At 37.2% G+C, this 60948-nt stretch overlaps 4 protein-coding genes across 5 annotated transcripts; 3 read left to right on the top strand and 1 right to left on the bottom strand.

The window, feature by feature from the left end:
• The first annotated feature begins 17964 nt into the window (after positions 1–17964).
• On the top strand, positions 17965–25578 carry LOC132621906 (allantoinase). 2 transcript variants are annotated; one of them, XM_060336377.1, is made up of 16 exons: positions 17965–18147; positions 19082–19175; positions 19338–19458; positions 20776–20849; positions 21073–21149; positions 21425–21461; positions 21535–21620; positions 21911–21970; positions 22164–22312; positions 22648–22774; positions 23224–23379; positions 23476–23586; positions 24215–24325; positions 24548–24646; positions 24958–25106; positions 25250–25578. In XM_060336377.1, the coding sequence occupies exons 1-15, from the start codon at positions 18067–18069 to the stop codon at positions 25084–25086; spliced, it is 1512 nt and encodes a 503-aa protein (XP_060192360.1). In that variant the 5' UTR covers positions 17965–18066; the 3' UTR covers positions 25087–25106; positions 25250–25578. The 2 variants fall into 2 exon arrangements, with proteins under 2 accessions (XP_060192360.1, XP_060192361.1); XM_060336378.1 differs by having other exon boundaries at positions 18003–18147; positions 19017–19175.
• A 3401-nt stretch (positions 25579–28979) lies between these two features.
• On the top strand, positions 28980–35112 carry LOC132621406 (uncharacterized). The gene is made up of 5 exons (XM_060335662.1): positions 28980–29616; positions 31215–32148; positions 32312–32836; positions 33559–34008; positions 34723–35112. Exons 1-5 carry the CDS (start codon positions 29108–29110, stop codon positions 35041–35043), a joined length of 2739 nt encoding a protein of 912 aa, XP_060191645.1. The 5' UTR covers positions 28980–29107; the 3' UTR covers positions 35044–35112.
• Positions 35113–50809: 15697 nt separating this feature from the next.
• On the top strand, positions 50810–52891 carry LOC132622374 (stem-specific protein TSJT1). The gene is made up of 4 exons (XM_060336979.1): positions 50810–51136; positions 51581–51821; positions 52333–52453; positions 52535–52891. The coding sequence occupies exons 1-4, from the start codon at positions 50931–50933 to the stop codon at positions 52726–52728; spliced, it is 762 nt and encodes a 253-aa protein (XP_060192962.1). The 5' UTR covers positions 50810–50930; the 3' UTR covers positions 52729–52891.
• Positions 52892–53527: 636 nt separating this feature from the next.
• Positions 53528–54544, bottom strand: LOC132624574 (anther-specific protein TA-29-like). Its single transcript, XM_060339334.1, has one exon. It carries the CDS (start codon positions 54542–54544, stop codon positions 53528–53530), a length of 1017 nt encoding a protein of 338 aa, XP_060195317.1.
• Between the last annotated feature and the right edge of the window lie 6404 nt (positions 54545–60948).

The raw sequence follows: 60948 nt of genomic DNA, 5'->3' as shown, positions 1-60948 counted from the left end.
ATTTCACTTCTTGTTGATGTCTCTTTTCAAATGAGAATTTAACCATCTATTTATAGAGATGGTAAATCTCTTGATGAAGTCATCAATGACAACACCAAGAGTTAAAATCAAACTTGTGTTGCTTCATTTTCTTCATTTCCTACATGCCACTAAATGTACATGTACCTATTCTTATTCAGAACATGAGGAAAACCTAGGCTATATATATATATATATATATATATATATATATATATATATATATATATATATATATATATAGATACTTTAATTCTTTAAAGCCCACTAGGAGTCGTATTGGGAAAAGTTAATCGTAGTGAGTTTGGTTCATAAATATGAATTATGAACTTCTGCATATGAGTTAATAATTAGTGAACCTTTAATGTGCTATGATTTGTCGTCAAACCTCTCTATAATTGTCATTTATTATAACAACATTTCAGTATATCAGCCTGATTTTCTCCGGAATCGATTTTTTATGTTATATTTTACTTCTCTATAACAACATTCTACCTATAACAGCAGTGACATTCATTATAGCGGTACACTCTTTGTAAAATTACCTCTCTATAACGGTCATACTCAAATATTGTATCATAATATTTTAGAAGAAATGTATTATGTATACAAAATATTGAAATATTTATGGTAATCATCATTATTATCATGCACATAGTAAATTTCAAGTACGAATATCTAAAAGAAAACAATTATAGCCCAAATCTCATCTCATAAAACCAATCAAGCAAAGGATGCTACCACTTATATATATGGAGTTTGACGCAACACTTCCAATCATTGAAACTTACAGTGATGAAGAGATTATTGCACGAATCATTGGAGTGAAAGAACAAGAGATAAAGATGCAGAAGGGGACAATGAAAGTGCTGATAAAGAGCCTCAACCTACTGATACTTGGGTGAGATAGAAGAGTCAATGGTTAAGTTCTTAGACAAAAGCCGACGCTATATGTATATTTTTGTTTTTGCTTTCAGAAAAATCTCAATTTGACTATTTGGATATATTTTAGTACTATTATTGCTTGATAAAAAAAGAAACTCTTAGACAACCTTCAATGGAAAGCTATTGAATTCCCTTTCGCTGAAAATTTGGACAAAAATCTAAGTCAGTTCAAGCATTATATTATAACAAAGAGATCAAAAATTACGACACAACCTATAATTGTAGAATTCTTACATTAAACTTTAAATATTAAAATTTAATTAATTTCAAATGCATGAGTTCCTTAGATTATAATCTTTTATCGGTTTGGTACGACTAGTTATGAATTTATGAGTAATTTATTAGTCTTTTTAAATTTTAATTAATGAAATATGAAATCAATTAAGATTTTAAAATTAACAAGCATTTCTTTTCATTTATAACATAAAAGATACAGAAACATAGTTTTTTGCGTATTTTTGTTTATATAGCTAAATGAGATCTAAACATGAAATGTCAGTATAAATACATAACAACACCTCAATATAGCAGACATGAAATTCTTGGACAAACGCTGCAATTATAGAGAGGTTTGAATGTACTGATTTAATGAATAATAAAAAAGTCAAAAAATTTGAACCTACTTTAATTCTTTAATTTCCGCTCAAAGTCATATCGGAAAATGTTAATCACAGTGAGTCGCTGCATAAAATGTTCATAACGGACTTGCAAATGCGGATTGATTAGTGAACTTTAAAAATGTTATGATTTGTTGTCGTCGTCTTTTATGATGCTGATGAAATGTATAATAAGAAATTCAAAACAATTTTAAAAAAATTGAAAAAAGGAAATGTTAATATATAGTGCTGAGTTGGTACTTAAAATATTTATAATGGACTTTTATATGTAAATTAATTTACCGAGCTTTTAAAAAGATATGATTAGTTGTGGTCGTCTTTTAAAATGCTAGTAAAAATGAATAACAAAAAAATCGAAATAATTAAAATTTTAAAACTAAAAGTCCACTCAGAGTTGTACTGGAAATGTCAATCATAGTGAGTTGGTGCATAATGGACTTTCATATGTGAATTAATTAGCGAACCTTTAAAATGCCATGATTTGTTGCAGTCATCTTTTAAAATGTTTGCCAAAAGGGAAAATGACATAGGGTACCTATTTAAGATTTTTTATTATAAAATATATAAAATAAAAATTCTTATTTACAAACATAACGATATTTTATGAAACATGACGGATTTTAATAATTTTTTCTTTTTCTTTTAATGTTTTTTCAAAAATAATTTTTTATTATTTTTTTTTTTGTAATTTTAAAAAAAAGTTCTTACAATTTTTTTTTATTTTTAAAAAAATAAAAAAAATTATTTTTAAAATTATTAATTTCTTTTGCTCGAGGCTTAAAAAACTAACTCAGTTTTTTGTGTATGAAAAATGTATGAAATTTATATATGTGAGCGAAATTTTTAATATAGTTTTCATACACAAAATTGTGTGCGAAGTTTTAAGCCTTGAATATTGTATGAAAGTTATATACAGTGTTGTTGTAGTTGTATTAATTTTCTAGAAACCTAACATGAACTTTATACACGAAAAATGTGAGCGAAATTCTAAGTCTTGAGAGAGATAGAAACATTTCATACATAAAATTTTGAGCTAATGTTTAAGCCGTGAACGAGGGATACACGTTTCATATATTTTTCATACACAAAATTTGAGCGAACATTTTAAGCCTTGACCAAGATATACATATTTCATACACAAAATTTTGAGTGATTATTTTAAGTCTTGAATGTTGTATGAAAGTTGAATGCAATGTTGTTGTAGTTGTATTAATTTTATAGAAACCTAGCATGAACTTTATACACGAAAATGTGAGCGAAATTCTAAGCTGTAACACCCCGTACCTTTAACCTAAGTTTTGACCATGATCCTAGACTTAGAAAACCAGATAAAAAATGTGAAAATTTGAAATTTCCTCTTCAGTTGTAAGATGGTGGTTTATGCCCATGAACAGTGACCGTATTTCAGTATATGGCCCGTATTTCAAGTCGTAAACTGGTACCAAGGATTTCTGAGCATTCTGTAATTTGGCATTTGGATATTACATTGTTAAATACGGACCGTATTTCAAAATATGGCCCATATTTCAAAACGTATTTGGAATTTGGGAAAACTTCCTCGATGAAAGTTGTAGATCTTTGAAATACCTTTCCAACGGTATATTATGGGGGTCAAACGGACATCTGTGCAAAGAGTTATGGCCATTTTACTGAAGAGACGCAGTGCAGTCCATACAGAATACTGACCGTATTTCAAAATACGGCCAGTATTTAACTGGGCGTAAAATTCAATTTTCCAGAACAGTATATATTCATCCATATCAGTTCAAATCATTATTTTTCATTCCTTCAAGCCGTAGAACGACCTCCTACCCTCTTCCATCATCAAGAACATCAAGGTAAGCCTACTCTAATTATTCCAAGTCAATTCTAATACATATCCTTGTAATCTAAACAAGAAATCATCATTCCAAAACTAGGGTTTTCAAGAAAACCCATCTCAAGGTTCAAGATTCAAGATTTTGGAAATCTTCTTCAAAGTTCAAGTCTTTAATTCAGGTTTGGAGCATTACCAGGTATGTAGGGTTGCTATCTACGTGTGGGAATATCATTGTTCTTCCCCACGCCTCTTAATCCATAAAGTATGAATCTTTACGAAAACTAGGGTTTCTATACCATGCTCATGACAACCCTAGGTCCATATCCATGATTATATTATGTATGAATTGTTATTATTCTATCATTGTGTTCTTAATAACTCCATATGATTATTGAGAATCAATTTGTAATCCATGAAAACCCATATCTTGTATTCCATGGGTTCTTGCATGCATGCTTTTAAATAAGAATGATTATTTCATGAATATCCTACATGTCTACAAGTTTTCATGCAACTATATTATATAATTACTTTCATGCCATGATACAAGATACATACATGCTATTTCATGAAACCATGTTTACAAGTTATTTCGTGAAATCATGATTACAAGTCAAGTGCAAGTTAATTCACGAAAATTATGGGCTTCTTAGCCAACTATATCATGTTCATGTTTTTGGGAGTTGCATGAATTACCGAGAAGGCTCAGATAGCCCGAAACTACGTAGCCACTGTAGGACAAGGATCGCTCCGCCCAGTTAGGACGATTCCTTAATTTTACACTGAATGGCTCCATCAGGCACGTTACCACCTTATACCCTGATAAGGTATGGGGGCTCTGTTGGTCCGGCGAGATACCAGACTCCACGTACCCACGTGGTGATATCATGTTGTCGGTTTAGGAAATGCTCTCCCTACTTATCATGTTTTTCCATGTCTCATGTTATTTCTTTCAGTTGTTTTACATACCAGTACATTCAATGTGCTGACGTTCCCTTTTATTGCCCGGGGGCCTGCATTTCACGATGCAGGTATTGATTTACAGGACGACGCATCTGCTCAGTAGGACAACATTCGTATCAGCTTATTGGTGAGCCCCATCTCATTCGGGGTTTAGTCAACTCTTTATTTTATGATTAGCTATGCATCTAAGGTATGCTGGGGGGCCTTGTCCCAGCGAGTATGTTTTCCATGTTCAGACTTATGTTAGAGGTTTCATAGACTGGACAAGTCAGTTATGTCATGTCACACTTTCGGAGTCGTATAGCCATTTTGGCTCATTCATGTTATTTCCGCACTCATGTTTAAATAAGTATTATGACTTATTGCATTTTATAAAGGCTCATCATGCATTCACGTTATATTCCGCTCATGTTATGCTTCATGATGATTCAGCAAGCCATGTGGTTCGCTCGGTTACATGCAGTAAGGCACCGAATGCCGTGTTACGCCTAGGCCATGGTTCGGGGCGTGATATAAGCCTTGAGCGAGATATATATTTCGTACCATTTTTAATACATAAAATTTTGAGCGAATTTATAAGCCTTGAACGAGATACATATTTCATACACTAATTTTTTAGTGAACTTTTTAAGTCTTGAGCGCGACATACACATTTCATACACAAAATTTTGAGTGAATCTTTTTATGCCTTTAAGTAGGAAAAAAAAAAGTAATTTTTTTTAAAAAAATAATTAAAAAATATTTTTCCTTTTTAATTTTCTTTTTAATGAAAGATGAAAATTTGTTATGTTCTGTAAAAAAAAAAAAATTCGTCATATTCCGTAAATACTTTTCTTATTATGTATTTATTTCATTCACCCTTGTCAAAAATGAATAATAAAAAAGTACTGAACCTACTTTACAGCCCATTGAGAGTCGTATTAAGAAATGTTAATCATAGTGATTTGGTGCATAAAATGTGCATACTTATTATGCTTTCATATATGAATTAATTAGTGGACCTTTCAAATACGATAATTTATTGACGTTGTCTTTAAAATACTAAAAACGAAAAATTAAAAAGTATTGAACCTACTTTAAAATACTATAACCCCCTGTTTGGATGGTGGTTTCCCGTGGGTTATTAATGTATGGTTTTCTAGGAAATTATGTTTGTTTTCATTGTTCTTAAAATTATATGGTATGGTGTTGTAAACCCGTGGTTCATTCCATGGTTATATAACCATGAAAAGTCTCAATTTTTGAAACCACGGATTTGGTGGTTTTTTCGTGGTTACGTATTTCATTTCTCCATTATTCTCTCCACCATCCACCTCACCCCACCCCACCACTCACCCCCACCCCCACCCCTGCCCCACGTTACCACTCACCCCCACCCACCCCCGCCACTCACCCCAACCCCACCCCACCCTACCACCCACCCCACCCCTAACTACCCCACTCCTCTGCCACCCACCCCCACCACCCCAACCACCACCCACTACCCCTTACCACCGCCCAACCCCACCCCACAACAACTCACCCCCACCCTCATCCCACACTACCCACCCCTCCACCACCCCTACCCACTACCTCTCACCACCACCCAACCCCATCCCCACAACCACTCACCCCCACCCTACTACCCACTACCCCCACTCTCATCTCACAATCACCCACCTCACACCACCCACCCCTCCCTCACCTACTACCTACTTATTTTTTAAAGTTCCTATTTTATTCTTCACCTGAGTTTTATTAATATATATAAATTATTTCTAATTAAGAGTTAAGGGTATTTTAGTAAACTTACAAGTTCTTATACAGTACCATACAGTCAAACCAAACAATACAAATGTTATTAAACCACAACAAACAATACAATCTATCTAAATATTATATTCATTAATACAGTACAATACAATACAACACCATACTGTACATTAATGAACCACAGGAAACAACCACCCAAACAGGGTAAGTTGTTGACGTCGCTTTTTAAAATGCTGGTCAAAATGAATAATAATAAAATATTTGGACCTACTTTAAAACCTACACAAAGTCATATTAAAAAATGTTAATCATAATGAATCGGTGCATAAAATGTATATAATGGACTTTCATATGTGAATTAATTAGTGAACCTTTGAAGAATCTAAGAAAGATTAAGAGACCACGTGTAATATCTAATGCATTAAATAAAGGGATATTCACATGGACACACTTGTAGGAATCTCTCGCATTGATCTCTTGTTTTTATTGAATTCTCTAATACCTCCAAACAACAACTTGCATAGAAAGAAGCATGAAAGCGAACTAGTAATACTTAAATATTATTATAAACTTTTATATTTTTTCAAAACTAATACATCGTTTAACTTATATATTTTACTAACAAACTTTAAAATATTTGTCACTTACAAATCCAACATCAGAAAATAATTTTCCAAAATGTTCTTATAAAATATTATTGAAGATTGACATTAATATTAAGTAGCAGTTTAGGTAATTGTAAATTATAAAAATTCTAACTATTAAAGATCATTGATAATATTTAAGTGTTGCTTGAAATTTGAGATAAAGTGCTCAAAAGAGAGGGAAGTTATCTTTTTTCATTTAACGAAAAGACTTTACTTACGAAGTATATTTTTGATAATCAAATAACAAGCAAAAATTTATTTTTGAAAAAAATATTTTTCACCGTACCAAACAAAATGTCCAAGGACTCTTTCACCTTTCTATAGCACTATCACGAGATTCATCCAATGCAATTAAAAGGTTGACTATCAAGTATCAATCCTTTGTTCCTCTTTGTTCATTTTATTTTGAATTTTCATCAGGGTTCATAATTTATTTATCTGGTGATCTTTTTAATCTAATTATTTGTTGACAAGATTCACCGTGTTAAAAATTATTAATAAGGAGTATCTTTGTAAAAATAAAGTTATATTTTATTTTATATTCCATCGTTTCAACTAAAAGATATGCCAAAACATCTTTAAAGTAAATTAGAAGTGCATAGATCATTTCGTGTTAAATATCGCCATTGATACCCTTTACCCTCGCACGATCTCATCTTAAGAGTGAGAAACACTCGCTCACGTGGCCTTTTTCTCTCTTTCTAGATTTTGCCCGAAAAATTACACTGTTTGTATACATGGTGAAACGCAGCTTTACACATGGCATCTAGCTAACAAAACACGTGGTGGTTAGAGTAGGATGCGCCGAGTCATTTCAGCGGGCCAAAGAAGAGGACTACTATTTTACCCGAGGCAAATTCATTGTAGTGAATTTATTCCGAAGTAATAGCTCGATAAGCTCATTAAATGGGGATATCACGTCTTGCAGCCGCTACTCAATCGGACCAGATTCGGTGCAGACGTTACAATTGGCATTCAAGGCGGCATTTAAGATTCTTTATTAATCATTATTGAGAATGATTAAAGGATGATGATTGATTCATTCACTATAAATTGGGACAAGTCACTTGTAATTAGGGATCAGTGAATACAAGACAATACTATTATATTAACTTTAAATCGCATTACTTAAAAAGTTTTTTTTATCCTTTAGCAGTTCAATTCCCTTTGTTTTCCCTTAATATTTAAAGCTTAAATACCAGTCGGAGGCATTCCTTGTTACAGAATTTAGTCCGAAAGCTCACGGAGGCCCAAGCTTGTTCTTTAGTTTTAACTTTATCTTTTCTATATTCCATACTAGTTATTGCATGCTTATATAATAACTTTGGCAAATCAAATCACATATTCTTTAAACCGCGTACAAATTGAATTGTACCCTTTGCAGGGGTAAACACTATTGAAACAGATAATCATTACATCTAAATAAGATAGTAATAAGAATTATACATCTGGAACTTCATTATTTTGCTAAACTCTTTATTTTATTTTAAATAATGAGCTCTAACCATTTTTTTTAATTAGATTTGGCACAAAAAAGTATAGCAGTTGAGATGGATAGTCACTGCATCTAAAGAAAAAATAAAAAAGAAGTACACAGTTGCAACTTTTGTTGTAAAATCATTCTAAAAGAGTTAGTACAATATATTGTAAAATCATTCTAAAAGAGTTAGTACAATATATCAAAAGATGAAGCAAGAACAATAAAGAAATAAAGAGAGATAAGAGATGAGAGCTTTCTTATTCATCCAAGTATGTTTCAAGTATTGTTCAAGTCTATCCCATATGAAAACTTATGCCTCTATTTATAGTGCTACATATGCATTCAATATATGAGATAATGGAAGAACCATTAAGATGGTGGAAGATAATGGAAGAACCATTAAGATGGTGGAAGATCCATTAAAATGGTGGAAGATAATGGAAGAGGCATTATATTTGTGTAGTGGACATCCATACTCTATATTTACTATATTTCATAACACTCCCCCTTGGATGTCCATATATGTGCCTCGTTACACATTATTTGCTGCCTCGTTAAAAACCTTGTCAGAAAAACCCAATGGGATAAAATCTTGACCAAGGAAAAAAGAGTGCAGCGCGTATTTTCTCCCCCTGATGAAAAGATCACTTTAATTCTCGAAGACGACGCATTCCAATCTTGTATATCAGCTTCTCAAATGTCGAGGTTGGTAATGCTTTAGTGAACAGATCCGCCAAATTATCGATCGAGCGAATTTGTTGAACATCTATCTCACCTTTCTTTTCAAGATCATGAGTAAAAAAGAACTTTGGTGAAATATGTTTTGTTCTATCTCCTTTAATGTATCCTCCCTTCAGTTGAGCAATACATGCAGCATTATCTTCGTACAATATAGTTGGAATATCCCTTTTCAAAATAAAACCACACATTTCCTGAATATGTTGAGTCATTGATCTCAACCAAACACACTCCCGACTAGCTTCATGAATGGCTATTATCTCCGCATGATTTGAAGAAGTGGCAGCTATTGTTTGTTTCATTGAACGCCATGATATAGCTGTACCTCCATATGTAAATAAATAGCCTGTTTGAGATCGGGCTTTATGTGGGTCAGATAAATATCCTGCATCTGCATAACCGATCATATCTGACTTGGATTCATAAGAATAAAATAATCCCAGATCAATTGTTCCTTGAAGATATCTGAATATATGCTTAACACCATTCCAATGTCTTTTTGTTGGGGAGGAGCTGAATCTTGCCAATAAACTTACTGCAAAACATATATCTGGTCGGGTATTATTGGCTAGATACATCAATGCCCCAATTGCACTGAGATATGGAGTTTCATCACCAATGAGCTCTTCATCATTATCCTTAGGTCGAAATGGATCTTTATTTATGTCAAGCGATCTCACAACCATCGGGGTACTCAACGGATGTGATTTATCCATGTAAAAGCGCTTTAAAACTTTTTCAGTGTATGTTGATTGATGGACAAATATTCCATTTGTCAAATGCTCAATTTGTAGGCCAAGACAAAATTTTGTCTTACCTAGATCTTTCATTTCAAATTCTTTCTTCAAACACTCTATAGCTTTTGAAAGCTCTTTAGGAGTGCCAATGATGTTCAAGTCATCAACATACACAGCTATTATGACAAATTCAGACCCATATCTTCTTATAAAAACACAAGGACAAATAGGATCATTTTTATATCCTTCCTTTAGCAAATATTCACTAAGACGATTGTACCACATCCGCCCTGATTGTTTCAATCCATATAAAGATTTCTGAAGTTTTATTGAACAGGTTTCCTGCGAACTTTTGTATGCTTCGAGCACTTTGAATCCTTCAGGGATTTTCATAAGAATTTCTTGGTCCAATGAGCCATATAAATAGGTTGTGATAACATCCATCAGTTGCATATCAAGATTTTCACGAACTGCCAGATTTATTAGATACCTAAAGGTAATTGCATCCACCACAGGAGAATATGTCTCCACATAATCAATGCCAGGCCTTTGCGAAAATCCTTGTGCCACAAGTCGTGCTTTATATCTTACGACTTCACCTTTCTCATTTCGTTTTCGCACAAACACCCATTTGTACCCCACTGGCTTGACATCTTCAGGTGTTCGGACTATTGGTCCGAAAACTTCACGTTTTTAAAGTGAAGTCAATTCTTCTTGAATTGCGTCCTTCCATTTTGGCCAATCATTTCTCTGTCTACATTCATCAACAGATTTTGGCTCAAGATCCTCATCTTGTTGCATTATCTCAACAGCAACATTATATGCAAAAGTATTGTCGACCACAATATCATTTCGGTTCCACCTTTTCCCCGCCGAGACATAACTTATCGAGATCTCTTCACTATCATTATTTTGAAGTATCTGGACCTTCTCTGTGGGCTTATCATTTATTATGTCTCGGGCCTCTTCTTGAGCAATTTCCCTCACAGGATGATCATCTTGATCATTTATTTCTTTTCTTTTTCGAGGATTTTTATCCTTGGAACCGATTGGTCTACCACGTTTCAGACGTGGCCTGGAATCATTTGCATTAACCGTTTGTCCTACCGGGACATCAACTCGAACTGGAGTATTTGCAGCTAGAATATGAGATTTAGTAACTCTTGGAAGATTAGTAAATGCATCTGGCAGTTGATTTGCGACATTTTGCAAATAAATCATCTTTTGAACCTCTTGCTCACATTGATTTGTTCGAGGATCTAAATGAGATAGTGATAATGCATTCCAATCTATCTCCTTTTACAACTGCTTATGTTCTCCCCCTAATGTTGGGTATACTGATTCATCAAAATGACAATCGGCAAATCTTGCTGTAAATAAATCTCCAGTCATCGGTTCTAAATATTTTAAAATTGAAGGAGATTCATACCCAATATATATCCCCAACCTTCTTTGGGGACCCATCTTTGTGCGTTGTGGTGGAGCAATTGGAACATATACCGCACATCCAAAAATTCGAAGATGGGAAATATTTGGCTCTTGACCAAAAGCCAATTGTAATGGGGAGAATTCATGATAACTGGTTGGCCTTATACGCACAAGTGCTGCTGCATGCAAAATAGCATGTCCCCATACCGAAACAGGAAGTTTTGTCCTCATTAGCAATGGTCTAGCTATCAATTGTAGGCGTTTAATCATTGATTCTGCCAGACCATTTTGAGTATGAACATGAGCAACCGAATGTTCAACTGTTATTCCCGTGACCGTACAATAATCATTAAAGGCCTGAGATGTAAAGTCACCAGCATTATCAAGACGAATTTTCTTTATCGCATTATCTGGAAATTGTGCTCTTAACCTTATTATTTGAGCCAACAATCTCGCAAAAGCCATATTGCGAGTTGATAATAAGCACACATGTGACCATCTTGTCGATACATCAATCAAGACCATATAATATTTAAATGGTCCACATGAAGGGTGAATTGGCCCACATATATCACCTTGTATACGTTCCAGAAATGCGGGGGATTCAATCCCAACCTTAGTTGTTGATGGTTTAATAATCAATTTTCCTTGAGAACAAGCAGCACAAGAGAATTCCTTAAATTGAAGAATCTTTTGGTTCTTCAAAGTATGCCCATGTGAATTCTTAATTATTTTGCGCATCATACTAGAACCGGGATGGCCCAACCGGTCATGCCAAATGATAAAATCATTAAACCTTTTATTTACTACAACATGTGTTTCAACCGCACCAATACTTGTATGGTACAACCCGGAAGAAAGTGCGGGTAATTTTTCATGCACAAACTTTTCCCCAGCTTTCATTGTAATAATATAAAGGCACTCAACTTTTCCTTCATTGGCAGTCTCAATGTGATAACCATTTTGGCGAATAACCTTGAAACTTAATAAGTTTCTTCGAGACTTGCTGCAATATAGTGCATCACTAATGGCCAATATTGTTCCTCCAGGTAGTAATAAGGTCGCTTTTCCAGAGCCCTCAATTAATTTTGTACTACCAGATATTGTATTAACACAAGCCCTTTTCATAACCAAATGAGAGAAATATTTCTTTTCTCTTAATATAGTGTGAGTTGTAGCACTATCCAAAAGGCACATATCTCTATTACTCATCTTGGATCCAATTAAAGACTGGGGAATTTTATTTATCTTCATAAAAACAAAAATACATCGTAAGAAATACGGAAACTAACAATATAAAACTTAATTACTAATCCAGAAGATAAAACAACATAGAGAATTTAAGTACTTCTCGAAAATAAAACAACATAAAGACAACTTAAAACACATAAATAAAAATAATAACATAACACATTCCCCAGTGAAACGATCAAATCTCAATTTCGATCTCCAAAGAAGTCTTCAACTTCCAAATGAGTAATATCATCAAGCCCATCAAAATCATCATCTTTCATACCATATTGATGATAAAAATTACCTTCACCTTTAGAAGGACCATTTTGAGAACCCATAATGTTCTTCCTCTTATATTATCACAATGATGATTAACATTATTTTGTCCTTTTCCACGTCCACGTTCATTCATTTAACCTCTTGTTTTCATTTAGACTTATTATGCACTGCTACCACATTCCCCTCACGGAATGGAGCATATCAAGTGGGACGGGCTTCACAAATTTACATCAAATATACACATTATTTTGCCTTAGTCATCATTATATCATCAATAAAGTTCATCGGGACTCAAATCCAACGTCTTATTCATATAAAGGCGTGTTAGGTCACAAATCGATGGGACTTGAACCCAATATCTTATATTATCATCATATATAGGGCATCAGGACTCAAAATCTGATGTCTTACCCTTATTAGTGCATTAGGTTTTGAACCCACCAAAAGGCACAAGATCAACTCGCGGTGTTTCTCAAATATGCCTTCAACATGATCCAGCCTCTGAAAATATTATCACTACTACTAGTGGTTACAGGCTTAAGTAAATATTAATATTAACGGACTTCAGTTACAACCTTCAAGTGATTATTTCAAACTTTTGTGCCATAACTAAAATGAAAGGAGTAGTCTTTGAAATAACTCAAAACTAATAGCAACTTTGTTTTCAAAACGCCACAGTAACAAAAATGTAAGACACACAATAAATGGCAGAAAACTAATGGTCAATTTGAAACAATAATTATACAACATCAATGAAATGAATATTGTTGACAACATTCTGCAACTTTTAGAACTAAGTGAGACCATATCTTTAGTTGGAAAAACTGTTAGAAAAGTACTGCATAGACGACTACTAGAAAATCCCATTACTTTATGCTTATACATAATTTATAGAACTTGAATTAAGTTTAAACTATTATAACCTACCAGCAAAATTAAAGTAAAAATAAATTGAGATCACATACCTCATGCTCCCTTTATAATAATACTATTATTAGTTAATAAGATCCATACCAAAAGCTCAAGTTTACTGCCAAACTGATCACGGCCTAATGGTATGAACAAGCTGTGAAAGTTAAAAAGCACCTACCATCGTTCTTGACAAAGAGTGAGCGTTTCGTGCTGATAACGTGTTGTAAAATCATTCTAAAAGAGTTAGTACAATATATTGTAAAATCATTCTAAAAGAGTTAGTACAATATATCAAAAGATGAAGCAAGAACAATAAAGAAATAAAGAGAGATAAGAGATGAGAGCTTTCTTATTCATCCAAGTATGTTTCAAGTATTGTTCAAGTCTATCCCATATGAAAACTTATGCCTCTATTTATAGTGCTACATATGCATTCAATATATGAGATAATGGAAAAACCATTAAGATGGTGGAAGATAATGGAAGAACCATTAAGATGGTGGAAGATCCATTAAAATGATGGAAGATAATGGAAGAAGCATTATATTTGTGTAGTGGACATCCATACTCTATATTTACTATATTTCATAACAACTTTATTATTTTGTTTGAATATTTTTTTATTTAACTAAAAATAATGGAACTCTAAGTCTTTTAATTTTGGCATGCAAAGAAAAATATACAGCTGAAATAAATAGTCACTGCATTCAAAGAAGATATACACAATTGATACTTCATTATTTTGGATAAAACTAATTTTATTTGGCTGAAATCATATAGATCAAGAACTTTTTTTTTTTTTTTTTTGTAACAAATTGGCCCGAAAGAAAAGAAAAATATAGCTGAAATAAATATTTGAAACAAGCTAGTAGACATTGCATTTATTTTTGTTTTAAAATGTAAATTGAGGTAAAATTTGCATTATTCATTAAGCTGAAGTAAAAACAAATACGTAATCAAAATAAATTATATGTGTCGACTAATAGTTGAAAAAAGTCTACTTGAGAGCTGAATTTTTAATGTTTTTCATCCCCAATCACCTAAAAAAGGATGTAGCCTTTGTCACATCAACTTTTATCAAATGTCAAGTTCAAGAGGGTAATTAAGATTATAAATAATTTAAGTGTGCAACTAATGATTCGTGTCAAATTTAAGAGTTTTTTTTTTTAGGTATTCTATATAACATAAATAAAAATGAGTGGTTGAGTCAAAAGAACCGCTCCAAAATTGTATCGGATGCGACTTTTTGAAAACAATTCATGATATATTTTTGTCTCATTATCTTTTTTTTCCCTTCAAATTAGTGCTAGAGGTCAAAGATGCTTTTCAGTAATCATACTTTCCAAATGTGAAATAATTAATTTTTGAATCTTCAATGAATCTTCCAGAAAAGGAGGAAAAAGGGGCCACAATCACATGTCGGATCTAATGCAATTTTAGGGAAAGAACAAAAGAGAAATATTCCAAAATGTTCACATGGACCCCCTTCTGGGGGAATCTCTAGGTAACTTTCATTTTCAACCACTTGTTTGTTGGAATTCTCTAATCACTCCAAACAATAACTTGAAGAGAAAAAAAAAGAAGAAACGGGAGAAAACTTAGAGCCTGTTTGGATGGACTTAACGGCTTATAAACTAAAAAAAATAAGTTGGGTAGTCTAACTTTTTTTTTTTTTGGTTTATAAGCTGTTTTCAGCTTATAAGCTGCTTTAGATAAGCTAAGTCAAATGGGCCCAATTATTTTTTTGAACTTATTTTAAGCACAAAATGACTTTAAGCTGACCAGCCAAACACTCAAAAAAGCTGAAAACAGCTTATAAGGAACTTATAAGCAGCTTATAAGCCAATTCAAACGGGCTCTTACTCACATTTAGTATTTACATCAAATAAAGATAACAATATATGTGTTTTCATATACTTTTTTTATTGCTTAATTATATTTAAATTTGTGTGGTATATATATATTCATAATTAACTAATAGCTTGGTGATTAAGGGGTCGTTTGATACGTAGACAAATTATTCCAGGATTATAATTCTGAGACTAATTTATCTCATCTCTTGGGACTAATTTATCCCATTTAGGAGATGAGATAAAATAATCTCAAGATTAATGAGATAAGATGGGATATCTCATCTTTAAGTTTGGGATGCACTTTATAGTTTATTTGGTACAAGGTATAAATTTATCTCAGAATAAATTTATTCTGAGATAAATTTATACCTTCTACCAAACACGATACAAAATTAATCTCACAGTTAGTACTGAGATATCCCAGCTAATACCTTGTACCAAACGAACGTCGTTAAACTATTAGTAAAGCATATAATAGTTCTTTTGCTTTTCTAGGCACAATCACGAGATTCATTCACTACCATTTAACTAGATACATTTGACCATCAGTCCTTTTGTCTTCTTTCATTTCCTTACTTTTTGAATTTTAGAAATGAATGGCTATATTTTATCTTTTGATCTTTTTAAGATAATAATTAATTAATTTGACAAGATTGATGTGTCAAAATCATGGAGATCCTTATATTTAATACGGAAAAGGGCCAAAATTACTCCTGAACTTTGGGAAATAGTTCATTCATATCCTTCGTTATACTTTAGGATCAATTATACCCTTACCGTTATACTATGAGATCAATTATACCCTTATGTCTAACAACTGCCACGTGGCAGCATCTCATCCCTTCAAAATTATTTTCCCCTCAAATAATTTTTTACCCATTAAAATAACCCAACATGACCCGATTTTTTTTTTCCAGCCAAGGGGTAATGGATTGGGTCGGTATCACTTTGGCTGGAAAAAAAAAATCGGGTCGGGTCGGGTTGGGTTATTTTAGTGGGTAAAAATTTATTTGAGGGGAAAATAATTTTGAAGGGATGGGATGCTGCCATGTGGCAGCTGTTAGACATAAGAGTATAATTGACCCATAGTATAACGGTAAGGGTATAATTGATCCTAAAGTATAACGAAGGATATGGATGAATTATTTCCCAAAGTTCAGGAGTAATTTTGGCCCTTTTCCGTATTTAATATACGAAAGTAATTTTATATTTTATTTCTATTTGGAACACCACTTAGCAACACTCAAAGGCACAGAAAAGCATAATAATACTCGGTATGGGAACCTAATTATAATAATTTAATATGATGAAATAGTAAATTGAAGTAAAAGATACATCTCATTCAACCATGATCGTGTTATTATTGATTTTCCACTCAGTACTCAAGATTAGCTTAATGAATTCTTTGACTGGTCCCAAAAATATTATAAATATGTGCAAAAGTGGATACAGTGGGCGTATTCTTTTTTGATACGAAAACAAATTTCTCCTGTTAATATCTTATCGCCTCCACAAATCAAATAATATTATAGTTGTGGATACAGTGGGCATATTCTTTTTTGAAAATATTTCAAGATACTTCTCATAAATAATACTATGTAAATTTTTGTATAATATTATGCATCAACTATATATTCTTATACGACTAACCAGACACTGAATAAATTGTATCGGGATTATTTTTTAATCCCTCTAACTAAATATATAAGTATTATTATATGCAGATTACGGTGAGATTATTTTTCCAATGCTTCCATTCATAGGGCTCTTCTCCACTATGATACCAGCCCTATGTATATATATACCAAATTGGCCCTACAATATTGTATTGGTAGGCGATGCAAGTGAGAGTGACACAGCTGGTACATCATGGGCACTTGGGCAGTAATAATATTAAACAGACTCCTGATTCTTTGTCGACGGCTCCTCTGAGCCGCCCATTGTTTAATTCATTTCTTTTGCAATTTTGTTGGTTTGTGGTTATTGTTTTCTACTTTCCATACAAGGTGGAAATGTGTGCATGCTATTGGTTGGTCATCTTTTCCACGTCACTAACTGCAAAAAATTTACAACCCCAAAAATTGAAAAAGAAAACAAAGTTTGGGCAGTATAAAGGGACAGCCGTTACCATTTATATAACGGAAAAGGCTCAAATATGCGTTAAATTATCGAAAATGACTTATTTATGTCAATAGTCAATAGTTTAATTCATTTATGCCATCGAACTATAAAAAATGACTTATTTATGCTAATCATCAATAGTTTGACTCATTTATACCATCGTCGTTTCCAAAATACTCAATATGCCATTTTTTATTAATGTCAGTTTTATAATACCGGATATGACATGCGACCTCCAACTAGATGGTCGTGACGGGGTTGGGTGTATGAGTCGGATTTTTTATTAATTTGAAATTTAAAATTGAGCTGATTTAAAACGTAAACTTTTAATTATAGGCCACGTATCATATATGATATTATAAAACGGGCTATAATAAAAATGACATGCATGAGTCATTTTGGTCCCGGTGATGCATAAAAATGACATGCATGAGCCTTTTCCGTTTATATAATGTGCAGAAGAAGAGTTGATAGAGAAGTGAGAAGAAGGCTGAGAGAGAAAAAAGGAGGGTTAGCAGAGAAACATGGAATCTGGAAAGAGGGGCTTTTTGGCTCTGTTACCACTCCTCCTTTCTTTCCTGTTTTACTTTGATTTCTCACAAAAGGTTTGATCTTTATGCTCATTTTCTTGATATACCATTGTGGTAATGCCTGTTTTTCTGTCAAAAGAATTCCTTTTTGTGGGATTTGGTGGTGGGGTTGGGGGGTGGTGAGGATATTAAAAGAAAATCTATTGGTTACCCAACCTTCAGAAATGAGGAAAAGATCCAATCTTGCTTGACACCCATAAAGATACACAGTGAAATCTAGACTGTGTTACAATGAGATATGTAGTTGTCAATTGTGTATATGTTGTGCATTCGTGTGATTTTGCCTTTGGATAGTCTATTTGTGGACACATTTTTTTTTTCCCAATAAAGGGGCTCTTTTTAAGGTGGCTTTTAGTTTTCATTTGAAGATAAGCTAAACAGATTTGATGATAAACTCTTAAATCAACATCTTCATTGTTATTTTTAAAACAAATTTCAGAAAGCCTCTTCAGGAAGTACTCATTAAAAAGAGCTTTTTTATGATGTTCTTGCATGTGAAATGCTTCGGTACTGTAGATCTGGATATCCATTTTTGCATGTTGGTTAGGTGATGGAAGGATTGAAGGAAAAAGATTTGCCATAAGAACTTTGGAAGGGATTCTATGTTGGATTTACTACTAAACATAGAAGAATCAAAAGAGAAAGCATTGAATGGGTAAAATTTCTGAATAAATTAAGAAGTTGGTCAAATTTGAGCATGCCTGCATGTAGTATGTAAGAGCCTTTGCGGCAAGCTATGTCTTTTGGTCCTTTCCTAATGATTCTTCATTTCAGCTGTCTAGTTCTGATTTCCTTGTGTTTCCTTTTTAGAGAAAATTTCTTGAAAAGTAGCCATCTACTTGTGCTTTTTCCAGTTTATATGCTTCATACTATGTTGTCTTCAGGTACTACTTTTTTGTTCTATAACTTCTGAATGATCCTCAAGAAAGTTTATGGTTTTATACCTCAGCTTCCCTCAAGTGACTGCAGCCTTCTGCCACATAATCACTATTGGATAGCCAGTAAACGTATTGTGACTCCAAATGGGACAATTTCTGGTGCAGGTTTGTTGAACTAAATTTTAAATTTCCTTGATTTCCATCTCAATTTTTTTTTCTACATATAAGGTGATGGCTGCTACCAGCAGATTATGAACATGAAAGTTGTGATGTATCTGAGACACTATACCTGGTGACCAATTGTTTCTCCTGATGTGAAATAAACAGTTGAGGTAAAGCAAGGAAGAATTATATCTATTGTTGCTGAAGAGAATTGGCATGTAAATTCTTGGTTTACCACAGTTGTCAATTATGGGCAGGCTGTTGTCATGCCTGGATTTATTGATGTGTAAGATAAAATTCTATCCTCATGTTAGTTATGTCTATCTTTGTTGATTTTTTAATTTATAAAATCACTTGCCATGTAGAGCTTAAAGCCGATTTAGAAAATGTAGCAAAAAATGTTAACAGCTATGCATTTAATAGCAGAACATGAGCAATGCGGTGCGGAAAGAAAATTCAGACCTTTAATGAGAAACTTGAGATACTATTCATAGGAAACAGGGTATCCTAGCTCTTCACTTTTGGAAATTTCATACTGATAAAGGTGTCAAATCTGAATAAGAGTTAATTTTGATCCTCTCTTTCCCTTGGCAGTTATCACTCGGTTTAAGTGATATAGCGCTTGTCTCTTACATCCAAGCATAAGATTTCATTCAGTGAAAAGTAAGAGGGGAAGTTTTATCATTTTGGAGGCATGATGTCTTTGGATTGTCAACATCATGGGTTTTGAATTTTGATAAAGTGTAGCGCCTCTTTCCTAATATGAATTGAAATGGTTAATGCAGAGTTCTCTATTTATATATAAAGATTTAATTTCCCTGTCAGAGTAGATATTTCTTTAACTGATGGAGCCTTGAAAGGTTTGATGATCCTTAAAGCTTTTCAGCTGAGCATAAGATGAATGTTGTAGGCAGAAAATGGAAGGGCTAATTGTCTCATCTGACTACCTGTAATTCCACCAAGCTGCCTCTTGCAAAGAATATGCTGAGTGCTCAAGCATGCTGTTGGTCAAAATGACATCCTTGATAAGTTGAAGTAGGTTAAAAAATTTGCAACTATTAGATGATCATCCTTCTGGTTTTATAATTCAAAGATGTTGCTTTGGGTCAGCAACCAATCTATAGTACACCCAATTGCACTTGCACTAGTACCTGAAAACTTAAGGCCAAAGTACCTGCTCAGGCTGTCTGAAATATTTTCTATGTCATCATGACTACTTCCTAGTTCCAACATTTATATCCATAAAATAAAGCAGATTCTTCCAAGATATATGCTTTTTCTTTATGAAACTTCATCTCCCAAATATCTGACGATTGTGACTCCAACTAGATCCCACCTGGTAGGTTAGAGGTTTGAGTTGTGTGGAGGATAAGTATAGTTGTATAAATACTATTAATCCTCCCAGGAGGGTGGGGGTGAAAAACAAAATAGAATCTTAAGCAGAGTAGTGATGGGAGTCTAAAATCATATATTTGAGCTTGGGTTGGTCCCGACTTAATTTTGAAGAATTGAGCTTAGTTGGTGCTTCCTTGCCAGTATCAAACAATATGATAAGGTTTAACTCATAAAGCCTTGTCTCTAATTATCAATTTGCCCATTGTAGGCATGCCCATCTTGATGATCCTGGAAGAACAGAATGGGAAGGGTTTCCGTCAGGAACAAAAGCAGCTGCTGCAGGTATGTGGATTCAAATTTCAAGCTCGTCATATGTAACTTTAAACTATTTGAGATTGATAGCTCTGAATGTGGATGACTATGACATCAAAATGAGTTTTTTTTTTTGAAATTTGAAGTTGTAGACTACCTTATTTTGCTGGATTCAATGTTCAATGACGTGTTCATATGTGTGGGATTATCTAGAACCTGATGATTGTGTTTCACATTTCTGTGTTTTTCCCAGGTGGGGTAACCACATTAGTTGACATGCCTCTTAATAGTGCTCCATCAACAGTTTGTGAAGAAGCTTTAAAACTTAAGGTAAGCATAGCATATAGATTTTTGATATATTTTGCAGAAAAGTTGACAGGGTAAATATTTCTAGTTTATCAAAGGAACTATTGTTTCTTGTATGATTATTAAGCGCCTGTGTTTTCCATTTTGTTGAGGTCAGCTGGTCATTTATTATGGCGCATCTATAAGGGTTCTATGGTATTCAAACTAATGAACATATAAAATGCTAACAGAAGCTCTTAGATTCATGTGGTCCAGTCATATTGGATGACGTATAATCAGAGTTCCTGTTCTTTTGGCAGGTCCAGGCTGCAGAAGGGAGGGTCTACGTGGATGTTGGTAATGATTGTGAAGCTATATTCTTGGTAGATTGATGTTGTCGTAAGACGTTACTTACTTCTTGTATTAACAGGTTTCTGGGGAGGTTTGGTTCCTGAAAATGCAGAAAATGCAAGTTCTTTGGAAAGACTTCTAAATGCTGGGGTTCTGGGTTTGAAGGTAATCTAGCAAACATTCGTGCAGTAGAACAGAACGAGCATATGTTCTGTTCCTTCTCAATTTTTGCTATCATGACTGTCTGCAAGTCAAGCAACGATTGACAACATATCCACTACGCTAAACACAAAGCATTTTTGGATATAGTTCATCAACTTTCCAACTATTACCTTACGAATTGACAATGTATCTTCAACTTTGGAGAGATCATTTTTGGGCATTCTTTGTAGCACTCTACTATGTGACCAGTTGTTTTGTCACATATATAATTGCACATATTTTCCTTTTTGCAGTCTTTTATGCTGCCATCAGGCATCAATGACTTTCCCATGACAACTTCATCCCACATAAAGGTACATAATCTTCCCTTTTAAAAAAAAATATATATATTTTTCCTGTTTGTTTTTGCTGATCATTCATAACTATGTAGATATGTCATTGCAGATGGTCATTCGGACATACTTTATTATCTTTCTACTGTGTGATCCTTTTCCCTTCTGCCATGTCTATTAAACTTCTTATGATTCAATGCTTACTACTATGCAGGAAGCACTCCCAACTCTGGCTCGATACAAAAGACCCCTACTTGTTCATGCCGAAGTGCTACTAGATCTTGATGGAGAACTGGAACTGGAGGATAAAGTCGACAATGCTAGATCATACTCTACATATCTTAAGACCAGGCCGGCTTCAATGTAAATATATTACCTTTTATTATATGCTCAAATCTAGAGTAGAATTGTGTTAAGTAACATGTCACCAAAACGTTCCTCTCTCACTATGCTTTCTCTTTCTTATCTCTCCCTCTCTCTCGCTTTGCATATGTATGATACATATGAACAGTGCTCTACCACATTAAGATATTTTTTTAAAAAATGAGGAAAAAAAAAAACAACTTAATGTGGTAGAGCCCCGTACATATGTATAATACATATGCAAAAAGAGAGACGGGAAAGAGAATCTTACATCCTCTATTTTCTACTGTTTTTTCACATTGTATTACCTTTTGAAAATCTTTGTTCTTCAATAGGGAAGAGGCAGCTATCAATCAGCTCATTACATTGTCAAAAGAGACGAGGGCTGGTGGTTCTGCTGAAGGAGCTCATCTCCATATCGTTCATCTGTCTGATGCTAGAACTTCGCTAAACCTCATTAAGGTAGCAAATGATTTCCCTCACATTTTAATTCTTTATATTTGTTCATTTATATACTATACATTTGTTGTCTTTGTACTCTTTCTGGGGGACTTTTTTGTTAAGAACAGGGAAGTCAACATTGTATAGAAATTCTGTTACTCTTCATAACTATAGTAGATGGCGTGGCTGACCATCACATGCTTATGTGAATATATGGTTGCTTTCACGGTGGATGAGTAAATAGTAATATTGATTCAGTTGGAAGTGGCATATACATTGACATAATTATTTTTAACCTACTCATTTTATGTACTTTTGCGAGGCATTGTGCTTCTTGTTTTCTTCCACTTTCCCATGTTCCAGTTTCCGTTAGTGTGAGACCAAATAATTTTACACCTAAAATTGTGATGGAATAATTTACATTTTCATCTTACTGAAACTCTCTGTTGTTTTTTGGGGGATCTCCATAGGAAGCCAAACAAAGGGGTGATAGTATCACTGTTGAAACTTGTCCCCATTATCTCGCTTTTGCAGCTGAAGATATTCCTGATGGAGATACTCGGTTTAAGTGCGCTCCACCCATCCGTGATGCAGCCAATAAAGAAAAACTATGGGATGCTTTACTGGTATAATCAACTTCCAAACTCTTTTACTGGTATAGTCAATTCCAGAATTTCTTCTTTCAAAGAGTTTCCTTCATTTTGGTTTTGTGTGCATTTCAGGATGGAGATATTGACATGTTAAGTTCTGACCACTCCCCCGCTGTGCCAGAAATGAAACTGTTAGATGAGGGTGACTTCTTGAAAGCATGGGGTGGCATATCTTCTTTACAGGTCTTTACTTTACTAGTAACCTGATCTATGTGGGCTCAGAAATAATGCAGATATAAACCATTTGGAGATAATAGGATTTGCTTCAAATTCATATGTAACACACAAGCTTACATGCATATAGATGGATGTCACTTGCATAAACAATGTCTTCAATGTATCAGCCAAACATGTTGAAAAATCATGGTTGAAGCGAGATTTTTTTCCCTCTGACTTCTACTCTTTAGTCTTCCAAAGGTTCCTATTAGAACAACTATACCATCTTAGTTACACTTTGTTTCTGTAAATTAGAGAAATCACATAGGTCCTTTTTGTGAATCCAGAGTATAAAAATAACCTTTTACCCACTGAATACGAGGATATGTATTTATTGACATAAACTTTCTTTGGCTTATCAGTGACTTTCCTACTATACTTGCAATTTGGCCTATAATAGATAATTTGGTGTGTCATGCAGCACTGTTGCAGATCCGCAACTATTCTAGGCATGTCGATATTGGCCAAATTTTCTGTGTTTCTTAGAATGATTTAGAGAATGAGTTACAATTAACACAATGCTTGACGTCACTGTCAAACATACTCCTTCATAATCTGTTTGGAATGCTATAAGGTGTTGTTACTGTTTGTGCAGTTTGTTCTACCCGCGACATGGACATATGGGCGTAAGTATGGAATAACATTTGAGCAGTTAGCCTCCTGGTGGAGTGAGAAGCCTGCGAAACTTGCTGGTCTAACTACTAAGGTATCATGTGGAAGTATTTCGACATTACATCTACTGTTAGGCATTAAACAGATTCCGAATGTCATTTTGCTTTGATTTTTAGAAAAATTGATGTGGCTATTTTACTTTGTTCCACTTTATGGTCCATACAAAGTTTGGAACTGTTTCAGATTTAGTTGATGTAAATTCTTTATGATACTTACATATCTTGGTAGCTGGTATTTGATTATAGTTCTTGTGCAGGGGGCAATTGCTGTAGGGAACCAAGCAGATATAGTTGTCTGGGAGCCAGATGTGGAGTTTGATCTGGATAATGACCACCCTGTACATATTAAGCATCCTGTATGTAATCCTGCACCTGTTATTTCCATGAAAAACTAGGAGTAATTCAAAGCAGTTTCTCATACCTGATTTGCATGTGCAGAAATTTAGATTTTAAGAAAAACAGGAATGACTACTAGGAAACATTATTTAGATTTTAGACAGAAGTAAATCACCATATTTTGAAATTGATCTATCAGATTATTAGCATGAAGTAATCAGAATCAAATTGAAATTTCGCACATGCAGCGGTTTTTGACTTTCCTTGCTTTCGTTTTTTTATTTCTTAAATTTTCTTTGTTGTCCTCTTATGCTTTTCCCCCTATTCGCAGAGTATTTCTGCATACATGGGATCAAGACTCTCCGGGAAAGTTTTGGCAACCTTTGTGCACGGAAATCTTGTATACAAGGAGGGAAATCATGCTTCTCATGCATGTGCTCAACCAATTCTGCGTAGATAGTTAGTGCTGTGAGCCTATTGGTAAATCGACCACTTACCATATCATTCAAATTCTTTTCCCTATGCAATATTGATGTTCTTTTTGAATCCCATTTTACCACTTTAAAAGCTCTATTCCTTTATATCCTGTAAACTGTATTCTTACTGTTATATATTTTGCACAGGTTGTCCCTTTGACATTCCTGGAGATGACCAAATGGCATGGGCAAGTAGATGGAATTGGTGACTTCACTTGCATGGATCCAAGTTGTGCACCTCCTCTCTTCTTTTCTTTAGGCGCGCAACAGGGTTGGAGTGTATATAATCTGTTGCAGGCCCTTAGTTGATTGTCATTGGATATTTATCTCTGCAGAAATAAACATTTCAGTTGAAGCTGAAAGCTCTTGTTGTGTTGAGCAAGTACACATTTCTCAGCAATTTGAATGCATAGAAGAATTAAATTCATCTTTATAATGCAACTAGTAAATTTGTCTGCGCTTCGCGCGGTCCTAAATGTCCTTGTTAAATTTATATATATTTTAAAGATTTTTTAAAATTTTCAAATTCGAAAAAAATTAGGTTTCTAGTTTTAATCCATTTTATTATTAACACATTTTTTTTTCATTTACTCTCCCAAGGCTTGGTTCTTAGAGATAATAATATCAATCAACAAAGAAAAAGAAGATTCCTTAAATTAGCACCATCTAGTATCACCTATTATACATTTTCATTTTGTAGTAGTAATGTTCTTTCTTGTTTCATTTCCCACTGTAATACTACTTTACATCAATAGAAAGTTATATGAACAGTTGTTTGCAGCTTATATTAGTTTTACTCTAAAGTAGTATTGTTATTTTTTGTTTCATTCTCTATTGTCATACATTTCATAGTTTTAAGAATGTTGTTTAAGTATTTGTTTGCGAGATTTATTTTTGATAAATTATATATTCGTCAATCTAGAGACTTTTTCTCCTATTTAAATTTCAGTAATCAAGTTAATCCATACATTTAGATTTTAGACCATGAAATTTGTTTCTACCCAAAAAATGACAAACTTTTCCATGTATAAACATTAAATGAAAAACACATGATTTTTATCATTCAGAAGTGTAAGCCATAAAATTTACAGGATCAAAAGGAGAAATTAAGAAGTAAAAACAAAAAAAAAAGCATATTAAATCACATACTTGTAGCATTGAACCTCTTACTGAGAACATTGACCTAAAACAAAAAACATAAGATATCAAAATTCCAAAAAGTTACAACCTTTTAAGTACAAAATAAAGATATTTAAGAAAAGGAAAAACTGGAACAATAGCAATTCAAATTCGAATAGTAATAAACCACCCATAAGCAATATGCGAGTTTAAAATGGTAAAAATTGAAATTTTAATTTGTACAATAACATCAATAAAGAAAAAATAGGAGGAGCATGCAAAAAAAGAGAAAAAAGATTTGATAAATAGGAATGCTGGTCAGTATTATATTTTCATTTCAAAAACATTGCTCACAATGTTACATATCTATATACTACATCTAAAATAACCTAAAGAGGAAGAAGTGGGTATATTATTACCTTGAAAATACATTTCATAATCGAAACGATGATCTGGTAGCACAAGTCTTCATGTAAGTTTTTGTCTCTTTTAATCTCTTTGTAACAACTCTCACACTTGTAGGTAGGTAGTGGGTTTTCATCATACAAATATCTTGGAAAGTTATAGGTCGCTCCTTTTCTCGGTAAAGTATTGTGGAAGAAAAATAGAAAATTGCAAAAAAAGAAAAGCTAATTTGGTTCAACATATGTAGCATCAATATGAAAATATGACGAAGCATACTTCAAAAATTATATTAAGTATACAGTTACAACCTTATTACAGAATTACAATGTAATATGAAGTTGTAAATATTCGAATATAAAAATGATACGAAATTAAAGATCAAACATGCCGTTCATGTTTATATGTTATACTGCATACGACATCTCTATTATGATATTACTGTACACCAATTACAAATTATAGTGCATAACTTCCACTCCAAAAAGAGTTCTGAAGGAACAACAATGAATAAATAATACTCACCATTTTAACCGGCCATTTTTTCCTTAAAAAATCCAACCTCACTCACTATTAACTTCATGCCTGAAGAACAGGGCCAAGTTACAAAAAAATAAAAATAATAATAAAAAAATAAATTTGTACTCTTATCAATGTCTCACTCTGCACAGTCCTTAAAGTTAAAAACACAATAAAACAACAACAAAAAGAGTGCTGGCGACATCCAGTTATAGACCAAAGATCACATTTTTTGAGTTAAAATTAGCATTATATGGATTTGATACGTTATAGTTTTTTAGGTGCACCAAAAATATTAATGAGAGGAATTAATGAAATAAATGCTATTGGATATTCGGACTGAGGGGAAGGGCAGTCAAAGTTATTTAAGTTTGCAAGATCACTCTTTTGCCCTCATTTATTTAGCAGGAGAAAATGAAAAGTTAGAAGTTTTAGCAAATGAAGAGTTGTTGGAGAAAGAAAGGTCTTGGGTTCATTTTACAAAGATAAGGGTAAAAGCTCATGTACGCTGGAAAATCTGGAAAATTGATGAAGCTTGGGCTGATTAAAAAAATTCGTTACTGGCTTTATTGCAACGGTTTATGTATTTTGTTATTGCTACGTGGGGTTTAATGCTGCATTAAATTTATGAGGCTTTTGTTAATCAATTTAATTAGTAGATTATATACAAAATTGAAGGAAAACATGCCAAAAAAAAAAGAGATAAAAGATAAATGCCAATGAAGATCATAGAGAGGTGCCACATATGATTGTCTATGCCTAGCTTTATATTATATATAGAAGCCATGGGAAAAAACATCTAACCTGCACTTAATTTCATCTGATGAGAAGCAAAGCCAACTAAAGGCGAGCAAGCTATGACTTCTTTGTATTTTGTTTTGTGTGCCATCTTTTCTTATACGCACCAAAAACACAAATTAAACTAAAAAAAGAATAGGCCAGGATTCAAGTCTCAATACATGCAAAAGACATTAAATTATTTCTTTCTATTTATTTAAGTCTAAATCTTGTTGGGCAAAGTTACCTCCTATTTGTGCTAGTGCAAGCACCAGATAATTATGTGCTCAAACTAGCCGGGACAACACTATTACAGCAAAAAATGGGGATCAGAAAATTTTCCAAGAGCTGCATCTATAAAGACAGCAAAGTGAGCTTCATGTTGATTATTTTTATCTGTATGTTCTCCCTTTTATGGTTTAATAATAAAACATTCTCTATCCACGTTAGGTGTTTACACGATTTATTTTAAAGAATACATGACACATTTACATAAACTACATTACTCAATTATAATTAATTAAGATATATTTTCACATCAATTTTATCACTTAATCATAATAAATTAATACAGTTTTACTAAACAACGTATGTGGATAGGTGTTTTTCAATTCATGCGCCAACTGTACACTAAATAAGTAATAAGAAAAAAAAAAAAAAAAACAGTGTGCCATTCCGAGTTCAAACAAAGATTGGACGATGACCGCATCTACACTGACGCATGGGGTGGTATAAATGGACTTAACCCAAATGGCAGTGACTGATTTCACCTTGCAAACACGTACTCCCTCGTGACACACTTTTCTTTTTAAAATTTTTTATTACTTATTCTAAAAAGAATGTTATTTTTTTTTATATTTAGAAGTAATTTAACTTTATAAAATGATTTACAGTCACATAAATATACAAGACTTGTTTTGAATCATAAATTTTAAAAGTTTTTTTTTTTTTTTTAAATTCCGTACTTAATCAAATGGTGTCACATAAATCGGGACGGAGAGAGTATATTACTCGGAGACAAAATACTAAATAAATTAGTCCACTAATTAAGAAGTTTGACATAATTGGCAGCTTACAGTACTACCGTGTAGCTGAACACAACAGATCCAAACGCACCCTTCCCTCCATTTTAGAGTAACCGGATAACGCACTCATCACTCACCAAAAAAATTCAAAACTTGATCTTCAATGAATCTCTTCAACTTCACCTCTAAATCCAACAATCTCTTCACCAATCATCTCCCTCCACGTCACAACTCGCTCTACAACAACCGCCGCCTTCCAACTCGGTTGACCATCATCCGGTTCTCATCCGAGTCAACTCAGAGAGTTAAACTCGCCGAGTCACTTCAATCAGATACCTTGAAGCTTCTAGAATGGCCCTCCGTGTGTCGCCAGCTCACCTCCTTCACTTCCACATCCATGGGATACGCCGCCGCAGAGTCTGCTAGGGTTCCGGTGGGTAAAACTCCTGAAGAGAGCAGGAAACTCCTCTCTCAGACCACCGCTGCCGTGGCGGCACCTAGGCCGTTGGATTTCGATGGAATTGAGGATGTATCGCCGATTGTTGATGCTGCCGTTCGTGGAGGAATGCTATCTATTCGTGAAATTTGCTCTGTGAAACGGACATTGGTAGCAGCGAGATTATTGCAAAAACAGTTGGAGGAGATTGCTTTGCAGGATGATTTTTCTGAAAGGTATATTGATGTATTTAAATACTCAACTAGTCTGCTTTTTCCACAAAAGAAATTTCTTTTTTGTTGCTTACAAGAATCCTCTTCATTTTTTCATTTTCACTTTTCAAATTGACATTGCATGATTTATAAACGTGTATATACATTACATATATGTCCTTATACATTATATATACATTGTATAGATAATGTATTTGCTCTGTATAACTAACTATGCATGAATAATATATCTGTATACCAGTTTCAAAAAAAAAAAAAAAAATCTGTTTTATATAACTATATATAAATAATGTATCTATACTGTGTAACATTGTGTACATATAGTTATATACTATTATACAAGAGAGCACCGTCAATAGAAACTGAGTGATAATCCAAACACTAGAAGAATGGAAGGCAGATCTAAACACTAGAGCACTTTCAATCTCAACCATACAGCATATGCTTTCATAATTTGTTGCTCCCCCAAATCCAACCAAACGATGAAGGAAAAATATGGCTACTGGTTTGGGTGAATACACAACAACAAAACGAGACTTGGGTAAAGGAGGGAAAGAAGATGTAATGAAAGAGAAAAAAGGGATAGGGAATTGGAGGAAGTCACGTGGAAGAGAGAAGAAAGAGGAGTGGGGATCAGTGTTTTAAGAAGCAGATGGTTGAAGTGTTAAAATAGAGCTCAACCGGGAAAGGGGATCAGTGTTTTAAGAAGCAGATGGTTGAAGTGTTACAATAGAGCTCAACCGGGAAAAATGTAATAGTTGGGCTAATATCGGTTAACTAGATGGCCAACTGGCACCTCTAGGTAATTATCTCTATTTTGTTTACGTTGAAGTTATTTGGTGTTGGATTATTCTGGTCCGAGACTTGTATGTATAAGTACAGTATAAGGTGTAAAGAACCTCTGGTTTTAGATGATAGGGTAGTCCCACGAGATTTAAGGTAATTGCATGTTAGGATCTGGTTCAGCTAGCCCAAGAGCAAATGATTCAATAGCAAACCATGTCTCCATAGAGTTAAGCTTATGTTAATTTATCTATAAGAATGGCTTTTTTCATAACTCAAAAGCCTTAAGATAACAGTTAGAGCCTTTTTTCCTAACAGATAGCAAAATCTTGACAATAGTTCTGGATTTGGGTCAAAAGAATTGCCGATAGCTGAAGTTTCTATCTGAAAATCAAATATATTAAATGGTTGGTGGCTATCTATCTGGGGAACTAGAAAGCTTAATTTCCATGTTGTTCAAAAAGTAAGAGGTGAAAGACAGTTTATCTGATGAATATACAATTGGCAATCTTCCAACAGAATTGTAGGAAGTGGCAAAGTATGTTCTTATGGATATCTTCTTCCAAAACCTTTCTTGCATTTACATGAGGTTGTGGTGCTTTTTGAAAGATTAGTAAAATGCAGGCTTCAAAGATGAATTCACCTTGAGTGTACTTGCCCCTTATTTTCTGTGCCTCTGAGAATGTGTTCCTACCCCAATTGCAGTTAACTCAAAATGGCGAAGCATATCTGATGTGGTACTGATGGATTCTCATGAAGTGCCATTTAAATAGTATTGAGCAGTTTCATTAGAAGAATGTCTGATTATCTTCAAACAGGTACTCTCCTCTGAAGGAAATTCTTCACGATTGTGATTTTCTTGTGGAATTGGAGCAAAAAATAGAATTCTGCATTGATTGCAGCTTTTCAGCAATCCTTGACAGAGCTAGTGAAGATTTGGAAATTATAAGGTCTGAGAGAAAAAGGAACATGGATAATCTAGAATCATTGTTGAAGCAATTATCAACTCAAGTTTTTCAGGGTGGAGGATTTGACAGGCCTTTAGTAACCAAGCGCCGTTCAAGAATGTGTGTTGCTGTTAGAGCTTCCCGTAGATCTTTGCTTCCTAATGCCATAATCCTAGATACCAGCAGTAGTAGATCTACATACTTCATGGAACCTAAAGAGGCAGTTGAGTTGAACAACATGGAAGTTAAGCTTTCTAGTTCCGAGAGGATTGAGGAGCAAACAATTTTGAGTTTGCTTGCATCTGAAATAGCTGAATCTAATATGAAAATAAAACACATATTAAATAAGATATTGGAAATTGATCTTGCATTTGCAAGAGCTGCTCATGCTCAGTGGATGGGTGGCACCTGTCCAGCTTTAAGTTCAAGAAATTGTAACATATCCCAATCTGAACTTTTATCTATAAATGTAGAAGGGATACAACATCCTTTGCTTCTTGAGTCCTCCTTGAGAAACTGGTCGACTGATGTGTCCCCAAGTTCACCTGATTTGGATCAAGGAAATGATGTCATGAATTTTGAAACAAAATCTCAGACACATTTCCCTGTGCCCATTGATATTAAAATTGGTCATGGAACAAAGGTTGTTGTCATCTCTGGTCCTAATACCGGAGGCAAAACGGCTTCAATGAAGACTCTAGGACTGGCTTCTATGATGTTGAAGGCTGGCATGTATTTGCCTGCCCAAAATCAACCAAGGCTTCCATGGTTTGATCTCATTCTGGCAGACATTGGAGACAATCAGGTACTTGATATTGTTATACTCCTTTCTTCCCCCATCATCCATCTCAGCTGTGTATCTTTTTTTAATCTTAGTCCAGCCGAGATTCCCTTTCCTTCTTCATTGTTTTGTTTTCGTTCATGCCATCTATCTGACAAATTGGATTTTTTCATTTTTCCTGTTGAAGTCTCTGGAACAAAGTCTGTCAACCTTTAGTGGGCACATTTCACGGCTTCGTCAGATTCTGGAAGTTGCTTCTACAGAATCTCTAGTTCTCCTTGATGAAATCGGAAGTGGGACTGATCCTTCAGAAGGTGTAGCACTTTCAGAAAGCATACTGCAATATCTCAAGGAAAGGGTTAATCTAGCTGTTGTAACTACCCACTATGCAGATTTAACTCGCTTAAAAGAAAAGGACAATCGGTTTGAAACAGCAGCAACAGAGTTTTCCTTAGAGACTCTACAGCCTACCTATCGGATTATCTGGGGAAGCATGGGAGAATCAAATGCCCTAAATATTGCAAAATCAATGAGCTTTGATGAGAGAATAATTGAGCGAGCAGCATTATGGGTGAACAAATTGACACCAGACAAGCAACAGGAGCAGAAGGGATTACTTTATCGATCACTAATTGAAGAAAGAGACAGACTAGAATCTCAAGCAATGGAAGCTGCTTCTCTTCATTCAGATATTATGAATATTTATAATGAGGTATCTTTCTGATGCTTCTCTTGAGGATTTAGTACATAATCCCATTCATTTAACCGTGGTACAAACTCAATAAACTTACAGTAGATGCCAAGTGATTGCCTGAATCTTGGAGTTGGACAATTTGATGTTTGAATTATGTTTTGTTTTCAAATAAAAAGCTCCTAGAGGTGGCAGAGTTGTTTATTGAGAGAAGGAAAAAAAGGAAACAGAATGCTGAGGGGGATGAAAGGGCTAGACCCGAACTTCGTTGCGAAATACCATCAGAAAGAGGGTACCAATTTGTTTGCTATAATCAAAACTAGTGGCTGCTATGTCAATTCAAAAAGTATGAATCATTTCCAGATGGTATCTGGATCTTCCATCTAGGCTGTGTCGTAAAGGCCATCGGAGGTCAAGGATGAGCTGATTGCGTATATCTTTATTTGTGAGCTGTGCATCTTTTCACAATGATCCTCCGCATGAAAATTGTCGTCATTAATCTACAGCAGAGTCAAAATGAAGTTGCATACTGTCATTCAGTTCAAGTTTCCTAAGTTCTGCTGTGTATTGCTATCTTTTGGCCCCCCTTCTTTTTGCTTGAACCAGCTATGAGAAGTCTTTTCAATTGTTTTCGTTTTAACTTCTGAACTGTCATTGATTCAGTCTCTTAGATCTGTCTTATTGCATATTATACTTGGTTATTGTCTGTTCACTCTTTTCATTTTTTTTTTCATGCATTGTAGATCAACAATGAAGCACAAGATCTTGATGGACGTGAAGCAGCCCTCAAAGCAAAGGAATCACGTGAAATCCAACAGGAAGTGAGAACTATGAAAAATGAGATCCAAACTATAGTACAGCAGTTTGAGAGCCAACTCAGAAATGCAAGTGCTGACGAGATTAATCCACTTGTAAAAAGAGTGGAGTCTGCTATTGCATCGATAGTTGAAGCTCATCAGCCTAGTAAAGATTCTCTTGTCAGAGAAATAGGCCAGAGCCTTTACACACCACAGGTTGGAGAACAAGTATATGTAAAGGCGTTTGGAAATAAGTTAGCCACTGTGGTTGAGGAACCTGGGGATGATGACACTATCCTTGTTCAATATGGAAAACTAAGAGTGCGAGTGGGCAGACACAGTATCAGACCCATTCCCCCTGATGCTTCTTCTGGTGCAGCTAACTTGAAGACCCAGGTTTGCAGAATCTAGAGTTCTTTTTTCTTTCTCCCTCTCTCTTTTGCTTGAAGTAAAAAATACACATATACACACACACACATGGAAACATAGGCACCGGTGTGAGTGAGACCATGGTGATTGAAGGTGTTAAAATAAATGGGGTAGACCTAAGGAAGCTGTTTCCATAGACCTACATCTCTTGAAATCCATGCAAACTTAGTGAAAATTAGGGTACAATGGAAGAAGATCCATATACCTGATACCAATTACTTGGGATTGAGGTTTTGTCATGTTAGTATGTTAATTTAGCTCCAGCACTAGGAGTCTCTTAGTCTTGTAGAGATTTCTATATCTAATGCTAGAGAACCTTAATTTTCAAATATTTGATTGATACGGAGCGACACATTTTTTTTGATCGTATGCATGTGAGGTGAGTTTAGGTAATTCATCACATTGTTTTCAATCGTATGCTTGTGAGGCTAGTTTTTAAGTGTTATGGAACAGTTAGGTAATTCATTGCTGAGGTTGGAACTTATAGGCCTAGCTTAGACGCCTTGTCTAGCGTATAAAATGAATGGAATTGCATGCTTCATTAAAGACGAGTATCTTGAGATTTTCGTGTGAGCTGTGTTGCGCTTCACATTTATCTCATATACTACTCATGCTTTGCTGTCTCTCACTTGCTATAAAATATGGGGAATGGAAAAAAGTTAATCATGATCAATGATGTAGGTTCAGCGGATCAGGAGTCTCAGGGACCTTGGAAGTCTTTCCGGAGCAAACAACAATCAGCAGGATTCTTATGGCCCTGTGCTGCAGACATCCAAAAACACCGTAGACTTGCGTGGCCTGAGAGTGGAGGATGCTTTGCACCAGCTCAACATGGCCATCGATTCAAGAGCGCCTAATTCTGTTGTTTTTGTTATTCACGGGATGGGCACTGGGGTCGTAAAAGAGTCTGCACTTAAATTACTAAGAAATAATCCTCGTGTTGTTAAGTTTGAACAGGAAAGTCCTATGAATTATGGTTGTACAGTTGCTTATATCAAATGAAACGGTTGAACCCAGGTAAAGGTCATATACACACTGGATAATGTTATCTACAAATTTTCTAAGAGGTCATCCTCGTGAGTTTATTTGCTCCATTTTTGGCGAGGAGGTTAACTCAACGCATGTTTTTGGACTGCACAAGTTGGTCCGGTCACCATTGACATACAAATATAATAAAGAAAAAGAAAAAAAATTGGAGGGGAAAAAGACAGAAGCTTTTTTGTGAAAAATCAAGTTGGAATCTGTTTATTTCGGATTTGGATAATCAATTAAAATTGTAAGTGAGGTATAACATATGTGGCTATGTCTTGTACTTATTTGATAGAGAGAAGAAATATATGAACATGCTATAAAGGAGCAATTGATGATCAATGGTTTGCTATGTACTCGTGTATCTATTAATACGTAAACAGTATTTGATTTAGGAAACGTAAGAATTAAGCACAATAAATATAGATCGAATCTGATATATTGAGAGGGAGATTTGTATATTTTGCTATTACAAGAGTTCTTGGTAATGTAGAAGCCAACCCTCTAAAAGGAGAACAATGCTCCCTATTTATAGTGTTGCCCCATGGGCTTCATACAACATAAAACATAATAGAATAAAGAAAAAGTTCTGAGTTGGATTAGGTAGACCGTACGATTTGACACCCGTACGACTGACAGTTGAACATAGCAGGACACCATCGACGCGTGGCAACTGCGCAACGGATCTCCCGGACCACCGGCCACGATCAAACGGACATACGGCCTCGAACAACCCGGTCATGAAAGAATCGGACCAAATGATGCCCTTCCTTCGCTTCGGTCTAAGCATTCCCCCGGTTCAGAACGGGAGTCTTCATGCACGCTCTTGTCCCTTTCTTCTCTCGGCCTTTGGTCTCACCGGTTTGACACATACCCGGTTTTTACCGTATACAGATAGTCCCCACGCTTCCCGGACCGAAGCTTTATCGGAGTAACGGGAAGCGGATGAATCAAGAAACCAGTGATTCCATTTGCCCGTAATTATCTCTTCATTTTGGCGGGAACAGTTGCGTCACGTTCCCCTTTCGTCGGCCACGTGTCTTATCCCGGGTGGTCCGTTCTGACAACCGCCGCACGCACGTCATTTCAAGTCATTCCTTATTAATTATGGGGACACGTGGCGCCCCTGGGTTGGCCGGAAAGCGTAACCGTATGAACTCTTCGCCTATAAAAAGTCTTCAACTTCTTCATTCTCTCATTTTTACGATTCATTTCTCTTCCACCTTCACTCTTCGCTGCATTCCTTCATCTTCATCATAGTTGTTCATCCTCTATTCCAAGTTTGTTGTTGATTCATCGTTTACTCTACACGAAAGGAAGCAGCTTTGCCCCGTTCTTACACTAGTCTGCAACTGTTTGTTGTTTCTCATCTTCTGATACTTCCTACATCACCTGCTCCCTTGTTCCTTTTTTAACTCTTTTTTTTTAATCCACTCAACTTCTCTTTTCCACATTTTCAAATGTCTCAAACCACTTCCCATGACATTCCCTCGGTTTCGTCTCAAGGAACCGAGGCTACTTCCCCTTCTAAGGCAAAGGGCTCCTTCGAGCCCACGGCCTCGGATATTATACCGGCCAAAACCAATTTCAACAAAGACTTAGAGGTCGAAAAACCTTCCTCGGTGTCCGACAGAGGTACGATGTGAGACGATATCCCTCCTCCATTACCGAGGATAAACTTGATCTAGTCCGGTCTGACTTTGGATGGGACAATCGTCCGATCCAAGTTTTCGCCCCCGGGCCCGACGAGTCAGTCACCGACTATTGGGAGGGCTCCTTGTATGTCTATACTTACCCTTTCACCCTCAAGCTCGACCCTCCGATTGATCCGGTCATCCTGGACATGTGCCGGACCTATGATGTGACCTTGGCACAGGTTGGTCCGATCGTTTGGAGGGTCGTAGCATGCCTCCGGCTGTTGGCCAACAATGCCGGAAAGGAGCTCACGCTGGCCCACCTGATACGCTTATACTCCCCGAGGTCGTTCCGGGGTGGCGTAATAAAACTTGCCAAGCGTAGCCGGAATCCATTTTTCTCAAAAATGGACGAGGACAGAGACTGGGGCTGGTTGGAGCGATATGTCCGGGTGAGGACCGAGGACATCATTCTGGCCAGTTATATGCCCTTCCCGGAGAAGTGGAACAACAAGCGTAAGTCTGAACCCTTAAGTGATTGCTTCTGTATGTTTCGTCAAATTTTGATCCCACTTTCTCACCGTTTTTCTTATTCATATCGGCCAATGGGTATATTCCTCCGGTCGTCCGGAACCTGAGCGAATGGGTCACTGCACTTCTTAGCCAACATGTCCACGATAACCGGACGTGGGGCCACCTGTTACGTGGACGATGGGTCGCCTAGAACCACGGTAGTATTTTGCTTCTTCCTGTGTTCACTGCACCTTCTACTATCCGTATTCATTACGTTTTTGACTTTCAGGTTTACCCAAAGGCTCGGTGGATCCCAGGCCGGAGTCGGCAGCCGAACCCACAACGTCGGCACCCGAGTTTGACTCAGCGGGTGCATCTCGTACCCTTCCTGCTGCTGCCAAGAGGAAAAGGCCCTCGGACAAAGGGCAAAAGTCGAAGAAGAGGGTGAGGAGCGTCACTCGGACCTTACGGGATGAAATCGAGCCCGACATTATTATTCGGAGAGTCGATGCCTGGTGGGTGTGGCGAGCTATCTGCGGCCTCTTGTCTCGGATTCGGACAAGCAGAAGATGACCGGGGTCTCTTGGCAGTGTCTCATTAACGAGGGTATGCATGCGGGCAACCGGGTAAGATTTTTTAGCCGTCCTTGCATAACTTCACTGAGAAATTTAGCCTTGTTTTGTTCCAAGTTTTTAACTTGCTTCATTTGCAGAGTGTGGTGCTCGTCAACGAAGCCTTCATCCACGCCCAGCAAGAGATGGACGATCTTAGGGGCCAACTGGATGCCCAAGGCCGGGAAACGGAGAAATATCTGCACCTTCTTCAGGAGAAGGAGGAGGAGTTGAACCGAGCAGTCGCTCTTTCTAATCTCCGACCCGAGTTTGACGTAGTGAAGGCCGAAAACCGTCAGTTAAAGAGTGAGCTGGCCGTGATGACCGAATACAATCGGAGTCTCGAAGCTGACAAGATCGGCCTTAGCCAAGACAACGCTCAAATTTCTTCGAGGCTCGGTGAGCTCGAAACCACCTTCTCCCAACTTCAGGTGGAGCTGGATTTGGTAAAATCAAACGCTGCGAGCCTGGCCGAGAGGAATCGGCTGCTCGAATCTGAGCGTACCCGATACCAAGAGCGTGCAAAGGTGTTTGAGGAGAAGGCGGAGAGCAGGGCCCAGATGTGTGATGATCTAAAAAACGAGCTTAAGGAGACGGCCGATGCAAATGACACTCTCCAGGCCGAGCTTCAATCGGCCATCCAAATGCAGAATGTTCTTGGAGAGGCTCGGGATGCTCTAGCGGCGAAGTTAGCCCAGGCCGAGGCCGATTTGGACGAAGCTTTGAAGAGCGTCGAGGCCGCCGAGGCTCATACTACCATTGCCGCTGAATACGAAAAATGAAAGTCTCGGAAGATCACCCTTGAGCAAGCCGAGCACGGTTTTACGGATCTGCCTGCCCTTATTCTCGAGGCTAAAAGAATCGAGGAAGAGGCAAAGGGTGCCCTCGGTTCTGACTCTGATGACTCCGAGCGGATAGTGTCCGAGCACTCCGGCTCCAGCCATTCCGGATAGATTTGGGCCTGTACTTAGCCTTTTGTTATTTTATTTTTTGCCTTTGTAGGACTTTGATTTTTTGATGTAAAAACACCCCTTGTATAAATAAAAAATGCATCTTTCTTATTTCTTCGTTTGAATGTTCGCTATTATTTTTGCCCGAATTGTTGGTCCGTTTTAAGGACAAGCTGACTCGTAGTCATTAGTTCACTGTGCCCGTAGGACTTACCTAATGCTTTTTAAATTCAGATGCCTCCGAATCACGATAGGCATTTCCTTAGGGCCGGTATTTTTCGGCAATATTTTAGGGCTGGTATTCTTTCGGGCACCCGAATCTCAGCCTTGGCTGAATTTTGACATAACAGTCCTCGGTTGGGGAGGTAAAAATTTTTTGGCTCGGATCGTTGTGACCTCGTTGCCTTAGTCAAATTTTTTGATGATTTTGGCTCGGTTCGCTATGACCCTGTCGCCTTTGTCGAATTTCGACCATAGTGCCCCGTATAGGGTGCGTGAATGAAGTAGTGCCGAAATACGACGGTTATCACCGGGGTATAGTCTTTTAACAGGAAGATGACCGAGATATTGCTATCCAAACTTTCGATAATTTTGCATTGCAAAGTGTTTGTATACATAAGAATTTTGTTTCCTTCTGCTCTTGCCGTAGCAAGTACTAAATGGACACCATTCATTTTAATCGTTTGGTCCTTACACCGAAACCTATAGCAGAAGGTCCGGCCTTGCTTTTGCCGTAGCAAACACTCGGTGGACACGGTTCATTTTGATCGTTTGGTCCTTACATCGGAACCTAACATTTTTGGCCTGGTTTTGTTTGTTGAGGGCGGCCTCCGGAGTGGGTGTGATAGTCCCCTAGCTCTTAGCCGAGCTGCAAGATTGGGTGAGTGCTATTAAGTCCCCATTCGTTGGGTGTGACCCTGAGAATCCGGACGTTTGTCCTTTATCTTTGTCAAGTAGCACGTAGTACTTTTTGCCTCATTAAAAACCTTGTCGGAAAACCCATTTTGGGACAAAACCGCACTAAGGAAAAGAGTGCAACACGTGTTTTCAGATTTAGATTCTTTTCTTTGCCTGGTACTCGGCTTCCTGCAAAAAGGAAAGGTCAAGATAGAAAACATGGAGTGTTTTTACCTCAGCAGTAGTATCTTTTCAGATGAGCCACATTCCAATTATTGCGCAACCGTTGCCCGTCTATGGACTCCAACTGGTATGATCCTTTACCCGTTACCTCGGTTATCTTGTAAGGTCCTTCCCAATTCGGACCCAGTTTTCCTTCGTTGGGATTCTTGGTGTTCAAGGTAACTTTTCGGAGCACCAAGTCCCCAACTTGGAAATGACGAAAATTGGCTCTCCGATTGTAGTACCTTTCCACCCTTTGTTTCTGGGATGCGATACGGACCAACGCCTTTTCGCGGAGTTCATCCGTGAGGTCGAGTCTGACGGCCATGGCCTCCTCATTTGACTCCTCGGTTGTATACTGGAACCGGAGGGTCGGTTCACCGACTTCCACGGGGATAAGGGCTTCCGCCCCATAGACCAACGAGAAAGGAGTTTCCCCCGTGCTTGATTTCGAAGTAGTTCTGTAGGCCCATAGTACCTCCGGCAATATTTCTCTCCAATGATGCTTTGATGCTTCGAGTCTTTTCCTCAGATTTTGGATTATTGTCTTGTTCGTAGATTCCGCCTGTCCGTTCGCACACTGGTGATACGGAGTTGATACAACTTTCTTGATCTTCAACCTTTCGAGGAATTTGTTGACTTTGCCACCCACGAACTGGGGCCCGTTATCACAAGTTATCTCAGCGGGGATGCCGAAACGACAGATGATGTGATCCCATATGAAGTCAATGACTTCCTTTTCTCTGATTTTTTTCAAAGGCTTGTGCTTCAACCCATTTGGAGAAATAATCAGTCATAAACAAAATAAAACGGGCTTTACCTGGTGCCCATGGTAATGGACCGACGATGTCCATTCCCCACTTCATGAAAGTCCAGGGTGACACCACCGAATGCAATAACTCCCCGGGCTGATGAATCATCGGAACATGTCTTTGACACCCGTCGCATTTACGGATAAAGTTCTTTGAGTCTTCCTCCATCTGGTTCCAATAATAACCGGCCTTGATAATCTTTCGGACCAGAGCATCGGCGCCGGAGTGATTGCCGCAGGTTCCTTCGTGCACCTCTCTCATCATATACTCCGTCTCTCCGGGACCCAAACACTTGGCCAAGGGTCCGAAGAAAGACCGTCAATACAATTGGTCGTCTACCAAACAAAAACGCGCAGCTTTGGTCCTTAATGACTGTGATTCTTTCGGGTCATTCGGGAGCTTCCTATCACGCAAGTAGTCGATGTACTTATTGCGCCAATCCCAAGTTAAACCCATTGTGTTTATTTCGGCGTGTCCGTTTTCTATCGCCGTGTTTAACAAGTGTACCGTTGTACCGGGGTTGATTTCCTCCCCTTCGACCGAGGATCCCAAATTTGCTAATGCATCGGCTTCGCTGTTCTGCTCCCTCGGTATGTGTTGTATGGTTCATTCTTTAAATCGATGTAGTATCACTTGGATTTTTTCAAGATACCTCTGCATCCGTTCATCCTTGACCTCGAAGACGCCGTTCACCTGGTTTACGACCAAAAGCGAAACGCACTTTGCCTCGATTATTTCAGCCCCCATACCTCGGGCCAGCTCCAAACCTGCAATCATAGCCTCATACTCAGCTTCATTATTAGTCAATTTAGCAGTTCTAATGGACTGTCGAACGACATCCCCGGCCAGGGTTCTAAGGACGATTCCCAGCCCAGAACCTTTGAGGTTCGAGGCCCCGTCCGTATGTAGAGACCAAATACCCGAGGCCTTTCCCGGGGTCAGCAGAAGTTCTTTCTTGACCTCGGGGACTATAGCGGGGGCGAAATCTGCCACGAAGTCGGCCAAGATTTGGGACTTGATGGCCGTTCGAGGTTTGTACTCGATATCATACCCACTAATTTCTACATCCCATTTAGTTAGCCTATCCGATAATTTCGGTTTATGCATGATGTTTTTTAGGGGGTAAGTAGTTACTACACATATCGGATGACATTGAAAGTAGGGCTTGAGCTTTCTAGAAGCGCTTACCAGTGCCAATGCCAATTTTTCCAAGTGGGGATAACGGGTCTCTACATCCCCCAAAGTTCTACTCACGTAATAGATAAGGAATTGTGTACCTGATTCTTCTCGGACCAAAACGCCACTTACCGCTACTTCGGAGACAGTAAGGTAGAGAAAAAGCCGCTCGTCCGTTTTTGGCGTGTGCAGCAGCGGTGGGCTGGACAGGTACCTTTTTAATTCTTGTAAAGCCTTTTGACACTCCGGTGTCCAAATGAAATCGTTCTTCTTCCTCAGTAAGGAGAAGAAGCGGTGGCTCTTGTCCGAGGATCTTCATATGAAACGGCTTAGCGCCGCTATCCTTCCGGTAAGCCTCTGCACTCCTTTGACGTTGTTCACTACTTCGATATCCTCGATGACCTTGATTTTGTTTGGATTGATTTCGATACCCCGGTTCGACACCATGAAGCCCAAAAATTTACCGGACCGGACGCCGAAGGCGCATTTTTCCAGGTTAAGCTTCATGTTATACTTGCGGAGCACATCGAAGGTTTCCTGCAAATGCTTTAAATGGTCCTCTGTTTCCAGGGACTTAACAACCATGTCGTCAATATAAACATCTATTGTTTTTCCTATTTCTTCTTCGAACATCTCATTAACTAGGCGTTGGTACGTTGCACCGGCATTTTTTAGGCCAAAAGGCATGACATTATAACAGTAAGTCTCGTACTGGGTAATGAAAGATGTTTTCTCTTGATCCTCCGGGTGCATCCGAATTTGGTTATACCTGGAGTAAGCATCGAGAAAACTTAACATCTCATGCCCGGCCGTAGCATCGATCATTCTGTCGATGTGAGGCAACGAAAATGAATCCTTCGGGCATGCTTTATTTAAATCCTTGTAATCAACACACATTCGAAATTTATTACCTTTCTTGGGCACCACTACCACATTAGCCAGCCAATCCGGGTACTTTACCTCCCGGATAGAACCTATTTTTAAAAGCTTTGTTACCTCGTCTTTTACGAAGGCGTGTTTTGCTTCCGCCATGGGCCTTCTCTTCTGTTTCACCGGGGGAAACTTCCCGTCCAAGCTAAGCTTGTGAGCTGCTACTTCTGGTGATATACCTGTCATATCTATATGGTACCATGCGAAGCAATTTGCGTTAGCTCGAAGAAATTCAATTAACTCGTTCCTGAGCTCCGGGGTTAGCCCCGTGCCCAGGTATCCTTTCTGTCCGGTAGGTACTCGAACAAGATGATCTGCTCCAACTCCTCTACAGTCTACAGTCGACTTGGTTGCATCCGAGTCATCCGACATGACAAACGATCTGGGTACATCGAAATCATCCCCTTCACACCCTGGATTCGACCCGACGTGCTTTAATTGCTATTTGGTGTCCTCTCCCCCAGTTAGATCTTCTCCCTTCTGAACCGATTCTTTGGGCCGAGGTTTTTGTTACACCTCGGAAAATTTTCCGTTGGTACGCAAGAGAATGAACTAGTGATGAATATGAGTGCATGATGTCCATGATCCAGAAACGACGTTTGATGACCTTAGGCGAGATTTCGAAAGTATCCGATGTGAGACGAGGAAGTTGGCTAAGTTAAGATGAGATACAAGGTGAGCAATGCATGTGCATGGACGGGGGTGATTAAAATGAGAAGTCTAAGAAATATGGGAAGTTGCAGAATTGCAACTGCCCAGTGGTCGTATTGCAAAATATGGACCGTAAATTGCTATACGGTCCATAAACTGGCAGTCGTAAACTGCCATGCAAAAGCTTCAGCTTTCTGCCCAGCCGAGAAATGGCAAAATACGACCAGGTTTACGGACCGTAAAGTGATTTACGACCCGTAAACCATGGTCGTAAATCACCATGCATGCAGCCTTAAGTCCCTGGTTCTGCTTAAGCTTAAAGACGACCACGAGGGACGGTCCGTAAACTGAAATACGGACCGTAAACCTCCGTGGACGACCACTGTTCACCCAACACAGATTTTTCAATTCATTAAATATGAGGATCAAGACTTGCTTTATTTCATTTCCACATTACACCACTTCTCTCTAGAATCATCTCTCTACATTTATTTCATAAGTTTTCAAGGATTATAAGTCCCCAACAACATAAACAAGTGAATCAAGTGTGAGCAAGCCATTAAATACCATTCAAGTCAAGAAATGCAAATGGAGAAAAACTAGGGTTTGGCTCAAAGTGGGGTATTATCAACCAAAGCTTGTTCCTAAAACTTCTAAGGTAAGATTCATGATTTTTACAAGATGTTTAAGGTATTGGAGAATTAAAATACATGGATTGTAGAAAATGTGGTCAACTAGGTCATGAATGGTGAATAGTGATATTTTGAGGAATAGTTGGAATTGAATTATGAATGTTGTTGTGTTACGAAATGAATGTATTATAAATGGTACTAAGATCATGAACTCGACACTTTAGACGAATGGACGAAGTTGGAGGTCATGACCATACATATGGGAGAATTAGAAGCAAATTGAGAAATCTAGCTAATGTGGATGATGTGAATGACTAATGGCCATTGTTATGATATTAATGAAGGTATAGACGCTAGCATTGGAAGGAAACGTGAAAGTGTAGAATAGTCCGACGAAAAGGTATGTAAGGTTAACCCTTCTTTCATAAGGCATGGTTCTTGACCAAATTTCTAATTCCTCTATATGAGTATGTTGTATTCAAGTGATTGACATTCCGAGCTCATAAGCTCACGATCCTTAACATGTACTACGATTGTACTACGCCCCTCATATGACGAGTAAGCCTAAGATATGGATGTAGCAATAATGACGATGATAGTGATGACGATAATAATAAAATGATGCCAAAGGTGCCTACGGGCTATTATACTTATATGTGCCTATGAAGGGCTATAATGATACCCCGAGCTTATAACGCCGGGTAGGATATATGTATATGATTATGTATAAAGTATGTATACGATTACGTAACGCGCGCGCACCTCTGCAGATGGTACAGATAACCCTGAAGCCTTGGTAGGGCCAGGTATGAGTAACCTTGAGCCTTGGTTGGCCAAGTATGTATGAAACACCGATCCTATGAGGTCGGGTATGCTATGTAAATGCTATGTATGTATATAAGTGTATGGCTATGTATATAATATGAATATGAATGTGAAAAGACTATGTATAAGAATACGAATACGAATAAGGACATGTATACGAATATGAGCACAAGTATGGTACGAGTACTATTATGGAATACGGATGATGACGTAGGTGTACAAATACGTATGAAAAATGGAAAGTCCTACGAAAGGCAGGTAAGTGCTATGACGATGATATTATTGTCTCCCCCTCCTATGCCACTTCATATATTGTCTATGATGCTTCTATATTGATGATAATCATGCTTTACATACTCAGTACATTCTTTGTACTGACGTCCTTTTGTTTGTGGACGCTGCGTCATGCCCGCAGGTGCACAGGGAGACAGACTTGATCCATAGCTGCCTATTCGGAGATTACATAGAGAGCTCCAATTCCTTCGGAGCCATATCTTTTGGGTACTCATTCTTTTGTGTATATAATTATGGGCATAGCGGGGTCCTGTCTCGCTAATGTGATATGTTATACTCTTAGAGGCTCGTAGATATGTTTGTGTGTGGGTAGATGTGTTTTGCCTTGTCGGCCTATGTTTTGTATATCATTTTGTCGGTCACGTGGGCCCATGTACATTGATGTGGCATAGATGCCTATGATGATATAAATGGGTTATTGTCCAAATGGGACTAGTTGACGAATGAATGGAAATGCATGTTTAATTATGTGGCTCACCTAGATGTAAGTATAAGAGTAAGCTAAGAGGGTGCTCGGGTGGGTTAGCATCGGGTGCTCGTCGCGGCCCCGAGTCGGGTCGTGACAGTGTTGCTTCCTCAACTGCGAACATCTCCCTTGCAGCGAGTTGTTCACCTCGAATGGTTTTTATCCCTTCCGGGGTGGGGAATTTCAGCAGCTGATGCAGTGTTGAGGGCACGGCCCTCATGCTATGTATCCAGGGTCTACCCAGTAATGCATTATACTTCATGTCCCCTTCCGTTACATAGAACACCGTTTGCTGGATAGTGCCATCGATGTTCACAGGCAATGAGATCTCCCATTTTGTGGTTTCGCTCGCCATGTTGAACCCACTGAGTACCCGGGCTACCGGTACGATCTGATCGAGCAGCCCTAGCTGTTCTACCACTCTCCACCGGATGATGTTGGCCGAGCTACCTGGGTCAATCAAAATACGTTTAACCTTAGTTTTAAAGATAAGTACAGAAATTACCAATGCATAATTGTGTGGTTGAATGATGTCCTCTGCGTCCTCGTTGCTGAAAGAGATAGAACCCTCGGGTAAATGATCCCGGCTGCGCTTTTCGCGAACAACAGAAACCTTGACCCGTTTCATCACCGACCCGCGAGGGGCATCGATACCCCCAACTATCATGTTGATTATATGCTGGGGTTCTACGGGCTCGGCCTTTCGATGAGCTTCCCTTTCCCTGTAGTGACTTTTGGCTCGTTCACTCAGCAGTTCTCGGAGATGATCATTCTTCAGTAACCGGGCTACCTCCTCTCTCAACTGGAGACAATCCTCGGTTCTGTGACCATGGGTTCCATGGTATTCACATACCATGCTCGGGTCCCGTTGGCCTGGATCCGACCTTAGAGGTCTCGGCCATCTTACATCCGGGACACGACCGATGGCCGAGATGAGACTCGAGGTACTGACGTTGAAGTTGTACTCCGATATCTTTGGTGAGTCCTTGTTGCCGGCAGAGCTTCCGGCATCGCTCCTGAATGAGAGACCCCGGCTGTTCGATGGGCGCTTGACCCGTTTACTACCCCGGTCGGAGAAACGGCTTGGGCTCACCCTTGATTTTTTCGACCTAAAACTTTGCTTCTCCGAATGGGAGTATGGCCGATACCTTTCCTTCGACGATTCGGCCTTTGTTTCGTAACCCTTCCTTGGTCTCTCAAAACTTTTATTCACATTTATTGGCCCCGGGAGGAGCTCGAATTGATCATCCTCTACCCGAATCTTCGACTCGTATCGGTTATGGACATCAGCCCATGTCACAGCCACGTATTCCAGCAATCTTTCTTTTAATTTGAACGAAGCTGTTGAACTTTGAACATTGAGCCCCTTTGTGAAAGCTTGTGCGACCCATTCTTCTGGAACCGAGGGGAGTTCCATCCGTTCCCTTTGGAATCGGTTGACGAATTCACGCAGTAACTCATCGTCTCTTTGGGTTACACGGAAAATATCGGCCTTACGGGCCTGCACCTTTTTGGCACTGGCGTGAACTTTGATGAAGGCATCAGCGAGCATTTCGAAAGAAGTGATCGAATGTTCGGGCAGATGGTCGTACCATGTCAATGCTCCTTTTGACAAGGTTTCCCCAAACTTTTTCACAATACCGATTCAATTTCGTCCTCCTCCATATCATTGCCTTTTATGGCGCATGTGTATGAGGTCACGTGTTCGTGCGGGTCCGTTGTGCCGTCATATTTCTGGATATCCGGCATTTTAAACCTCTTCAGGATTAATTTCGGGGCTGCACTCGGAGGAAAAAGCCTTTGGATGTACCTCTTCGAATCCGGCCCCTTCAGTAAAAGCGGAGCCCCCGGTATTTGATCCACCCGAGAGTTGTATGTTTCGACCCTCTTTTCGGTCGAGTCTACCCGCTTTTCCAAAGTCTCGAGCATTTTCAGAACCTCGGTGGAAGAGCCAGCTCCGGATCCATTGCTCTCGATAACGCGTGTCTCCTTCTTTCTGGGTTCAGCAACACCGCTCGTTTTTTCCGGGGTCGTTGTATCCCCTCCGTTTTGCAACCGGGCTATTGCGATTCCCTGTTCGGCAATCGCCGCTCTCTGCTCCCGCAACATTTCAAAAATTAAACGCAAGTCAATATTATCATTAGGTGTTCCCGGTTCTTTCCGGTCCTGTGCCCGGGACAAAGTAACAGAATTGTGGGTATTTAGAGGATCAGTGGCCGGTAAGGTGGCATTCTCCTGGTCCACGGTGTTTCGACGGTTGAGGCCCTCCATCGAATTAACGGGGTTAGGATCAGCGGGGTTTGGTGGTCCTCGTGAACCGCTTCCTTCGTTTTTTGCCACGATTTCGTTGTTGTTGTTGACTTGACCAGATTGCCCACTGTCAGTCATTTAGTCCGTTTCTTCAGACACGAACAGAAGGTGTTTTTTATTTAGATGGGTAAGGTAGAGATCAAGATAAAAGACCACTATTATCCTAGCCCCACGGTGGGCGCCAAACTGTTTACCCCGGATTTGGATAATCAATTAAAATTGTAAGTGAGGTATAGGATATGTGGCTATATCTTGTACTTATTTGATAGAGAGAAGAAATATATGAATATGCTATAAATGAGCAATTGATGATCAATGGTTTGCTATGTACTCGTGTATCTATTAATACGTAAACGGTATTTGATTTAGGAAACGTAAGAATTAAGCACAATAAATATAGATCGAATCTGATATATTGAGAGGGAGATTTGTATATTTTGCTATTACAAGAGTTCTTGGTAATGTAGAAGCCAACCCTCTAAAAGGAGGACAATGTCCCCTATTTATAGTGTTGCTCCATGGGCTTCATACAACATAAAAAATAATAGAATAAAGAAAAAGTTCTGAGTTGGATTAGGTAGACCGTACGATCTGACACCCGTACGACTGGCAGTTGAACATAGCAGGACGCCATCGACACGTGGCAACTGCGCAACGGATCTCCCGGACCACCGGCCACGATCAAACGGACATACGGCCTCGAACAACACGGTCATGAAAGAACCGGACCAAATCATGCCCTTCCTTCGCTTCGGTCTAAGCGTTCCTCTGGTTCAGAACGGGAGTCTTCATGCACGTTCTTGTCCCTTTCTTCCCTCGGCCTTTGGTCTCACCGGTTTGTCACATATCCGATTTTTACCGTATACAGAATCTCGGATAGCTAAGATTGTATTAGAAGTCTAAGCCAAGTCGTTTGTGAGGGTAAGTTTCAACCAAAAACCACACAAGACCATTGTTTTCTGCTAATGGTTCTGTGACTTCTGAGTTCTGACCCACAGATTTATTAACCTTTTATTTCAAGTGATGTCTCAATCGGGAAGTACATTATCTTCATATCTCTTCCCTATTAGTCAAAATACCAGAAAATAATGCATAACAGACGCCTTCCTCACGTCCACCTCCATAGAAGAAAAAGCTTAAATGATCATCACTGAAAGAAGTGAAAGCTTGAAAAAGACCCAAAGCATTATTATTATAGCGTCCTTTTTAAGGCTTCTTTATTTGCATAGACAAATCGTATTGTTTTTAATTGGGATCAATTATCCACAAGAGTCCAATTTGCGTGCTTCTCGAAGTGCGTAAAGTCGTACACTGCTTGCTTTAGCCTTCTGTATTTAGGCAAAACTTTCTTGGCTTCTTTCTTCTGTCCTATATATTCCTGATTTAAAATGAAAACTACTACTACATCGTTACATCTGGAGCTTCAAAACAATGTTCGACAAAATCAATCCCATCAATAAAAAGAAAGAGATATTTCTGTAAAATATATTTTCCATAAATAAAATATTAAAGTAATACGCAGTTTTAGGATTTTCACTCAAAAAGCTTGAAAAAAATAACAAAGCTAAATATTAGAAAATTGTTGTTTCTGGGAATCGAATCTTAGAATGATACAGATAATTTTGAACATTCTGGACCACTTGAGCTAACTTTTTGCATTAGTTTAGGGTATTCAAAAGTTAATACATGTACCTAAACACAAAAAATCTATTCTCTAAATACACTGTAATATTTATCAGTAATAAGGGGTCGTTTGATAGCTGGTTAGAGTCATGCAGGTATTAGTAATACATGAATTAGTTATGAAGAATTTATGTATTATTTTATGTAGGGATTAGCTATGCAGGGTTAAATTATTCATGCATTAGTTATTTCACTTTCTATTATTATATAAAATTATTTACACAAAAAATCGGTACAGTTGAATTTGTATTTGTGATCAAGGACGCGTGGATCAACGTAACCAAAATTATGAAGTAGCTAGTATTAATTAGCAAGACAATTGAAAGTAAAGTATAGCTAGATATGTAGCCTGGGCCTTGGAGTAGCTTCGAGCTAGAATCTCTGGGTGGTGAATCACTATAACCTCAACGAATTAAGCAAAAAAGAGCGAATGCTAAGAATAATTCATACTTTATATTATTGTATAATGTTTTTAGATGTCTTGCAATAGAATGAGTACCTCTATTTATGCTAGAGTTATGAGGTACAAATTCCATGAATCGTGCCCCTTAATTATCAATATTAATGTTGTAATAAAAGGCAATAAAGGAAAATAAAGCCTAATAAAGGCCGGAGAAAACTTGAGGTCTTCTGTAACAGTCACATTTTAAATGACGTTTGACCGATGAGTTGGCATACTTCTCCGAGCCTCTTGTAATTTCTGCCTTCGGAAGGCGGGTTATCAAATTACTTATCCGGAACTTTATATGATTTTCTGGAGCCCCTCGCTTGCTGATTCGAATTTGACTTGTCCCCATCACCACGAGTCATCTTTTGATACGTCCACCTGGTGTCTACAAATTTTACCCCATACAAAAATAATAAATAACTTTCCTCATAACTTACATATATTAGTTAAGCGGGTCACTAAATTGCAAAACAAATACCATATTAATTATATATATAAATATAATTTACCTCCTAAATAGCTATCAAACCTGATGTTACTTGTGTCACCTCCGAACCAGCTGCCATACGACCCCTGAGTGTCATCTTAAACAATGGAGAGATGTGACAGATGTACTATCACCATTGTTGATGCCACGTCAGTACTTTGTTTTCAGTTACAACAGTCATATTTGGATAAGCATGTCAGCTACAAGTTTTCTATATTATATAAGTACCGAGAATGTGCTCTACTGTGGTTTTTATGGTTCTTGAAAAGTTTTTAGCTTGGGATTCTTGAAAAAGTTTTTAGCTTTTAATTGTCCTAACATGTTGGCTGTATTTGAGCAATCTATTGGGAAACCACCTCCTGAATTGAGCATTCCTCAGGCAGGTAAACAGAAAAAGGAGGCTAAAACAAGGGAAGATATTGCAGAAAGTTTCAAATCATGGAAGCAAGACTCAACTTTTTACCACCTTTCCAATGGGAATTTCATGGCTTTTTCTCATGACAATGAAAACCCTACACAACCAAGGTATTGAATTTTTAGTACTGTGAATAATATGTTTTTTCAATAACAACAGGATTAGTTTGCGTGTTCCTCAACTATTCCAATTGAGAATCTGCTACCTCCGCTAACTCTAACTATCACAACTTAACTTAGTAGTGAGAATAATATTTTACTGTTTAGATCAGCTTGCGCATACCTCAACTATTCCAACCAAGTATCTGCCACCTTTCCACCGGATGGCGAACTTTGCCTATACCAAAATTTAGGCCGATAAAAAGAAATCACAATTTTTTTTTTTTTTTTTTTTTTTTTTTGTGTTGTTTATGCTTGGATTTTTCTTTTTGCACATTAGAGTATACTAAAAGGGAGAACTTTTTTCGAAATTAGTGTTATATTTCAAGATTAGATTAATAAGCAAGCTGACTACAGAAGGATTTCTCTGAGCTTGTTTTGTTTTGTTTACATTAGGTCTATTGTGGTGATGGATGATATCTTCTGTATCTTTTCTGGTCGTTTAGACAACACCTTTGATTTGAGGAAACATTATGGTCTTTCAAGACAAGCTACAGAGGCTATGATAATGGTTGAGGCTTACAAAGTTCTAAGGGATCGGGCGCCATACCCTCCTGATCAAGTCATCAAAGAACTTGAAGGCAAATTTGCTTTCATTCTGTTTGACTCTAAAGCTTCTACTCTTTTTATTGCCAGGGTAAGTACAGTATTTTCTTTGTGTCACAAAATTGATCTCTGTCTTAGCTTATTCAACATTCATATTAACCATTTTCATCTTCCGCATCTTGATTTAATTCCTTAGAACTAATCAATAGCTTTGAAGTAAATTAGATACCATGATTGACAGAGTATTTTCATAGTTTAAGTGCTACTGAAAACAACCTCTCTACCCACAAAGGTAGGAATATGGTTTACGTACACTCCAACCCCCCCCCCCCCCCCCCAAAAAAAAAAAAACTCCCCAGACACTACTTGTGGGATTTCACTGGTTATGTTATTATTGCAGTGACATTATAAAAATTGATTAGACAATCAAGTCAGTTGTAAGCTAATTACTGGTAAATTTCTATGATAAGCATTAAGGGTGACCTGGTAAAAATGGTAACTAACCTACTATCACAGGTTAAACTACGTTAATCTTTATGATGTCAGTGTATTAATGTAAATCCTTTATGAGAATATACTTAATGTTGCTTTAACCAATCTAGGATCGCGATGGAAGTGTGCCATTACATTGGGGAACTGCTACAGATGGGTCATTAGTATGTTCCGATGATTCAGAATTCATTCAAACTTCTTGTGGGAAATTCTATACCCCATTTCCTCCAGGTTTTTTAGTCAAATCCTCAAGTTTTATTCAATCTTTTTGGATATCAAGCATAATTTAATGTGTAAAAGCTGATTGCACAGGGTGTATCTTCATAAGTGACACTGGGCTGATAAGTTTTGATCATCCAATGCACAAAGTGAAAGCAATTGCACGCGAAGATGATGATGGAAATGTCAATGGTGTAATTTTCCAAGTGGACTTGTATACCAAACTCCACAGCATTCCACGCCGGGGAAGTGCTTCTAATTGGGCAGGTGCCACTACGGTTGAATGAGACTGAAGGCTTGAAACTTTAACGATCTTCCCAAGTTGAGTCATGAGTGTAATAATGTTAAATCACAAATGGTATGCTACTTTATGACCATCTTGTTGAAATAATCTGAAATCATATGTTGCTGCAATAATGTGCTGATCATGAATCTACTGTTTTTACTAAACCCGTGTTCACTTGCCTAATAATCTTATGGCTCCATTCACGATTTTCGCATCAAACAGTATGTTCAAGCTTCTACTTTTGTTATTGATGATAGGATCAGTGAAGTAAAACAGAATCACATAATATTAGTAAGACTCATAGGCCTAGTTGGCTGGAGCCAATGAGTAGAGCAGATTGCGACATGAAGTCTATGTGGAGAAGAAAGACAATAATGTTGCTTGCTTATTCATTTTTCAATCGATAAATGTATATCCCCACAGAATTTTTTCTGTAAAGGTAGTTAAATCAATTCAGATAATCCTTTTTTCAGTCAGAGCAGAGTTCCTTTGTGTTTCATTCGCTGACACAATCAATAACCTTTAGCACTATACTCATTTATTTCATTTTTCTTCCAATTTACTTCCTTAAATTAATATTCAGCACGTGTTCCAAAATACAGTAGCAATTCCATGTCTACAGTGAATGAGCAGGTTTTAGCAAATTTGCCATCTTCTTATTTCCCAGTCCACTGACACAAGTTTTATTTAGTATAGGTAACTTCTTAGACAATGTATACTGTGTTCTGGCTGAAGCTACATAACTTTATTACATATATAGTTTTTTTTTTTTTTTTTCTTGAGCTGGTGGAATGAGGAGCCTAGTTTATGATGTCTTCTTCTTCTTTATGCTTCTTTGATCGATGACCATCTTCCTCCTCTTCACTCCTCTCTACTGGATGATCATGTTGGTTCTCATGGTTATCATGCATTGGAGAAACAAAGTGTAGAAGTAGTTCACTACAATCTTCACTGTCACACATATCTGGCCTACATCTGTAAGGTCCAGTAATTTTTTGTGATGATAATCCTGAGATATGGAATTCAGTGATTCTTCCACTAGGATTGTTGCCAGGACACACATAACCACATCCAGGGGGACAGCCAAAATCAGGGTTAGATCCATATCCAGGGTCATCACAGCCATCAATATTGCAACCAGGGTCCTCGATATCATATTCCGAGGCATCAGAACCACCCGCTCCGCTGCTGCCACTACCGCGACCCATTCCAAAACGTCTAACTCCTCCATAGTTTAGATGTTTGTGTTTGTTCTCATGTTTTCCTCGGATTGTGGAAACAAAGTGTAGAAGAAGTTCATGATTAAAGTCGTTATAGACATACATATTTGGCCCTGGGGTGCATCGATATGGTCCGGTGAAACGTGATAATCCTGAGATTTTGAATTCAGTGATTTCTCCACTAGGATTGTTGGCAGGACACACATAACCACAACCAGGGGAATAGACTGGGACACCAAAACCAGGTATATAGATAGGGGAACCATAGCCAGGGACACCACAACCAGGTTGGTTGCAACCGGAGCTAGGGGCAGTAGAACCATGACCAGCTCCGCCACCACCAATGCCAATGCCAAATCCGCCACCACCACCGCCCCCTCCACCCCCACCACCTCCTCCACCACCACCAATGCCAAAACCGCCACCAGCACCTCCTCCAAAGCCTTCGACTTCGATATTATTCAAAGTGTGATCTTTGTGGTTGTGATGATGAGCTTCCTTAGCCTTAATTGTATGAACGCCAACAGGCTGAGCAGAACATATTGCTAAGCTTAGCAAAAGCATAAAAGAAATGAAAACACATTTTGGAGCTACCATTTTAGCTAGTTTCGTTAAAAGAAGACTTTGATTTGATTAATGATGATGATGTACTGTCAAACTACAAATGGTATATATAGGGCACAAGTACTTAAAAAAGAACCTGCAAGACTAAATGTTGTTGGAGCATTTCCAGGAGATTAGGGAGTTAATAGGCAAATCTGAGGCAACATTAAGGTTTCATGTACTAATTTGTTGCAAACATGGACTTAGTGTGGGAAGGAAATGCCAAAATTTTGTCTCACCTTGTTTTCAGTTATGGAAAATTGGAAATGTATATTATGAAGCTGTGTCAGAGAAGATATCTACTCTAGTCACTAACTCACCTAGCTGAACTTTGAATTTATGCTCGACTATTCAAAAACTGATTGGACTAGTTATCACCTTTTTTCAGCTTATCAATGTAGTAATATTTATCATGAGGTTTACATATAATTATCTTATATATAACCTGATTGTGTAAATATTTTTTACATTATCAGCGCATAAAATTAAATTCAACAACACACAATACATGTTACACTTGATTTTCAACAGGAAAAGAAAAAGGAATTTCAATAAAGATAAGGCAAACAAAGGAAAATAATAGTCTTGAGGCGCATGAAAAACAACATAACGTAGCTTAATTAAAAAGAGGAAGACGGACAGAAAATCTGAAAAGAAAATAGAAAAAATGTCTTAATGGAGCAATTTTAAAGTTCCAAAATCGACGTCGAACTCTAAAGTCTTTACAATTTCTATATCATGTCCGACGTCAATTTGTTATGCATACCATGTTTGGAAAATGTCAGGTGAATAAATAGGATATTAATACTACCAAGAGATAAGGGTCAAAAACATATCCTAACTGTCATTTTTTTTAGTTTCATACCTAAACTATCATAAAGTTGAGAAAACTACCTAAACTATCACTATCTGGTTTGCAAAACACACTTGAACTAAATGTGTGAACTTAGGGCTGCTTATCGGGCGGATTGGGCGGATAACTACGCTTAATGGTTTGGCTTAACGGTTATCGGCTTTTAAAAGTACTAATCCGCTAGCCAACCGATAAGATATCGGTTGGTTCAGTATCGGGTTAGCAATTATTGGACGGTTATTGGGCGGTGTATCGATTAAATTACGTAACTACTATTTTTTTTTTTTTTTGCCTTGAAAGACAAACGTTTTATTCATAATTTAACAACTAGGAAGTCAATTAAGCCCCATAGCCACAGGGCAGGCTTAACAGTTAAGAATTCACAAGTGTAATCTCAACCCTTCCGATGGTGATCACTTCACCACCTTTCTCTAGAACCACAATTATTGCAATAGTAACTTCCCACACAAAATAATAATAATAATAATAATAATAATAATAATAATAATAATAATAATTTATGGTTAATGGAAGAGTTTACCGAAAATAATTACTGATGGTTCAGACTTTTCACTTTAGTGCTTTAGCTTTAGATTTTAGTGTTTTAGGTTTACAATACATATTTTATATGTTTAGGGGTAAAAATATAAATATGATAAATTCTTAACGGGTTAACGGTTTGCCCAATAAGAAAATTGTGTAATCCGCCTCCGCATCGATAAGCCGTTAACTACAAAATTTTAATTCATTCCCCAACCGCTAATCCGATAGCCCACTACCAATAAGCCAATAAGCCAATTTTACGGTTGGGTTATCGGTAGCAGTTCGGTTTTGAACAACCCTATGTGAACTCACTCTTGAAAAAGCAAGTGAAGCTGAAATTTTCTCAAAAATTTTGTCCACATGGCATAAGTAATGCTATGGCAGCGCCTACATGGAAATTAAAAAATAATACAGTATTTTTTTATAAAAAAAATTGCATTATTTAAAAAAACTTAAAAAGAATAATTTTTGTAAAAAAATATAAAAAAATTTAGAAAATCAGAAAAAAATGATTTAAAAAAATGGAAAAGTTGATTTTTTTTAAAATGTGAAAACTAAATAATCATTTTTCTTATTTTTTTAAAAAAATAACTTTTCCATTTATTAAACTATTTTTTTTATTTTCTATAATTTTTGATATTTTTTCACAATTTTTTTGTTTTTCAGTTTGTTTTTTAAAACAAATAGTTTTTTTATTTTAAATTCCATGCAGGTGCCATTGTGACATTATTTATCCACGTGGACAACACTTGGCAACATTTTTATATAAAATGGAGAGTGTAGATCACATGTCATTCAAGAATAATTTGAGGTATGTTTTGCAAACTAGATAGTGATACTTTAGGTAGTTTTCTCAACCTTCTAATAGTTTAGGTATGAAATTCAAAAAACAGTGATAGTTGGGGTGTGTTTTTGACTCTTTATCTCTACTACCAATTAAATGATGTGTCTATATGCTCCTTTTCAAGTGACTTATAAATTCTTGGTTGTTCCTTTTGCCAACTACACACTAAGGGCAGGTTTGGTTGGGTGTAAAATATGTATTAATCCGTACATAGAAATTATAATTCAAGTAGCACGATTGAGATGATTTTGACATGTTCTGCGTTGATCTTAAATTTATCAGTCCATAAGTAAGAAATTATAATAAGTCAAGTGTTAAATGGGGACGAAATAGACCTAAAATCACATGGAAAAAAGTCGTCTCTAGAGACCTACATGTCACGACCCAAACTGATGGGCCATGACTAGTGCCCGAGCTGGACACTCATATACGAACCTGCTAGATATAATCAGACTGAAATTAAGGACAATATGGAAATTTGTAAAAGCATGTTGTAGACTCATAATGTCATATATCAGAATGAACCTATCTCCTGAGGAGTCATAGCTCACCAAAACATAGCAAAATATGCAAGCCGACAAGGCTGCCACTATATACGGGAATATCCAAAACGAACTACGTCGATATAGCTGACCAAAACATATATACAACCCGCACATGTCTACAGACCTCTAAGAGTATAACAGTGAAATATGACGGGACAACACCCCCCCTCCCGCCGTACCCCTGGATATGCATAAGTCTATATCAAATGATCTGTATCAAAATGACTCAAGCTCCGAAACAATGGAGCTCTCCAAGCAACTGAGCAGAAGTCCTGGGCTGGAGGATCACCAACTGAGTGTCTGTACCTGCGGGCATGAAGCGCAGCCCTCGAAAAAAAGGGGTCAGTACGGAAAATGTACTGAATATGTAAAGCATGAAGTACAGTAATGAAGATCATGAATGGGTGAAAAGATGACAGGAGATAAGTATGATAATCAAGGGGTACCAATGTATTTGTACCTTATGTTGTGAGTCATGCATACATATACTCTGTATACCTTACCCGGCCCATTATGGGACTCGGTGAGTGAAATCATAAAATACATATATACCGTACCCGACCCTTTAGTAAAGGACTTGGTGAAATGTAAATATATACCGTACTCGGCCCTTTAGTAAGGGAATCGGTGAAATGTAAATATATACCATACTCGGTCCTTTAGTAAGGGACTCGGTAAAATGTAAATATATACCGTACCCGGCCCTTTGGTAAGGGACTCGGTAAAATATAAATATATACCGTACCCGGCCCTTTGGTAAGGGACTCGGTAAAATGTAAATATATACCGCACCCGGCCCTTTCGTAAGGGTCTCGGTAAAATGTAAATATATACCGTACCCGGCCCTTTAGTAAGGGATTCGGTGAAATGATGCGGTGAAAATGTAAACGAATGCCAAGCCTTTCATTAGTAACTCATTATCCTGTATGAATACTCTTTTGTGAATGCACAATCATGTTATCTCAGGATATCTTTCGAAAGAGTTATTATTGATGTAAGAACACTTAGTATTAGGGGCAATCATGTACAAAATGAATCATCATTTGAGATTCGAGAGAATAGATAGGATGAACTAACACTTGGGGGACCAAAGACAACTATCATGTCAAGTACTACTGAGAACTAGAGTTCATTGGAGTCACATGTGTTCATCGTTGTTCATTTTATGTAATTCACGCCAAAGAAGGAAGAAGGGATAGCTTTACATACCTTGAAGCTTATCTATTCGCCCAACTTCTACTTCTCGAACTCGCAAATCTACAATCAAGGGAATTCATACTATTGTTAGCCTCGTTATCAAGTGCTTATCTTAAGCCTTTAAATTAACTCTTTCTAGAATCTGCCGAAATTTCGGCAGCTTCTCCCCTGTTTATATGCCTAGCCCGAAATTACAATTTAGTAACCAACAACAACAATATCAATACCAACATTAACAACATCACTTTCAACACCAACATGTGCCATAAAACAGCCCACACGCTGTTTTCCAACTTCGATAACTAACCAACTTACTATACCATTATTTAACGACTTTGTCGCCGAGAATATACCCGTATTAACGTAAATAGAAAGAGATTCATACCTTATTCTTGTTAAAACAGCAATATCTCCAATATCCACTTGAATCCACGCTAAAATCCACCGCAAAACAATTCTGGAATCACAACCATGCGTTATCCGGGCTTGATTAACGCTTCGCCACTTGAAAATCACTCAAACCCTCACTTTTTTATGACGGAATTGCCCTTTATGGTGCTGAGCTCCTAATCTGATTTTTTGATGAAAACAAAATGAGGCTTAGCCCCCTTTATAGGTTCAAATTTGGGTCGGGTCATTGTAGCAGTGCTGTAGCAGTACTGTAGCAGGTCGGTTACTGTAGCACGCGTTTCTACTCTATCAGCTAAACTTGTAACGTCCATAATTCTCTACTCCGATGTCCTATCGATGAGAAGATTGTTGCGTTGAAAACTAGACTCGACGAACTTCATTTTAGACTTTTGAAACACCTTAAAACACTTCATATGCTGAGAGATATTCTTCCCTCAAGTTGGACCAAAATTTTCACACGAAATACCCATCCTTTCTTCAAAGTCGTAATACTCTATTTCTTCCACCCATTTCCTTATAAAACCTTCTGGTATACCTTATGTATATCCTTCACTCATTAAATATACTTAATAATGCTTGCTTCTTATATTCCAAAGTGGTTTTACTTAACCATAACTCAACGTACTTATGTTTCAAATTTGATAAGTGCTTCTTCGAAGATACGGGGTGTAACACTACAAATGTTTGATATAAAAACTGTAGACTTAGCTAAAGATAGTAGAACACAATGAAAGAAAAAAGATCCATATCAGTTATAGCTACTAGCTGAGTGGCATGACTATGACACATATTGTGTACTCTTGATAGCTACTAGCTGAGTGGCATAGCTATGACGCATACTGAGTATTTCATACTCAGGCATCGTCTTATGATCTCAGGTGTCAGAATTAGCCGTGAGTAAGAGCCTGTTTGGATGGGCTTATGTCTATAAGCTGCAAACAACTTATAAGCTAAAAAAAATAAGTTGGGGTAGTCTAACTTATTTTTTTTGGCTTATAAGCTGTTTTAGATAAGCTAAGTCAAATGGGCCCAGTTATTTTTTTGATCTTATTTTAAGCACAAAATGACTTTAAGTTGACCAGCCAAACACTCAAAAAAGCTGAAAACAGCTTATAAGCAACTTATAAGCCAATCCAAACGGGCTCTAAGACAATCCACCTGCGAGTCAGAATTCTGCCTCTTCTCTATTTTGGTGAGTCCATTTTGAGATCATAAGTCGGGTGTTGTAATTTCATCTTTTTGTATAGGGCGAACTAACCCTGTAATTTTATTTATTGATTGATTCATTACGTCATAGAAGCTCCATAGATGAACTGTGTAATATTTTGGGTTATGGGTATCGTATCCAATTAACGAGACCAATTAGCACATCTACTCAATCAAACAGCAAATATACATGGTTCTTGTCATGGTAGTAATTTTCAGGGAAAGTTACCAATATGTACAGTTCGGCAGAAGCTATTTATCCAAGGGCGAATTTAAGTGCTAAAATTGAGGCACATGAACACATGGTCTCTCCTTAAAACTAGGTATTTTATGTATATATTTTCTAAAATTAGTATAATACTATCTGGTACACATGCTACAACAAAGTTAAATGGTGTACTTGGTTGAAGGTTGAGTTATTTATCTAGAGGTTTAGGAATCAAGTCCCACTTAATTAACTTTTTCCTTTTTTTTTTTTTTTTTTTTTTTAATATGGTCGAAATTTATAAAACTTATACCTTGATTATGTATATTATACTTATGAATATACAAAACCTATACATTTGGTCATATTTTGTAAACTAGATCATCCAAACGCATTGGGCCGTAATTCTCCCTACCCTACTCTAATGTAGCTATGTTTTTTTAAACCCTAAATTTCTTCCAGTTTTTTATGCATCATTTATTATTATTAAATCATTGAAGCCTTTCTGTATATAATTATATATTACTTAAGGATTCACTGGTAACCACATGGCTCCTCCCAGTTCCCACTATACCGAAGACTTTTTCTTTTAAT

The sequence above is a fragment of the Lycium barbarum genome, chromosome 12 (assembly GCF_019175385.1).
Source record: "Lycium barbarum isolate Lr01 chromosome 12, ASM1917538v2, whole genome shotgun sequence".
Taxonomy (NCBI): Eukaryota; Viridiplantae; Streptophyta; class Magnoliopsida; order Solanales; family Solanaceae; genus Lycium; species Lycium barbarum.
This window is presented reverse-complemented; position numbering and strand designations above follow the sequence as displayed.

Bases quoted from the DNA above. Each gene is read 5' to 3' on its own strand.
- LOC132621906 (XM_060336377.1), top strand. From the start codon at position 18,067: ATGGAATCTGGAAAGAGGGGCTTTTTGGCTCTGTTACCACTCCTCCTT. The intron at 19,459-20,775 runs GTAAGATAAAAT...TGCCCATTGTAG, and splicing joins ATGCCTGGATTTATTGATGT to GCATGCCCATCTTGATGATC. The intron at 21,621-21,910 runs GTAATCTAGCAA...TCCTTTTTGCAG, and splicing joins CTGGGGTTCTGGGTTTGAAG to TCTTTTATGCTGCCATCAGG.
- LOC132621406 (XM_060335662.1), top strand. From the start codon at position 29,108: ATGAATCTCTTCAACTTCACCTCTAAATCCAACAATCTCTTCACCAAT. The intron at 29,617-31,214 runs GTATATTGATGT...ATCTTCAAACAG, and splicing joins CAGGATGATTTTTCTGAAAG to GTACTCTCCTCTGAAGGAAA. The intron at 32,837-33,558 runs GTATCTTTCTGA...CATGCATTGTAG, and splicing joins TTATGAATATTTATAATGAG to ATCAACAATGAAGCACAAGA.
- LOC132622374 (XM_060336979.1), top strand. From the start codon at position 50,931: ATGTTGGCTGTATTTGAGCAATCTATTGGGAAACCACCTCCTGAATTG. The intron at 51,137-51,580 runs GTATTGAATTTT...TGTTTACATTAG, and splicing joins GAAAACCCTACACAACCAAG to GTCTATTGTGGTGATGGATG. The intron at 52,454-52,534 runs GTTTTTTAGTCA...CTGATTGCACAG, and splicing joins CTATACCCCATTTCCTCCAG to GGTGTATCTTCATAAGTGAC.
- LOC132624574 (XM_060339334.1), bottom strand. From the start codon at position 54,544: ATGGTAGCTCCAAAATGTGTTTTCATTTCTTTTATGCTTTTGCTAAGC.